This window comes from Salmo salar, chromosome 03 (genome assembly GCF_965601325.2).
Source record: "Salmo salar chromosome 03, fSalSal1, whole genome shotgun sequence".
Classification (NCBI taxonomy): domain Eukaryota; kingdom Metazoa; phylum Chordata; class Actinopteri; order Salmoniformes; family Salmonidae; genus Salmo; species Salmo salar.
This window is the reverse complement of record NC_138293.1, coordinates 27,460,965-27,526,275: the sequence shown is the minus strand read 5'-3', so window position 1 is coordinate 27,526,275 and position 65,311 is coordinate 27,460,965. Positions and strand designations below refer to the sequence as shown.

The 65,311-nt window shown below is 40.4% G+C and overlaps 2 protein-coding genes and 1 long non-coding RNA gene across 5 annotated transcripts; 1 reads left to right on the top strand and 2 right to left on the bottom strand.

The window, feature by feature from the left end:
- Positions 1–20,868: 20,868 nt before the first annotated feature.
- Positions 20,869–27,096, bottom strand: LOC123741623 (uncharacterized). 2 transcript variants are annotated; one of them, XR_006769100.2, is made up of 3 exons: positions 26,842–27,096; positions 25,217–25,333; positions 20,869–23,074 (listed from the first exon to the last, which is right to left on the bottom strand). It is a non-coding gene; the product is annotated as an uncharacterized LOC123741623 (long non-coding RNA). The 2 variants fall into 2 exon arrangements; XR_006769099.2 differs by having other exon boundaries at positions 20,869–23,068.
- An 82-nt stretch (positions 27,097–27,178) lies between these two features.
- On the top strand, positions 27,179–46,333 carry LOC106599333 (protein canopy-1). Of its 2 annotated transcripts, none has more exons than XM_045714680.2 (6): positions 27,179–27,427; positions 37,649–37,751; positions 40,377–40,492; positions 44,088–44,297; positions 45,173–45,269; positions 46,162–46,333. In XM_045714680.2, the coding sequence occupies exons 2-6, from the start codon at positions 37,658–37,660 to the stop codon at positions 46,200–46,202; spliced, it is 558 nt and encodes a 185-aa protein (XP_045570636.1). In that variant the 5' UTR covers positions 27,179–27,427; positions 37,649–37,657; the 3' UTR covers positions 46,203–46,333. The 2 variants fall into 2 exon arrangements, with proteins under 2 accessions (XP_045570636.1, XP_045570637.1); XM_045714681.2 differs by lacking the exon at positions 27,179–27,427 and adding an exon at positions 28,940–29,037.
- A 6,418-nt stretch (positions 46,334–52,751) lies between these two features.
- On the bottom strand, positions 52,752–58,225 carry LOC106599332 (homeobox protein engrailed-2b). The gene is made up of 2 exons (XM_014190507.3): positions 57,147–58,225; positions 52,752–55,173 (listed from the first exon to the last, which is right to left on the bottom strand). The coding sequence occupies exons 1-2, from the start codon at positions 57,610–57,612 to the stop codon at positions 54,845–54,847; spliced, it is 795 nt and encodes a 264-aa protein (XP_014045982.1). The 5' UTR covers positions 57,613–58,225; the 3' UTR covers positions 52,752–54,844.
- Positions 58,226–65,311: the final 7,086 nt, after the last annotated feature.

Below are 65,311 nucleotides of genomic sequence, written 5' to 3'. Positions count from 1 at the left end.
GGCAACACACTTCCAGGTCTCTGACCTCCTCCCTATAGGCTGTCTCATCGTTGTCGGTGATCAGGCCTACCACCATTGCGTTGTCGGCAGACTTAATGATGGTGTTGGAGTCATGCTTGTCCACACAGTCATGGCTGAACAGGGAGTAGAGGAGGGGACTAAGCACGCACCCCTGAGGGGCCCCCGTGTTGAGGATCAGCGTGGCAGATGTGTTGATGCCTACCCTTACCACCTGGGGGCGGCCTGTCAGGAAGTCCATGATCCAGTTGCAGAGGGAGGTGTTTAGTCCCAGGGTCCTTAGCTTAGTGATGACCTTTGAGGGCACTATGGTGTTGAACGCTGAGCTGTAGTCAATGAACAGTATTATCACGTACAGTAGGTGTTCCTTTTATCCAGGTGGGAAAGAGGTTGCATCATATGTGGATCTGTTGGGGCGGTATGCAAATTGGAGTGGGTCTAGGGTTTCTGGGATAATGGTGTTGATGTGAGCCATGTCCAGCCTTTCAAAGCGCTTAATGGCTACAGACGTGAGTGCTATGGGTCGGTAGTCATTTAAGCAGGTTACCTCGGTGTTCTTGCTTGAACCACACACAAAAACAAGAACCATATGCTCTCTCCTCTCACCTGTGCTAACATATCCTGTTCACCTCCCACTGAGCACAAACTGGTTGAATCAACATTGTTTCAATGTAATTTTTCAACATACAGTATTGTGGTGTGGAATCTAAATACAAAATACACTGCTCAAAAAAATAAAGGGAACACTTAAACAACACAATGTAACTCCAAGTCAATCACACTTCTGTGAAATCAAACTGTCCACTTAGGAAGCAACACTGATTGACAATACATTTCACATGCTGTTGTGCAAATGGAATGGACAATAGGTGGAAACTATAGGCAATTAGCAAGACACCCCCAATAAAGGAGTGGTTCTGCACATGGTGACCACAGACCACTTCTCAGTTCTTATGCTTCCTGGCTGATGTTTTGGTCACTTTTGAATGCTGGCGGTGCTTTCACTCTAGTGGTAGCATGAGACGGAGTCTACAACCCACACAAGTGGCTCAGGTAGTGCAGCTCATCCAGGATGGCACATCAATGCGAGCTGTGGCAAGAACAGTTTGCTGTGTCTGTCAGCGTAGTGTCCAGAGCATGGAGGCGCTACCAGGAGACAGGTCAGTACATCAGGAGACGTGGAGGAGGCCGTAGGAGGGCAACAACCCAGCAGCAGGACAGCTACCTCTGCCTTTGTGCAAGGAGGAGCAGGAGAAGCACTGCCAGAGCCCTGCAAAATGACCTCCAGCAGGCCACAAATGTGCATGTGTCTGCTCAAACGGTCAGAAACAGACTCCATGAGGGTGGTATGAGGGCCCAACGTCCACAGGTGGAGGTTGTGCTTACAGCCCAACACCGTGCAGGACGTTTGGCATTTGCCAGAGAACACCAAGATTGGCAAATTCGCCACTGGCGTCCTGTGCTCTTCACAGATGAAAGCAGGTTCACACTGAGCACGTGACAGACGTGACAGAGTCTGGAGACGCCGTGGAGAACGTTCTGCTGCCTGCAACATCCTCCAGCATGACCGGTTTGGCGGTGGGTCAGTCATGGTGTGGGGTGGCATTTCTTTGGGGGGCCGCACAGCCCTTCATGTGCTCGCCAGAGGTAGCCTGACTGCCATTAGGCACCGAGATGAGATCCTCAGACCCCTTGTGAGACCATATGCTGGTGCGGTTGGCCCTGGGTTCCTCCTAATGCAAGACAATGCTAGACCTCATGTGGCTGGAGTGTGTCAGCAGTTCCTGCAAGAGGAAGGCATTGATGCTATGGATTGGCCCGCCCGTTCCCCAGACCTGAATCCAATTGAGCACATCTGGGACATCATGTCTCGCTCCATCCACCAACGCCACGTTGCACCACAGACTGTCCAGGAGTTGGCGGATGCTTTAGTCCAGGTCTGGGAGGAGATCTCTCAGGAGACCATCCGCCACCTCATCAGGAGCATGCCCAGGCATTGTAGGGAGGTCATACAGGCACGTGGAGGCCACACACACTACTGAGCCTCATTTTGACTTGTTTTAAGGACATTACATCAAAGTTGGATCAGCCTGTAGTGTGGTTTTCCACTTTAATTTTGAGTGCGACTCCAAATCCAGACCTCCATGGGTTGATAAATTGGATTTCCATTGATTATTTTTGTGTGATTTTGTTGTCAGCACATTCAACTATGTAAAGAAAAAAGTATTTAATAAGATTATTTCTTTCATTCAGATCTAGGATGTGTTGTTTAAGTGTTCCCTTTATTTTTTTGAGCAGTATACATTGGATTTGCAAAAAGTCATCAATGTACAAAAACTGTTTAGGCAGTTTTATGAGAGTGAAATGGCAAAAACAGGATTATGTCATCATGGTAACCAATTTTCAACATAGACAAATCTTGTATAAAATAGGTTGAATTTATACCTTTGAAATAGCAGATCTCCAACATTACATCCACTATAAGAAAAAAACCTATTGGCTGGGCAGCAAATAATACTGGAAAATCGATTTATCTGGAGCTATCCCATTGGTCTCCTATCCAGGGTTTTAACCAAGCTCAGCCCTGCTTGGCATCGATATTTGTCACTGACTATTACTAATATGCTATCATGAGAATAATTGTTGAGAAACCTCAACTTAAAAACTGAAAAGATTCACTGTTGCTGCCAAAGTAATTCCAAAAGGCTAGGTTTAAAAATGTTTACATTTAGCAGATGCTATTATCCAGAGCGACTTACTTAGTAGTGAGTGCATACTGTACAGTTTCATTAGTACTGGTCCCCCGTGGAACTCAAACCCAGAACCCTGGCGTTGCAAGTGCCAGGCTCTACCAACTGAGCCATGCGGGACCGAGCAAATTAAGTGTAAACGCTACACTATATCAGTCATATATGAATAATTCTATTTAGGCCTATATATCATTTGTGAAGTCATCAGCAGCTATTATTTAAATTTAACCTAGGATTCAACTAAAAATAGACAATACATATACAGTACATTTGGAGAGTACTCAGACCCCTTGACTTTTTCCACATTGTTACATTACAGTCTTATTCTAAAATGGGTTAAATCGTTTTTCCCTCTTATCAATCTACACGCAATACCCATAAAGGGGAGTGTCGCTGCACAGCTGTTTCCAGGTCTCTCCAGAGATGTTTGATCGGGTTCAAGTCCAGGCTTAAGGACATTCAGAGACTAGGTCACTCCTTCGTTGTCTTGGTTGTGTGCTTAAGGTTGTTGTTCTGTTTGAAGGTAAACCGTTGTCCCAGTCTGAGGTCCTGGGCACTCTGGAGCAGGTTTTCATCAAGAATCTCTCTGTACTTTGCTCCGTTCATTTTTCCCTCGATCCTGACTAGTCTCCCGGTCCCTGCTACTGACAAACATCCCCACAGCATGATGCTGCCACCACCATGCTTCACCGTAGGGATGGTGCCAGGTTTCCTCCAGACGTGACGCTTGGCATTCAGGCCAAAGAGTTTAATCTTGGTTTCATCAAACCAGAGTATCTTGTTTCTCATAGTCAGAGTCCTTTAGGTGCCTTTTGGCAAACTCCAAGTGGGCTGTCATGTGCCTTTTACTGAGGAGTGGCTTCCGTCTGGCCACTCTAGCATAGAGGAGTGCTGCAGGGATGTTTATCCTTCTGGAAGGTTCTGCCATTTCTACAGAGGAACTCTGGAGCTCTGTCACCATCAGGTTCTTGGTCACCTCCCTGACCAAGGTCCTTCTCCCCCGATTGCTCAGTTTGGTCGGGCAGCCAGCTCTAGGAAGAGTCTTGGTGGTTCCAAAACTTCTTCCATTTAAGAAAGATGGAGGCCACTGTGTTCTTGGGGACCTTCAATGCTGCAGAAATGTTTTGGTACACTTCGCCAGGTCTGTGCCTCGACACAATCCTGTCGGACCTCTATGGACAATTCCTTCGACCTAATGGCTTGGTTTTTGCTCTGACATGCACTGTCAACTGTGGGACCTTATATAGACCGGTGTGTGCCTTTCCAAATCATGTCTAATCAATTGAATTTACCACAGGTGGACTCCAATCAAGTTGTAGAAATATCTCAAGGATGATCATTGGAAACAGGATGCACCTGAGCTCAATTTAGTCTCATAGCAAAGGGTCTGAATACTTATGTAAGTAAGGTATTTCTGTTTTTTATTTTTAATAGATTTGCAAATATTTCTAAAAACCTGTTTTCGCTTTGTCATTATGGGGTATTGTGTGAAGATTGATGAGGATTTTTTTTTATTTAATCCATTTCAGAATAAGCCTGTAACGTAACAAATTGTGGAAAAGGTCAAGGGGTCTGAATACTTTCCGAATACACTGCAGGTCTAGAGTTTAAAGCTTTGGTTGATTCAAAAGTTATATTCATATGTTAGATATACAGTACGTCTCCATCTCAACCACAAATCAAAGTTAATTCAACCCCCTAAGGTCGATGTCCTTGCCCCTGCGGAAATCTAATTAGCATGATACAAAAAAATCCCCATAAAAATTTGTCCGTTTAAACTAGAGATTTCTGTCTTTTTGCATTGGATGCATCTCAATCCACTGCATCCGCCTTAAACATTTACAGAAGTATATATGGAGACCAGTGTAGGCTGCTGAGGGTTGGACGGCTCATAATAATGTCTGGAAGGGAGTCAATGTAATGGTATCAACCACATACAAACCACGTGTTTGAGGTGTTAGCATTCCATTGACTCCATTCCAGCAATTATTATGAGCCGTCCTCCCCTCAGCAGCCTCCACTGTTGGAGACTGTTTAGCGCCAAAAGTAATGTAAACATTTTTTTTACTGATCTTTCTTGTATCTCTCAGATATATGAAAGACAATTCAGAACAAACTTCCTTTTGATTTATTTTTGTGACTATCTGTTGTTCCATGTCGTGCATCTGATATTCAATGTGTTTGTAGCATCTTGGGCTAATAGCATTAAGGCCCCAAAACATTTTTCATCAAATAATTGTTTCAAGGAGTCTTAAAATTCAAAAATAAATAGCAAAATGATACTTGGTATGACCTGCTTAAAACAATTCCATATATCTTAGAAGAACCCCCTCATCAGGCTTAGACAGGGTTTAGACTCTTATGGGTTTAAAAATCCAATCAAACTTTATTTAAAGTGAATTTCAAGTTTAATTTGATTTAGTCCTAATCTTTAACTTAGATTTTTGGTTGAAATGGAGACATGAATCCAACATAACAGTTATTAATTTGTAGACAAACTGAAATTAAAGCCTGACAAAGTCAGTGGCACAGATGGAACTATCCAAGCAGAAGCTACATCTCCTTCAAATGTTCATTTTTGGTTGCATTGATAACCAAACACAATTCAATATCACTTTTGCAATACAGTAAATAGCCTATTAACTTGTCAACGATTTAACAAATAATAATCTATGTTGGATTCATGTCTCTAACTCAACCAAAAATACAAGTTAAAGAAAAAGATGAAACCATTAGCTGAAATGGAACTATCCAAGCAGCAGATAGCCTACATCTCCTTTAAATGTTGATATTTACTGCTTGGATAGTTCCATTTACGCTAATGGTTTCATCTTTTTCTTTAACTTGTATTTTTGGTTGAGTTGGAGACGTGAATCCAACATACAGTATCATTTGTTAACTTGTCGACAATGGGATATTTTACTAATTTTAAGGTTGAATAAATAATGTTACATTATTTTGTAAGATAGCCTTAACTTTAGGCTATTTACTGTATTGCAAAAGTGATATTGAGTTGTGTTTGGTTGACAACACAACTAAATATCAACATTTAAAGGAGATGTACGCTATTTGGTTGTGTTGTCAACCAAACACAATTCAATATTACTTGTTTACTACAGTAAATAGCCTGAAGTTAAGGCGATCTTACAAACGAATGTAACATTATTTATTCAACCTTAAAATTAGTAAAAGATCCCATAGCCACATTTAGGTTACCGTAACTATAATTGTCTTCTTGTAATTATAGAAAGAGTGTATGTTCAAGATATCAAATCAAATGTTATTTGTCACATACACATGGTTAGCAGATGTTAATGCGAATGTAGCGAAATGCTTGTGCTTCTAGTTCCGACAATGCAGTAATATCCAACGAGTAATCTAACCTAACAATTTCACAAAATTACCTTATACACACACAAGTGTAAAGGAATGACTAAGAATATGTACATAAAAAAATATAAAAATATATGAATGAGTGATTGTAACGGCTGTCGTAATGAGGGGACCAAGGTGCACGTGTTGAGTGCCCATGATTTTATTCCACTATGAAACACTTGAACAAAATAACAAAACAAAAACAAGCCAACAGTTCTGTCAGGTACAGAAAACTAAACAGAAAACAACTACCCACAAACACAGGTGGGAAAAGGCTGCCTAAGTATGATTCCTAATCAGAGACAACGATAGACAGCTGCCTCTGATTAGGAACCATACTCGGCCCAAAACAAAGAAATACAGAACATAGAATGCCCACCCCACACCCTGACCTAACAAAATAGAGAAATAAACCGTCTCTCTCAGGTCAGGGCGTGACAGTATAGAACGGCATAGGCAAGATGCAGTGGATGGTATAGAGTACAGTATATACATATGGGATGAGTAATGTACAGTGAGGGAAAAAAATATTTGTACGTTTGCCCACTGACAAAGAAATGATCAGTCTATAATTTTAATGGTAGGTTTATTTGAACAGTGAGAGACAGAATAACAACAAAAAAATCCAGAAAAACGCATGTCAATAATGTTAATAAAATGATTTGCATTTTAATGAGGGAAATAAGTATTTGACCCCTCTGCAAAACATGACTTTGTACTTGGTGGCAAAACCCTTGTTGGCAATCACAGAGGTCAGACGTTTCTTGTAGTTGGCCACCAGGTTTGCACACTTCTCAGGAGGGATTTTGTCCCACTCCTCTTTGCAGATCTTCTCCAAGTCATTAAGGTTTCGAGGCTGACGTTTGGCAACTCGAACCTTCAGCTCCCTCCACAGATTTTCTATGGGATTAAGGTCTGGAGACTGGCTAGGCCACTCCAGGACCATAATGTGCTTCTTCTTGAGCCACTCCTTTGTTGCCTTGGCCGTGTGTTTTGGGTCATTGTCATGCTGGAATACCCATCCACGACCCATTTTCAATGCCATGGCTGAGGGAAGGAGGTTCTCACCCAAGATTTGACGGTACATGGCCCCGTCCATCGTCCCTTTGATGCGGTGAAGTTGTCCTGTCCCCTTAGCAGAAAAACACCCCCAAAGCATAATGTTTCCACATCCGTGTTTGACGGTGGGGATGGTGTTCTTGGGGTCATAGGCAGCATTCCTCCTCCTCCAAACACGGTGAGTTGAGTTGATGCCAAAGAGCTCCATTTTGGTCTCATCTGACCACAACACTTTCACCCAGTTGTCCTCTGAATCATTCAGATGTTCATTGGCAAACTTCAGACGGGCATGTATATGTGCTTTCTTGAGCAGGGGGACCTTGCGGGCGCTGCAGGATTTCAGTCCTTCACGGCGTAGTGTGTTACCAATTGATTTCTTGGTGACTATGGTCCCAGCTGCCTTGAGATCATTGACAAGATCCTCCCGTGTAGTTCTGGGCTGATTCCTCACCGTTCTCATGATCATTGCAACTCCACGAGGTGAGATCTTGCATGGAGCCCCAGGCCGAGGGAGATTGACAGTTCTTTTGTGTTTCTTCCATTTGCGAATAATCGCACCAACTGTTGTCACCTTCTCACCAAGCTGCTTGGCGATGGTCTTATAGCCCATTCCAGCCTTGTGTAGGTCTACAATCTTGTCCCTGACATCCTTGGAGAGCTCTTTGGTCTTGGCCATGGTGGAGAGTTTGATTGCTTCTGTGGGCAGGTGTCTTTTTTACAGGTAACAAGCTGAGATTAGGAGCACTCCCTTTAAAAGTGTGCTCCTAATCTCTGCTCGTTACCCGTATTTAAGATACCTGGGAGCTTGAAATCTTTCTGATTGAGAAATGCAAATCAATTTATAACATTTTTGACATGCGTTATTCTGGATTTTTTTGTTGTTATTCTGTCTCTCACTGTTCAAATAAACCTACCATTAAAATTATAGACTGATCATTTCTTTGTCAGTGGGCAAACGTACAAAATCAGCAGGGGATCAAATACTTTTTTCCCCTCACTGTAGGATATGTAAACATATAAATCTGGCATTGTTTAAAGTGGCTAGTGATACATACATCAAGATGGCAAGATGCAGTAGATGGTATAGTGTACAGTATATACATATGAGATGAGTAATGTAGGGTATGTAAACATTATATGAAGTGGCATTGTTTAAAGTGGCTAGTGATACATTTATTACATATTTTTCCATTATTAAAGTGGCTGGAGTAGAGTCAGTATATTGGCAGCAGCCACTCAATGTTAGTGATGGCTGTTTAACAGTCTGATGTCCTTGAGATAGAAGCTGTTTTTCAGTCTCTCGGTCCCTGCTTTGATGCACCTGTACTGACCTCGCCTTCTGGATGATAACGGGGTGAACAGGCAGTGGCTCAGGTGGTTGTTGTCCTTGATGATCTTTTTGGCATTCCTGTGACATCCGGTGGTGAAGGTGTCCTGGAGGGCAGGTAGTTTGCCCCCAGTGATGCATTGTGCAGACCTCACTACCCTCTGGAGAGCCTTACGGTTATGGGCGGAGCAGTTGCCGTACCAGGCGGTGATACAGCCCGACAGGATGCTCTCGATTGTGCATCTGTAAAAGTTTGTGAGTGTTTTGGTGACAAGCCGAATTTCTTCAGCCTCCTGAGGTTGAAGAGGCGCTGCTGCGCCTTCTTCACCATGCTGTCTGTGTGGGTGGACCATTTCAGTTTGTCCGTGATGTGTACGCCGAGGAAATTAAAACTTTCTACCCTCTCCACTACTGTCCCGTCGATGTGGATAGGGGGGTGCTCCCTCTGCTGTTTCCTGAAGTCCACGATCATCTCCTTTGTTTTGTTGACGTTGAGTGTGAGGTTATTTTCCTGACACCACACTCCGAGGGCCCTCACCTCCTCCCTGTAGGCCGTCTCGTCGTTGTTGGTAATCAAGCCTACCACTGTAGTGTCGTCTGCAACTTGATGATTGAGTTGGAGGTGTGCATGGCCACGCAGCCGTGGGTGAACAGGGAGTACAGGAGAGGGCTGAGAACGCACCCTTGTGGGGCCCCAGTGTTGAGGATCAGCGGGGTGGAGATGCTGTTACCTACCCTATATCATGCAAAGTCGCAGGTCTGTGGAGTTCTTTACAATTTCTGTAATAATCTGCACAGAATCTCAAGCACTGATTACCTGTACCATGTACTTTTAATGTAATCTCAACTGCAATCCAGGTAATTTGGTTCTACTATTAGATGAAGCACAGTGACAACACATTAAGTTGACATTGCATTCAGATTTGAACTTTGAAGTGCTTTTAAATTATTGAAAGTGCAGTGATAACACATTTAGGTGACAACTAAACCAAAAACTAAACATTGTTTTCCATTGGAGTTTGGTTGTGCTTTTAGATGGCACATCGGGAATTCAACAAACTTTGGGCTGTCTTTTTGAGTGTGTGAATATAGGCTGTAATCTCATTGATCAACATCTCAACCAAATATTACCCAATTGTCCACATTGAAATGACTGTGGTGTGCCGAGTGGGCTGTGTACCTATATACATGTGACCAGTGACCTATAACCCCATGCGAGAGTGCCCCTAGTGTACAAAATAAGTTAAAACATCCCTAGACAGATAACATATACACAACACATTACATGAGCACATAAGGCCAAAATTCCTCCTACACACACACACACGTTTGTTGTACTATCCTTGTGGGGACCAAACAATTGATTCCCATTCAAAATTCTATTTTCCCATACCCCTAACCCTAAACCTTGCCCTAACACCAACTCCAAACCCCCAACCCTAACTACTAACCCTAATTGTAACCCTAACCTTAAACATAACCCTTAAACCTATAATAGCATTTTTCCTTGTGGGGACCAGCGACAAGGATAGTAAAACCAAACCCACACACAGCTTTCATGGAGTCTGTAGATAGACTGTGTTTAAGGTGTAAGGGGAATCTATTCCCAAAAAAGAGATCCTTCATTAGAGGGCTTTAACCTGTTTCACAGTAAATTGCACTGATCGTATCAACCTTCTCGATTGAAAAGACAGGCTCACAGTATGACACGCAGAGCAGGTTTGACCTACCTCAATGGGTCTAACTGACATCAGCAGGTTTTTCAGTTGGACATCAGCTGCTGACAAAGAAAGCCCTTCAATTGACATGGCGGACGGGCGAATGTCCGCTGCGCCGTCCCTTTGCTCAAGTGATGGTTCGTTCGCAAACGAACGGCTCTTTTTGAACGGATCTTTTTTGTGAACGTCGGAAACCGAATCACATCTGTGAAAGAGCCGTTCATTTGGCTCCCTGATTTGCATACTGCTACTACTGCTCAAACCAAAGTTCTTCTGCAGATAATTTCCAAAATAATTATCTAAAACGTGTGAATCCTGACTGAAGAAACAATAAATAGTGTGGAGAGCGAGCCAATCTGGTCCAAGTATATTTTTTTCAGTGCATTTTATATTTTTTGCAAGCCATCTAATAATTTTCCAGGTAAAAATGTATTTGAAGCTGCATTTCACTATCTGGCATAATGGTAGCTTACCCTTTGAGCTTTGGAATCTTTTCATGGTTCTGGGAAAAAATGTAAGCATTTTGAATGAAAAGCCATTTGGGAGCCAAATGAGCAGGTTCACCGAAAAGACTCGGAATGCTCATTACTACTTTGCTCCCTCCCTCACTCTCGTCTGTTTGTTTGGCACCGGGCGGCCGCAGCCCATCTGGCTCACTCCGGCACTGCCGCGCCCCTGAACAACGACCTGCCACGAGAGCCAGGAGTGTACTGAGCCAACCAATTTAGTTTGCCCTTCTGGCGTCTTGTGATGTTTCAATACGTGGGAGATAAGAGAAGGGCCAAAAAAATTCCACATTCTTGTAGGTCATTTCTTAATTACTTGTTGAGACACTGATTGAGAGAGGTGAGATAAACAATTCAAATTACACTTGCTCCTGTAAATTTTGATAAGCTATAGTAGGCTAGTACAAAATCCCCTGGACATTCATTTCATATCCCATGTTTTCACACCAGTGAATAAGCCACTACCACCTCACCTCATGGAGAGGGCCCTCTGTGGTTCTCAGTGTGTGGCATTAACAGCTCCTGTGGTTGTGGTGTTTTCTGCCATCAGGTGGTCACAGTAGGCAGGTACAGAAAGCACGGAGATTCAAAACAGGCACATAATAGGACAACATTACATTTTTAATCATCATTATCATTTGCTTTGTCAATTTATAGTGCACTACTTCTAACCAGGGTCTAAAGGGGCTCTGGTTAAAAGTAGTGGGCTGCAGTAAATAGGGAATGGGGTGCCATTTGGGACGCAGCCGTACAACCAGTAATCCCAACATACTGTTGTCTTTGTGACCTTCCCAAGCTGCATGGCCTCTCCTCCTCTCACTGTGAGCCCTCCCACCACATATCCTTAATGAGAACCCTTGGAGCAGAAACAAATTAGAGAGGACTCCATGTAAGCATCCACCCACCACACCACACCGTGCCAGACTGTACCACTGAACCCACACAAGTTAGTTACTCCATTGAAAACATCAAGGGAGATATTAAGATCATGAAATTGAGAAAGAGCAAAAGGTGAGACTCATCGTTGGCACTGCAGGGGCAGTAGACTTACAGCAAACTTCAGCAACTGGCATCTTAACAAAAAAGCAGGACTAGAAAGTCATTGGAATAGATTGATAATTTCCTTTCATAGTAGACTATCCCAGAGGACAACCTTTCCAACCTATGTACAGGTTATCATCTTGAATCAAACAATGAAAAAGGATTAGATTCATGTGTTGTGTTCAACATTGCAGTCCACACCTTCAGGATAAACGGACAGCTCCAGCTGTTGGAAACACTCCAACAGATCCAGAGACATAACTAAAATCAGACTGAACAAAACTCCTGCGAATTCCATTGAGCCCAGTGAAATGGCAGCATTCAACCGGCTCCCATCAGCCCAGTGAACACTGGTTTAATCCCCCATCCTTAGACATCACACCCCTTGATTACTCCGATCAAACGCTAAGCAGTATTATCCTGAAGTGACAACACTTGACAAATTCCCTGTCCTCTTTCACCTGCTCCTTGTGCTTTCTCTAAGCGTCGTATTATTCCTGATGAAAAATGTATTTCCTTTATCTGCAGCTAAGCCTCTCAATCTACAGCCTCCTAACTGGCACACACAAAATATTAAATTGTACATCTTCAGGGGGTGACATGTATTGCTGTTTACCTGAAGGATATTTGCTCCTCAGGAGAGAGGAGAAGAAGAGAGCAGAGAAGAGAGAGATTACATTGTTAGGCTTGCCAAGACTGACAGGAGAACAATGTCCCAAGGTAGCAGCATCTCACAAATCTGCCTTTCAGCAAGCCTACACCTTCACGTCAAAGGAAACCCCATTGATTTGGCTGTCTACAGACATCCACCTCTACCAATCTGAAGACTGGCACTGTGTTATCTTCATTGCCAGTAAAACACACGCAGCCTTTATTCTCCAGGCTATTTGACAAGAGTGGCGGCTCATTTGAGAATGATTGCATTGAACCGAAGAATGAATTCAACGTGCATATGATAACTGAAAAAAAAATCTCCCACCTATAAGAGATAATTGTTGTAATCGTTAGGATTGGGAAGAGCAAATTCCCATATGACATACCTAACGTGTGCATTAAATGCAATGCCCATCCCTTTCCTCTTTCTCCCACTCTGATACACTACCGTAGAGGCATCTTTACCTCATTTAATCTAATCTAGTTTGGACCATTTGAAATGCATTAATCAAGGTGCTCCCTCAGCAAGCCTCAGGGTTGGGTTGAGCCCTGTATAATATCCATGATGATGCCAGAGGGCACTGCAATGCTGGCCTGGGACATACTACCGTGCCAGAGCCCTTCTCGGGTGCCCACTCCTCCACCCTCTGTGGTGCTGGCTTGGACGCTGATGTAGGAGATATTCTGCAATAACTTCTTCTTCTAAAACCTTCTCCCTAAAAACAGTCTAGTATGCCAGCTAAAATGGTAACAATTGTGGTATATTGCTGAATGCATTTCCTTCACAGACTGAAAACATACATGTATATATACAGATTACTATGGGCTAGAAGGGTTGCATCAATATCCATCATCAACATGGGAGAAAAGATGTCTGGCCCTGAGTGAGATTGATTGGAAGACCAGCCCTCTGAAAGAGCTTTGACCAGGGCTATTGATTTGTTTGAAACGCATTGTCAGACCTAATAATTGGCTCTAATGATAAGCCCTCATTGAATCCTCTTGACCTTGAGCTGTAGGATCTATGTGCTGAGAATACATGTATCTCACAATGGTTTACGTTGTAGGAAGAAGCCCTCTTCTTCACATTTTCGAATGAGAGGTACAGAGTCTACATTACTATTAGCTGACAAAGGTATTCGGAGAAAAACAAATGTGGTTTCTTATGGCATAAATATCTGTTACTTTATCCAGTTCTTTGGTAAGATAATGAAAAATAAAGGTTATTAGGATTGACCTATCACTGCATTACAATTCATAGTTTCACACTGTTCAGAAACACATATGAAGATTTTATTCTCACGGGGCACAGAGGTTAGCACAAATGGGTAGTCTCGCTTGAGGTTGGTAAGAGGAAAGGCACTCCTCCTCCTTGACTTTTTGAACCCAATTCCACTCTGGCACTTTGGGCACTGACAGTTAGCGCCTTGGCAGAGGGCTATGGTGTGGGTGGAGGGCTGCTCTCCAGTAATGGGCATTCCCCTGGCAAGGACCGTGGTCTGGCCTGGCAACGGGCCTAGCCTGTCAGGCAGGAGGGAGTCTACATGGTGGAGTATAAGCATAACTGGCTCTCACCTTCGCCAGAGCCAAGGCAAACAAATGCTGCAGCTGTTGTTGTGGTGAGCTCAACCCTACAATACTAACATTTATTCAGAGATAGCAAGATTTAGAAAAGGAGATAGCTAAACCTTCGGTGGTGGGCAAGATGAAAAGCTGTACTTTATCTACAGATCTTTTAAAATGTTACTACTGTAATACCTTTCTCTCAGTAAAATAGCATGGACAATACATTTGTTTCAAGGCAGCACTAGAGGGCAGTATAGCTCTTACCCAGCTATGAGGCATTTATTATAGCTGTGATACAAAGACACCATGACATTTTAAAGACTGTTACATTTGATTAATGGATTATCTGAACAGAGAATTAAACCGAAAACAAGTGTAAAGACGGAAAAATGTATCTTAACGCACATTATCCAGAAGGTAACCATTTAAAATAGTTTGAACCTCAGTTGAGAACCTCAATATGGTGATTCCTAATCCCTACATATCTGTCACAGTTGTGTCATTTGGTTGTGTCAATGACTACTTCCTCAATACATAAGCAACATAAAGTATTGACAACAAAGTATTGACAACATTAAGTACAGGAGATAACACAGAGTTATTGGTCATTCAGTACCTCTGCCATGACCCTGTGCTGTGGGACATAAAGCAAGGCCTGGGGGTGCATCCTACTGTGTCTAGGGGGGAGACAATGTCTGGGGTTGGCCAACCCAGTCCCACTCAGACTGGGACTCCATGCATCAGACAGTGATGCATGTAGGCTTGGCGTTGACGGACCTCCTCGGGCAGGAAGCTGGGGCCCCCCCAGTGTCCCCACGGAGCATGGGGGGGCTGGCCCTGTTGGTAAAACTCCAGTCCCAGGCTGGCTAAAATCTATGGGACCCTGGCCAGGGAGGGGGACATTACTATTCATGAGTGGAGCTGGGATCTGCTGATCAAACATATGCTGTCCTGGGAACCTTGGCTCTCTGAATGCCAGACAAGATAAAAAGAGGGGAAGTGAACATGAGGCGCTGTACTGCAACACTTCCGCTGATCTGATGTGACAGCTCTACTTCTGTTGCACCTTAGGTGCAGGACAACACTCAGCAGGAGATCAATGTAAGTATGTCTCCACAAAGGGAGACAACACTAAAATACAGTGATGCCCTCAAATGCTCACCCACAGATTCATCACTAGAGTGTTTAAGTGACTGATAAAAAAAAGATCATTTCTGATTGACCACCAGTTTGGTTCAACGACAGCAAAGGCAAAGCAGATCATCTGACATGCTAATAAATACCAAACAGAACGGCCCTTATCTTAATGTACTTCCAGCAGACAGGTGAGGGAGGTGATCTGCGATGGTGATTGAATAATACACCTCCACTGACTGAACAAATCTAGCCTTCAGTGTCCAGCCTTGTCCCCATTAACAGAGACTCAGTTAATCATCCACTCTATGCAGACAGACAGACAAGAGGAGCACCTCGCCATTATGGTCTTAATTATCCCTTCTAAAAAGGTCAGCTCCAACCCACAGTAGGATTTAAATTAAAAGAACCACAACAATGTGACAGCATTGTGAAAATGTGATAACCAAGCATGCCCTCCTGATGGCTAATCCCCCCCATTTACAAAAATATAAAACTGGTCAATGGGACTCTTTGGGGTGAGGTGTGGGATGGGCAGAGTGGAAACACAAGCAATTTGTATGGAGAGGACAGTTTCTGTTAGTGCTCTCAGATCTTTCACATCTTGAAATTGGCTTGCATTACAATTAATTGGAGAGAAATTAACTGCAATTGAGCTTGATGCTGTCTGCATAATTAATTTCACAATCTGATTAGACAGCAATAAATGCCTGTCTTGCCTTCCTTTCACTACTGTGGAATCAACATACAGTCAATGTATTACCAGCTTCACCACATTCATAGGGGGAATAAAACACTCAAAATGAGGAAGCATCCCCTTTTCCCTGATATGTGTAAATATACGTGCCTGGACTTGGCTTGGCATACATAGCCTGGCTGTGACACAGACTGGAATCAAATTTTCTCCATCCCCATTGGCATTAATAAGCTTGCCCCACAATGTGTCAATCAGGGCCACCTGATACCAGGGAAATGCAGCCTAGCCTACTGCACGCTGGAGGGGACTAGACATTAGATCCCCACAGCCCATTTAGACTCTTTATAAGGTTGTAATTAATTTAATTTACTGAGCCAGGGAAAGCTCAATAATATATTATTTTTTTTTGTCAAACTTTGATCACACCACTTTTTGGACATACATGGAAAAGCTTATAGGCAGAGAACCAAAAGAGAGTGATACAAAACAATTACTTTTTTAGAGCCTCTTTTTAGTTTCAGTCATTGGGGTACGACTTGATATGCTAAACCCATGAGTGTGCATCCTTCATCCTTCACAGCAAAACTAAGCCCCCGCCCCTTGCCCTCTAAATTAAATAAATAATTACATCCCTGATGCTCATATCAAACATTTCCAGTTGTGCAAGGATGCCTATCAATGTTTACCGATTCTCCAACAGTGTTTAGCCATGGCGGAGCGTTAAATAGTACCCCCTCATCCGTCACCCCCCACCCCATGTGTGTGCTGCCCATGTTGGTTTGGAGAAAGAGCGAGCAGCTGCTACTCTCTGGGTGTCTCTGGGGACCCACAGCAGGCCTGGGTTTGCTTTGTGAGCAAATCAAGGGCACACCAATGAGAGGAAGAGATCTTTATAGATACAATGAACAGAACATTCTCTCTCTCTGGAAAGTATACGGGCTGTAGTAGCTATAGGCCTAGATACGCATCTTCCATTTCACCTGAGAGATAGAGGTAAGCCAAGGACGTGCAGTCCTCTGAGGCAGAGGGTACTGTAACATGGGATGAAAATGTTGATTGTATAAATGGTCTTTATACATTATAGGTTTGTAAATGTAACACTGTTTTGGAACAGAGCTGTGCAAACTAGATGTTGGGGAGAAAGCACTTAATTATATTTATTCAATATCTCAACATTACAATCCAATATCTTTTCAATATTGTCCCTTTGCGTTCATTTTTAGGCGTTTCATATTCTTTGTTCACTTTTACACCCTATCCCACACAACCTCTTCCCAAAACACGTTTCACATAAATAGTTGATGCCTGTGTGCTGTGTTGGCTGGTGAAATAACAGCACACATGTTATTCCTCACCGTTACGATCACACTCAGATCATACACATTAAACCAAGGAACACATAGGACATCAGATATGTAAAAAACCCCAGGGCAGATAGGAGGAGAACACAGCCCCATGCTTAAATTGAGCCAGTCGAGGGGTGAAGGAGCGGGGGTATATTTTGGTCTGACGCGCGGAACAAGTCCCTCGGCTGTGTGTGTATATTAAAGCTGTGATTGGATATTAGCCCTGAACTGAACCCAGGAGCAGGACAATACTGATCATAAGGACTCATCAGTGGACCATCAGCGTAGACACAAACTGTAGACGGAGGGACAGATATTACACATACAACACAGCTGTTTAGAATGGGCAACTAGTGAAATACATCGCAAAGCTTCATTTTGGAATGGAGCAGCATATTCATTCTTTGTGAAACTGTATGCTGTATTTTACTTGTTTTTGGACGACATTATAATGAACATGTCACTGTCTGTGGAAGCTATACCTTGTACAGCAGTGGTGTAAAGATCAATGACTGAAGGCCTACAGTTGAATATCCTGTGACATCCCTTTAGTGAACATCACCTGGAGCACTGAAGAAAGCCAACAACCCTGACATGCTCCATATATTGTTGATGTACCTGGATACTTCACATACAAGTAGCCATCAGACTCTGAGAACTGCCACAGTAAACGAGTGTACAGTATTATTCAACAGTGAATACAGATGTTGACTGTTCATCCATGCTGCTCTGCTATTGCAAGACTACCTCTTTTACACACCACCTGAAAACTCAGAGTATGACTAAAGGGACTATGGAATGGGAATGAAATGTATCATAATGGTATACATGTTTAAGCCGGTTATGGTAGACAACTGTATTAATTAAACCCCATGAAAGTTTTCAAACGAGCATATTCCAAGCTCTAACAGATATTTCATTAAAATCCTAAAAACAAGAAAGAATATGCTAAATCACAGGCAAAGCACACATTTCCTTTCATGTCATGTGCTCACACAATGGACGATTGCCAAGTCATCTAACATAATCCATGTATCAACATGGATAAGAGAAGGAAATTACTTGGTTTAATTGTCTTTTTCTAAAGCAAACTCACACTACACCCACAAGGACATGTCAATAGAAGGGTAGAAGCTACCTGAAAAAAAAGAATACTTCTGAGAGGATGGCAAACATTGCCACTATATAAACATGGTTGAAATAAAAATTGAAGGGCATCCCATAGGGCAATTACATTCATCCGCAGGCTGAGCGGATGGTCGGGTCCGGAACATAGTTATAAATCATTTGTACACTGCAAAATGATCACAAGAAGCCCAAATTGAGAAAGTATTTGACAAAAACAGAGTAATTTCAAACCTTGATTATATTGGGATACAATCACATAATATGGCATAATCACATACTATGCCCCTGTATTTATGTGTGGGAATACTTGGAAACAGATTTCCTAATTTAAAACCACTTTAGATGATTTCCTAGTCTTTTATGTCCAACATCGAAAATAAAATAAAAAAGTAAAACAATTTGGGGCTCAAAAAACTCGGGGGGCCAAATAGAATCGCCAGCGGGCAGCCTACTGGGGAACCCTGCCATATGGGTTCCTGCAGCTTCACACACCAATAGTCATTCTTAAAATACTGTAACAAAAAGATGGAAAAAGAGAAGTGCTTATAACATTTCAGAAATCAGCATCTGAGGAGAAAATATTCCCTAGAAGTACTGGTAATACGGTTCAAATCAATAACACAATTTATGAAAATAACCTGGTTCAAATGGGAATAGGTCCGGAATCGTAGATGGAAGCTTGAATACATAGCAAAAACATAGCATATTATTTAAACTGGCAGGCAATCTCCTTTAATACTGCGAATCAACAAGTATTTCTCTGATACTAAATGTCAAGATTAATTCCACCACCCTACGTAATAAGATGATTTCAGATGACATCTTCAAATCAGTAGGCTTGAAATGCTTCCAACCGATAAAAAAACCTGTCACATAAAGTGAATTTGGCTCCTCTTAAGATGGGTTGTATCATGAGTTAACACTATGTCTCAGCTGCCTACATCCAGAGAGGTGCCCCTGTTTTTCAGACAAAAAATGACACATCTGGGTTTCATTTAAACAGATATGTGAATGATAAAACAGTCAGCCCACTTTTCTGAAATACTTATTAACAGAAGTGTAAAAATTGATGGCATTCCTAAAAGTAAAGATGACAGAGTACATCAACTACAGCAATGTGCCTGTCACATTTGTAAAGCGACCAATCTCCCTACTACCCCCCTCCCTCGATGAACCACCAACCCCTCTCACCCACCCCAAAATCCCCCTCTCCCTGCCCTTTTGTTCCCCACTCCAGACACAAACAACGTGGCTCCCTGCTACAGATGATGGCGACCTAGCTTAGCATAGAGCCTGCTGCACGCCCACACTGTAGATCTCACTGCAGAAGCGATCTGTACATGTTTATCAGGACTCTAGAGTCTGTCACTAAAAGAGGTCCATCTTTGAGTAACAAAATATTTTTTAAAGATTGACTGGAGACCATGAGTTGGCAGTTTCATAAAAAAGAAACGATTCACTCAAACTAGGGGTAACATCATAGACACTGTGTATGATTCAATTCTACAGAATGTCAAGATACAGTCTATGGTCAGGACAGTTAGCTAAATATAAAGTGATAATATAAGTCATACCTTATTATCTGGTTGCATGCAAGGATTCAAAAAGCATTACAACACTTTGCAGCAGTATCCCGCGTATTAAAAAGTGACATCTTATCTTGGTGTTATGGGAAGCGACACATCTTTATCCATGGTGTAGATAAAGAGAGAGAGTTTGAGAGAGGGATTTCTACAGTGTCCTTGCACCACATCGTATGCGAGTAACAGAACATCGACCACATTGGAGAGGTATCACTCCGACACCAGCGGGGTAATCTAGTGTCTCATGAGAATGTAAAAACAAAGTCAGAGGAGCAACAATTATCCTCATTACATCCATCTAAAGAGGTCGATACTCTTTTATCCAGTGAAGATCTTTATCAGATCTAGTCTTAGTGTAGACAGAGGCCATTGTATTACCTGTCACTTGTAATTGGCAGTGAATCTCTGCAGCACAATGCATCTCTCTCCAAAGGGCCACAGCTCCCAAGGTCAGTGCGGAAAGCAGCAAGAAGGACGACAGAGGAACGTCGGCTCCTGCCAAACAAGCTGTCAGGACAAACTTTGTCAGTCAGGGCACAGATAGACAAATAAACTGCTAGATAGTAATAATAGATGTGATCGTCCCCCTCCCCAAACCCAGCACTTCCTCCCTCCATCCTTCCCTCCCCTGGGATTAGAATAGATCTGAAATCTTACCTTCTATAAAAATCCAATGTAATGTTATCTTTCGTGATACAAAAGACAAGAATACTTACTTGAAATTCATTACCTTGAGTCATTGATTTTGATGTCATCTATGTGGATTTCACCCAATGATGTGTATAAACCCTGGATTGCTGATGCTATGTATTGGCCAATGCGAGGCTTTGAAGCCACTGGAGGCCATATTGGTACTCCACAGAAAGAGCAGTCCTCCAAAGGAATTAATGGAATTCTACAGTATTTCAGCAAAATGTATTTAAGTATTTATTTCTTATAGACTTTTTTTTTTTAAACTTAAAGGAATATGTTTGTATATGTTTTTTTAATGTTTTCTTTTCATTTTCAGTTCACTTAACATAATGTAAAAGCATGTAGTAAGGTGTCTGAAATAAAATATACCTGTCAAAAACAAATGTAGACATTAATAAATATCTTTCTATAGCTTCCAAAATATATATATTTTACAATGGAGGAGTTCGGTGGTGGGCCGAGGCCAAAAAAAAGTGAAGTCGATCGATCTGTGGAGAGAGGAGCTGTTTTTTTGTATATGACATTAAATAATTTCTACAAGACTTGTAAAATATGCTGGCACCTCTAGTTTATGCACATTTATCTAAAAACATATCTTATAATTATCTGTCTGGTCAGGCAAAATCCCGGTACTGCTAAATGCCACCACTATCCGATGATCCAATCAGAACTCTAGTACACTACATCATAGAAAAAGCAAGCAATAGCATATCGCCTAACCAGGATTTTTTTTTTTTTATTACATTTGCATGTGTTACTGTTGTATTGTACAAGAGCCAGATTTTTTTTTTTACAGTTGCACTTTATAAAAAATATGTTCGGTAATGTCTTCATCCTGCAGTGTAAATTGCTAATCATATTTTATTATGAACAAAGAACGAATAAAGATATTCAATAGCTATTATATTCCTTACTTTGACTAGTTTCTAAGTTTAAAACCATTGCAGATTAAGAGCTAGATGACTAAATTAGCATTATACAACTGTGGCAGCATTACTACAAGAACTGACAGTCCTCATCTCTCTCTGCCTCAAATCTGGTCCCAAATGAGCTTTTCAATTTCATTGCCTGGACAACAGGCATGACAACAGACCCCTCTACTGACAATGTACGTGTGAATGTTAGAGGAGGAGAGTCAGAAGATTGTATACAACTTGCCAGGATGTTATGAACCTCATAATGAAAGGGAGATGGCTCATACCCAAGCATTCCTCATTAGCCATGGCTGTTTGACACATGACAGGATCCGCTTAGCTGATAGGTTTATTGAATGGTCTCGGGCACTGTTCCTCCCGGGCACTGTTCCTCAAGATCTTTTTGCAAGGCTCATTGTGGTAGGCACAGTGAGAAAGATCAACAGTGAAATGCTCATCTAATAGTCTGGGGCCCTTGCCTGCAGCAATTGCCAACAAGCATGGCTCCCTCGTGAAAACTGATAAAGCAAAGTTCATGTACTTTCTAGAGGGATCAGTAAACCCACCAGCCACAGTTGAAAGCATCCCTGATGGCTCAACCTGGGTGTGGGATGCAATGACACTTGTTCAAGTTATGAAACAGCAAGATACATTTGGGATGTTTGCCAACAGGGCACTAAAGTTCCTGATAACTACAGACATAGCCAGCTAATCTAAAGTGGTGCATTTTGTCCCAGACACATACAAAACAATGGGCATCAAGAACGCTGAAGGAGGTCGTTGAGCAACAAAAGGGTGTCAGGTGACTAAAATATATTCGGACGACCAGAAAACCCCCCCAAACAATGGTCCAAATTCTTGTTGTGTGGCGATAACAAAGAATGTCTGCAACAGTTGGTCTTTGTGACATGATCCAAGACCAGGAAAGATCTGATTGAGGACATTACCCTAATAGATGGACATGGATCTGAGTGCCATGCGCTCAGAATGAACAGCAGCGGCACATATCTTGAGGTTTTACCACTGCCAGCACTGTTCACAATACAAGAGGCCATCACTTGGCTATTACTGGATTGTGCGCATGCATCACAGTACAGCACACATGTAGTGTTCAAGAGTTCTGACAATGATGTGTTTGTACTGGCAGTCACTTTCTGCAAGGTTGGAGAAAACCTGTACTCCACACAGGGAAAGGGGAAACTCTGGCTGTGGCTGTGCCAGGTGGAGATTATAACAGAACATGGCCAAGATGTTCAAATGTTCATAGATGATCAGCAGGGTCAAATAATAACAATCACAGTGGTTGTCGAGTGTGCAACAGGTCAGCACCTCAGGAGTAAATGTCAGTTGGCTTTTCATAGCCGATCATTCAGAGTATCTCTACCGCTCCTGCTGTCTCTAGAGAGTTGAAAACAGCAGGTCTGGACAGGTAGCACGTCCGGTGAACAGCTCAGGGTTTCATAGCCGCAGGCAGAACAGTTGAAACTGGAGCAGCAGCATGGCCAGGTGGACTGGGGGAAACAAGGAGTCATCAGACCAGGTAGTCCTGAGGCATGGTCCTAGGGCTCAAAAAAAAGAGAGAGAGAGAGAAGAGAGAGAGAGAGGAGAGAGAGAGAGAGAGGAGAGGAGAGAGAGAGGAGAGAGAGAGAGAGGAGAGAGAGAATACTTAAATTCACACAGGACACCAGATAAGACAGGAGAAATACTCCAGATATAACAGACTGACCCTAGTCCCCCGAAACATAAACTACTGCAGCATAAATACTGGAGGCTGAGACAGGAGGGGTCGGGAGACACTGTGGCCCCATCGGACGTTACCCCCGGACAAGGCCAAACAGGCAGGATATAACCCCACCCACTTTGCCAAAGCACAGCCCCACACAACTAGAGAGATATCTTCAACCACCAACTTACCATCCTGAGACAAGGCTGAGTATAGCCCACAAAGATCTCCACCACGGCACAACCCAAGGGGGGCGCCAACCCGGACAGGAAGATCACGTCAGTGACTCAACCCACTCAAGTGACGCACCCCTCCTAGGAAAAGCATGGAAGAGCACCAGTAAGCCAATGACTCAGCCCCTGTAATAGGGTTAGAGGCAGAGAATCCCAGTGGAGAGAGGGGACCCGGCCAGGCAGAGACAGCAAGGGCGGTTTGTTGCTCCAGTGCCTTTCCGTTCACCTTCACACTCCTGGGCCAGACTACACTCAATCATAGGACCTACTGAAGAGATTAGTCTTCAATAAAGACTTAAATGTTGAGACCGAGTCTGCGTCTCTCACATGGGTAGCTAGACCATTCCATAAAAATGGAACTCTATAGGAGAAAGCCCTGCCTCCAGCTGTTTGCTTAGAAATTCTAGGGACAGTAAGGAGGCCTGCGTCTTGTGACCGTAGCATACGTGTAGGTATGTACGGCAGGACCAAATCGGAAAGATAGGTAGGAGCAAGCCCATGTAATGCTTTGTAGGTTAGCAGTAAAACCTTGAAATCAGCCCTTGCCTTAACAGGAAGCCAGTGTCGAGAGGCTAGCACTGGAGTAATATGATCAATTTTTTTGGTTCTTGTCAAGATTCTAGCAGCCGTGTTTAGCACTAACTGAAGTTTATTTAGTGCTTTATCCAGGTAGCCGGAAAGTAGAGCGTTGCTGTAGTCTAACCTAGGAGTGACAAAAGCATGGATTCATTTTTCTGCATCATTTTTGGACAGAAAGTTTCAGATTTTTGCAATGTTACATAGATGGGAAAAAAGCTGTCCTTGAAACAGTCTTGATATGTTCGTCAAAAGAGAGATCTGGGTCCAGAGTAACGCAGAGGTCCTTCACAGATTTATTTGAGACGACTGAACAACCATCAAGATTAATTGTCAGATTCAACATAAGATCTCTTTGTTTCTTGGGACCTAGAACAAGTTTAAAAGTAGAACATTTGCAGCCATCCACTCACTTCCTTATGTCTGAAACAGGGAGGGCAATTTTGGGGCTTCACCATGTTTCATCGAAATGTACAGCGGTGTGTCATCCGAATAGCAGTGAAAGTTAACATTATGTTTCCGAACGTGTGAGTAGTTTGTAGTTTGTGTTTCAGTGTGAGTAGTTTGTAGTTTGTGTTTCAGTGTGAGTAGTTTGTAGTTTGTGTTTCAGTGTGAGTAGTTTGTAGTTTGTGTTTCAGTGTGAGTAGTTTGTAGTTTGTGTTTCAGTGTGAGTAGTTTGTAGTTTGTGTTTCAGTGTGAGTAGTTTGTAGTTTGTGTTTCAGCGTGAGTAGTTTGGTCTCCATCCTCCTCTGCCTCATCGTCCTCGCATCTCAATATTCTTCAGTATTTTCCAGAATCTTCCCATCTTTAGTTCACATAGACATCTAGTAATATGTGTCCCCCAAAGGTTCCTATTCGGGTCCTACGAAGACCAAAGGTGGGCTATAGGCCTACTGTTAGGCCATGGCTAGAAGAGGGGGGACATCAGTGACACCTGTTCATTATGCTGTAATTCAACTCCAGTGATGTACACTAACTTCCCCCCACAATACTATCAATCCATGTGAAAACTGAGCACTGGCATGCTCCTTCTGTTGGTCAACGCAGTCACGTAATCCCTGTTTGCTGATTTGTCAGGAGTAGATAACACATCGTATTGTGTGTTTACTCTGACCTTGTTCTCATCCAGAAGCTCTCTGGGACATCAAAAAGCAACCTTTAAACTAAATGCTTACCTTTACCACTGACGGCTGCAGATGGGGGAAAAGTTCATCCAACCTCTTAGTTTGGGCCTCCTGCCCATTGTGCTAAAGGTCATCATTCAGCTCTTCATATGACATACCAGCACAGTTCTGGGGAGCAAGACCTACTATCAGTATATCACTATCAGTCATTACTGAAGACCAAGTAGATAATAATTTACCATCAGAATTATATCACTATCAGCCATTTTTACACACTATATGCTGAAATGCAATTCAAGATCCATTCTATGGGGGCTCTGTAGAAAGCTTCACATTGATGGATAAAAATATATCAAAAGTGTCTATTTCAACTAACACTTGAGTAATAATACTATTCTCTTTCAGAATAAAGAACCAACTCAATCATATCTATCACAATGTTTCATTTCTATTGAGACTTCTCAATGTACACATACTCCCCATTCATAAGAGAAGGTGATTTGTGGATAATATGCTGTTACTGGTGAGAAAACCAGAAAACCAGGTTGAATTCCCCTGTGAAGGTACCACCTGTCACTAGCTGGAGGCACAATGTGAAACCAACAGTCACTCTAGCACACCTCTAGTTTTCTGATAGTGCTTGACTACTTTGAATTACTAACCACCAAAATTAAGAGACAAAACATTTTTATGTATAGAAAAGGAGCACTATGATATCATCACTTTGTCCATTAATGCAAAAGAATGATGTCTAAATCAACACAAGCAATGAAATCTCCTTTATCATAGGACCACAATTAAGCTAAGCTAACATAACTAATTGTTCATTTCTAATAGAATGGACTAGGGTGAAAGGGAAATTCTAAAAGCCTGCAAGGAAGAATGATACCAGCACCCCCATGGTTATTATACAATAAAGTAGGGTTACGGTATTGACCATTACCTGTAGGATGAATGATAAAGGGATAATACAAAGTTAATAAACTGTTAATTATTTGTTTATAAGGAGATGTAAACAAACTATTATTGCACATTGTTGAAATTGTGTTATTGTTATTGACTGAGGAGCTACTCACTGACGAACAACACACCCCACAGCCCCCACAAGGTGGGGGGCGGGGGAGGGGGCATGGGCTGCCTGGAGCCACCCCCCATCCCCAGATAGCATATGAACAGGTAATAAGCACGGCAACAATATTTAGAATTACAGAATTTTGCACATTTGTCTCTCTGCACTATGGCAATGTGAATAATTGCAGGAAATTCGCTTTTAACATGGCAAATTCTCTCAGCCTCATTGCAAAATGTGTAGAATAGCATGAGATTATATATATAATTGTACATTTTTCTATTTGCCCCATTGCAAAATGTGTAGAATTGTAGGAAGTTAGCTGTTTCCCGCCCCAAAGTTGTCAGGCAGGTCATCCATGACACTGCTACAAGTTAGGTTTGTTTACCTGCACCTGCCCGTAATTGTTAATAACCCATCTGCAACCGCCCTAACAGGCTATGTGATGAAGTGAAAATCTAAGGCCTGTACCCGAACCTAACCCGCAAATAAAGATAATGCACTATAGGCTACAGTCAAATACAGCAGAACAATTTTTTGACAAGGGGTGTCAACATTGTTTAACACTTCACCAAGTACATCTTAAACATTACTTTTCTTGCCCAACCTTCTCTTTATTTTCAAATCTCCTTTCGCTGATTTTCTTTTATTGAATTAAACTCAGAAACTGTCCTTTTTGCCTCCTTGGATTGACGTTGACTATTTCTGCCCGGTCAGTTATAACAGCGGAGACTGCGGGTTATGACTAGCTAATGACTCCCTCACGAACAAGCATCAATTTAAAGTTAGCTCAAAAACATGTGATTGTTTGTCGATCTTGAACAAACCTCAGAGCAACTAGACGCCGGTGTTCTCAGCATGTTCGTTCAAGAGGCAGCGTTCCGTCATTGGCTATAATGTGCTGAGTTTACGCAATACCATTGGCTCACTCAGATGTCATTGTTGTTTCCTAGCTGAACGTGGCAACTCCTGGAACAAGCATGTACGCATACACTGTCAGTAGACTAAGGTAGACGATCATGTTTCATTCAAAACAGATGAAGAGTAAAAAAATAACTTCACTTTAGCCGTTTGTTTTATGTTCAATCAGAATCCACAACGTTGTCCCTGGGGTCTGAAGTCCGACTTCACCGCTATAGCCTACCGTGCTGAAAAGTTGTTCCTCATTCTCACTTACCTGACCGTTGAAACAGGTAAGTTCACGTCTAGCCAAGGGTCTATTGCAAGCTAGTCGCCTATTATGCTACTTGACTGATGGAATTGTTAGTTCATGTCAGGATAGCTTTTGGTCTGTCTTCATAATGTTTTTACCCTACGTAGGCTACATGAAAAAAGGCTGCCCGACAACTTTATTTTGGCTCTCTATGCTGCATTCAACGCAGTCTTCGTATTTTGACGCGTTCAAAACGTCGACTGGACGCCAGTGACATGTTGATCAGTATGTATGGGCCACACCGCTTGCGTCGCAAAATAAATGTACACATACATGTTATTCAATCATTGCACCCACATTGCTCGCGCGCGTCTGCGTGGCCTCTCGCGGGCGTGAGTCCGCCATCGCGCGCATGTTTATTTTGTCCATCAACACCAGACGCGATCAGGACACGCAGGTTGAAATATCAAAACGAACTCTGCACCAACTATATTAATTTGTGGACAGGTCGAAAAGCATTAATAATATATGGCAATTTAGCTAACTTGCTGTTGCTAGCTAATTTGTCCTGGGATATAAACATTGGGTTGTTATTTTACCTGAAATGCACAAGGTCGTCTACTCTAACAATATATATTTCTGTCTAAACCCTGTCTAAGCTGGGGGTTACTACTAAGCTATATGGAATTGTTTTAAGAAGGTCATACCTGGGATCATTTTGATTTTGAATTTTAATACCCCTTGAAGTATCCAAAAAATTATATTTTATGAAAAATATGTTTGGTTTTACTGCTATTAGCCCATACAAACGCAGTCAATAACAGATTCACTACATGGAGCAACAGATAGTCCCCCGGGACTGCCGTGCAGAAGACATATTAGCCCACAGAGAGAAGCACGAGATCGAACTTCACACAACTTTCTAGAACGGGTCACCAACCGGTCGATAACCAAGGCCTTCGTAGTCAATTGACAAACATTTCTGTAAAAAACAAAACTAGAAAGCCTTGTGTTCCTATTTTATTTTCGTCTCGGGCTGTTGGTGATTAAGCTGGGTAGGCAACTGTTGCCATTTTTAACCATTTCGAACCATTTCATGTGTCTGAAAGAACAAACCTTGCCTTCCAAGCGGGCCAAGAGAGCAAATCAAGTGCACTATAGGCCTTCCGCTGGACAATCGGATGGGCTCAGATTACCGTGTCTGCAGTAACGTAGCAGGCATCAAAGAAAGCTACAGCAAAGTTGATACTGTGAGATTTCAAAACGTTTCAAAACCACGACTAGAGAGAGAGCCAACGAATACAGCGAAGAGCTGCTGTTTTTATGAGTGAGTTCATGTTTAAGTTCTTACTCAGAAGTGTCAATACTTTGTATTCAACACTTTTATAAGCCATAATGTGCGTTCTTCCTATTTCCACTTAGCGCTACAACAAGCACTGCAGAAGTAATGAATGAGTAGGAAAGTTAATCTATAGGCTTGCGTTGTTGTAATTTATTAGCGACTTGGGTCTTTTTTTAATATCAAGGAAAATTTCACTTTCTCTGTTCATAGGAGTAACAACATGAATTTGTGCATGAGGCAGAAATAATGTGGTGAGACTCGAGTTTCACCATCAGCTGGAAGACGGTGCTCCTTTTTGGTCAGTGGAGGTAAGGGAGTGCGGAGGGATGCTCAGAGGCGGACCCTCAGCCTGCTGCTCTCTCCCTCCACTGAGACTGACCATCAGATGCATGCACCATCAGCCCAGTAAAATAAAAAGCAAATGTTTTAAATGTATGCTCACTCAGCTGTGCCTCACAAGTAATACAACAACAGATCTATTACTGGTGTGATCATACAGCCTAACTCAAATGTTGAAATATAATTTAAAAAATGTCAGAACAGCAATGCATTGGCAGGGCAATTCAAGTAAAGTCAAAATGCGGTGATAATGTATTGGGCCTATAGCTTACTGACAAACGTCATTGCTACAGTGCTGTTTTTAATTGGTTAATGTTGCATAGGCTTACGCTTTTTATGTCGTAAAAAAAAAATCTGAGTGGTATATCTTGGCTTGCGTTTAGACTCAAAGTGATCTTAACTCAGAAAAGGTTGGTGACCACTGTTCTGGAGTTTTCCCTGTTAACACTGAACGTCTCTGTGGCAATTGTGATCTAATCAACACAATATTAGCCACTTTCAATGCAACATACTGAAACAAAACAAACTATTCAAGACATTTTGTTGTAGACAGAACGCATAGGAGTAGGATTCTATTACATTGACATGCACGGCTCAGTCCGTACTCTACACAGACTTGTGCGGCATAAACAATCAGAGCTGCAGTAGGCCTATATGCAAATAGACCATTGCCATATATGGATCTGTGCCATTTACTTTGAACTGGACTGTGTTTACAGCATGAGCGGGGGATTTTGATCCGCAGGCCTCCAAAAGATCTAGGCTAACAACCCCGTAACAACACTGGTAGATTACAATTATGTTTTCTCTCATTCAAACGTTGTTCAGCTTCAGCATCCACTCAAAATACATCACCGAAGACATATATATAGAATTTTGCACTGGAGTGAGGGACTTGGTGTGACTAGTTTAAGGGTCTATTTACACTCCACTAGTTTATCCACAAACTCTACAAACATTCATCATTGACCACACTCTTAACTTTTTGCTAGACCAAGGTGCAAAACGACCACGTTGTGGTAGTATTCATTCGCATGAAGAAAATAAGGAAATACAGGGAGCGGAGATCAGGGTGCCTTGTGAGAATTTGTCGGCGAGTGGGTAACCCGCCTCTACCATCCATTCTATTGGCCAACGTGCAATCACTGGAGAATAAACTGGAGAAGCTCCGTTCAAGACTAGCCTACTAACGGGACAAACTGTAATATCTTATGTTTCACCGAGTCGTGTCTGAACGACGACATGGATAATATACAGTTGGCTGGGTTTTCCGTGCATCGGCAAGACAGCAGCTGGTGCGCAATGTCTAATATTAAGGTAGTCTCGAGGTATTGCTCACCTGAGGTAGTGTGGTCTACAGCTAATCATGAGGTACTCTATCTACCAAGAGAGTTTTCATCTATATTTTTTGTAGACGTATATTTACCACCACAAGACCGCACTCAACAAGCTGATTAAGGCCATAAGCAAACAAGAAAATGCTCATCTAGAAGTGGCGCTCCTAGTGGCCAGGGACTTTAATGCAGGCAAACTTATATCCGTTTTACCTCATTTCTACCAGCATGTCACATGTGTAACCAAAGGGAATAAAACAAAATCAACTTTACTCCAGACACAGAGATGTGTACAAAGCTCTACCTCACCCTCCAATTAAATAATCTGACCATAATTCTAACTTCCTGTTTACAAGCAAAAACTAAAGCAGGAAGTACCAGTGACTCGCTCAATACGGAAGTGGTCAGATGATGCGGATGCTACGCTACAGGACTGTTTTGCTAGCACAGACTGGAATATGTTCCGGGATTCATCCAATGGCATTGAGGAGTATAGCACCTCAGTCACCGGCTTCATCAATAAGTGCATCAACGACATGCATATCCCCACAGTGACCGTACGTACATATCCCAACCAGAAGCCATGGATTACAGGCAACATCCGCACCAAGCTAAAGGCGAGAGCTGCCGCTTTCAACGAGTGGGACCCTAATCCGGACGCTTAGAAGAAATTCCGCTATGCCCTCAGACGAACCATCAAACAGGCAAAGCGTCAATACAGGACACAAGATTGACTCCTACTACACCAGCTCTGACACTCGTCGGATGTGGCAGGGCTTGCAAACTATTACAAACTACAAAGGGAAACTCAGCCGTGAGCTGTCCAGTGACCTGAGCCTACCAGCGGGCTAAAGGCCTTTTATGCTTGCTTCGAGGAAATTAACACTGAAGCATGCATGAAAGCGCCAGCTGTTCCGGTCGACTGTGATCACGCTGTCCGTAGCCGACGTGAGTAAGACCTTTTAACCTCTCTGGGCTAGGTGGCACCAAATCGTCCCACCTACGTAACAGCCAGTTGAATCCTGTGGCGCGATTTTCAAATACCTTAGAAATGCTATTACTTCAATTTCTCAAACATATGACTATTTTACAGCTATTTAACCTCTATGGGCTAGGTGGTGCACTCCATCAACAGCAGGTGCATTTCAAGAGCGGCAAATTTGAATCCAAATAAATGTCAAAATTCAAATTTTTCAAACATACAACTATTTTACACCCTTTGAAAGATAAACATCTCCTTAATCTAACCACGTTTTACGATTTCAAAAAGGTTTTACGGCGAAAGCATAAATTTAGAGTATGTTAGGACAGTACATTTACAAGAGTTGTGTGTAATGTTTTGTCAATTCAAAGACAGGGTCACCAAAACCATAAAACCAGCTAAAATGATGCACTAACCTTTTACAATCTCCATCAGATGACACTCCTAGGACATTATGTTAGACAATGCATGCATTTTTAGTTCTATCAAGTTCATATTTATATCCAAAAACAGCGTTTTACTATGGCATTGATGTTGAGGAAATCGTTTCCCTCCAATAACCGGCAGTCAAGTCAGCATCACAAATTAAATAATTAAAATTAGAAAACATTGGTAAAATATTATATTGTCATTTAAAGAATTATAGATTTACATCTCTTGAACGCAATCAACTTGCCAGATTTAAAAATAACCTTACTGGGAAATCACACTTTGCAATAATCTGAGCACTGCGCCCAGAAAAATACGCATTGCGATACAGACTAGTCGTCATGTTGGGGAGATCTAAAATCGAAAATACTATGTAAATAATCCATTACCTTTGATTCTCTTCATCAGATGTCACTTCCAGGTATCACAGGTCCATAACGAATGTAGTTTTGTTCAAAAAAGCTTATCATTTATGTCCAAAAATCTCCGTCTTGTTAGCACATGATCTAAGCCCGCCGGACTTCACTTCATGAACGAGGGGAAAAAATATATTTACGTTCGTTCAAACATGTCAAACGTTGTATAGCATAAATCATTAGGGCCTTTTTTAACCAGAACATGAATAATATTCAAGGTGGACGAATGCATACTCTTTTATAACGTATTGGAACGAGGGTACCCAACATGAACTCGCGCGCCAGGTGTCTAATGGGCCATCATCGTTCCATGGCTCTTGTTCGGTCAGATCTCCCTCCAGAAGACTCAAAACACTTTGTAAAGGCTGGTGACATCTAGTGGAAGCAATAGGAAGTGCCAAAATATTCCTCAGCCCCTGTGTTTTTCAATGGCATAGGTTTAAAGGTAATACAACACATCAGGTATCCACTTCCTGTCAGAAAATGTCTCAGGGTTTTGCCTGCCAAATGAGTTCTGTTATACTCACAGACACCATTCAAACAGTTTTAGAAACTTTAGAGTGTTTTCTATCCATATATAATAAGTATATGCATATTCTAGTTACTGGGTAGGATTAGTAACCAGATTAAATCGGGTACATTTTTTTTATCCAGCCGTGCAAATACTGCCCCCTAGCCCTAACAGGTTAAAGACAAGACTCCCGTTAATCTAACCACACTGTCCGATTTCAAAAAGGCTTTACAACGAAAGCAAAACATTAGATTATGTCAGCAGAGTACCCAGCCAGAAATAATCAGACACCCATTTTTGAAGCTAGCATATAATGTCACAAAAACCCAGAAGACAGCTAAATGCAGCACTAACCTTTGATGATCTTCATCAGATGACACACCTAGGACATTATGTTATACAATACCAATTTGTAAGTCGCTCTGGATAAGAGCGTCTGCTAAATGGCTAAAATGTAAAATGTAAATGTAAACATGCATGTTTTGTTCAATCAAGTTCATATTTATATCAAAAACCAGCTTTTTACATTAGCATGTGACGTTCAGAACTAGCATACCCCCCGCAAACTTCCGGCGAATTCACTAACAATTTACAAAATTACTCACGATAAACGTTCACAAAAAGCATAACAATTATTTTAAGAATTATAGATACAGAACTCCTCTATGCACTCGATATGTCCGATTTTAAAATAGCTTTTCGGTGAAAGCACATTTTGCAATATTCTAAGTAGATAGCCCGGCATCACAGGGCTAGCTATTTAGACACCCAGCAAGTTTAGCCTTCACCAAAATCAGATTTACTATTAGAAAAGTTTGATTACCTTTCCTGTTCTTCGTCAGAATGCACTCCCAGGACTTCTACTTCAATAACAAATGTTGGTTTGGTCCAAAATAATCCATAGTTATGTTCCAACAGCGGCGTTTTGTTGTGCGTTCAGGACACTATCCGAATGGTAAATAAGGGTCACGCGCACGGCGCATTTCGTGACAAAAGATTTCTAAATATTTCATTACCGTACTTCGAAGCATGTCAACCGCTGTTTACAATCAATTTTTATGCCATTTTTATCGTAAAAAAGCGATAATATTCCGACCGGGAATCTGCAATTAGGTAAACAGCCGAAAGAAAATACAGCATGGGGTCGACTCGGGCACGCGCCTAATTCCTTTGTCCTCTGATCGGCCACTTGGCAAAGGCGATTATGTGTTTCAGCCTGGGGCTGCCTCGACATCGTTCAGCTTTTTCCCGGGCTCTGAGAGCCTATTGGAGCCGTAGGAAGTGTCACGTTACAGCTAAGATCCTGACTCTTCAATAAACAGAGGCAAGAACAACAACACCTTGTCAGACAGGCCACTTCCTGCATGAAATCTTCTCAGGTTTTTGCCTGCCATATGAGTTCTGTTATACTCACAGACACCATTCAAACAGTTTTAGAAACTTTAGGGTGTTTTCTATCCAAAGCCAATAATTATATGCATATTCTAGTTACTGGGCAGGAGTAGTAACCAGATTAAATCGGGTAAATTTTTTATCCGGCCATGTAAATACTACCCCCTAGCCCTAACAGGTTAAACAGGTCAACATTCACAAGGCCACAGGGCCAGACGGATTACCAGGACGTGTACTCAGAGCATGCACGGACCAACTGACAAGTGTCTTCACTGACATTTTCAATCTCTCCCTGACCGAGTCTGTAATACCTACATCTTTCAAGCAGACCACCATAGTCCCTGTGCCCAAGAAAGCAAAGGTAACCTTCCTAAATGACTACTGCCCCGTAGCACTCACATCGGTAGCCATGAAGTGTTTTGAAAAGCTGGTCATGGCTCACATCAACATCACAGAAACCCTAGACCCACTCCAATTCACATACTGCCACAACAGATCCACAGTTGACGCAATCTCAATTGCACTCCACACTGCCCTTGCCCACCTGGACAAAAGGAACACCTATGTGAGAATGCTGTTCATTGACTACAGCTTAGCGTTCAACACCACAGTGCCCACAAAGCTCATCACTAAGCTAAGGACCCTGGGACTAAACACCTCCCTCTGCAACTGGATCCTGTTCTTCCTGATGGGTCGCACCCAGGTGGTATGGGTAGGCAACAACACATCTGCCATGCTGATCCTCAACACAGGGGCCCCTCAGGGGTGAGTGCTTAGTCCCCAACTGTGCTCCTTGTTCACCCAAGAGTGCATGGCCAAACACAACTCCAACACCATCATTAAGTTTCCTGATGACACAACGGTGGTAGGCCTTATCACCGACAACGATGAGACAGCCTATAGCGAGGAGGTCAGAGACCTGGCAGTGTGGTGCCAGGACAACCACTTCTCCCTCAACGTGAGCAAGACAAAGGAGATGATCGTGGACTACATGAAAAGGAGGACCGAGCACACCCCCATTGTCATCTACAAGGCTGTAGTGGAGCAGGTTGAGAGCTTCAAGTTCCTTGGTGTCCACATCACCAACAAACTATCATGGTCCAAACACACCAAGAAATTTGTGAAGAGGGCACGACAACGCCTTTTCCCGTTCAGGAGACTGAAAAGATTTGGCATGTGTCCCGAGATGCCATACTGCCTGGTATGGCAACTGCTCGGCATCCGACTGTAAGGCGCTACAGAGGGTAGTGTGTACAGCCCAGTACATCATTGGGGCCAAGCTTCCTGCCATCCAGGACCTATATACTAGGCAGTGTCAGAGGAAGGCCCTAAATATTGCCAAAGACTCCAGTCACACAAGTCATAGACTGTTCTTTCTGCTACCGCACAGCAAGTGGTACCGGAGCACCAAGTCTAGGTCCTAAAGGTCCAAAACAGCTTCTACAATTAATCAAATGGCCACCCGGACTATTTGCATTTGTTTTGTTTTTACACTGTTGGTACTCGCTGTTTATTATGTATCTATCTACCTACATGTACAAATTACCTCGACTAACCTGTATCCCCGCACATTGATCCTCAACCCTGGCACCCCACAAGGGTGCGTACTCCGCCCCCTTCTGTACTCCCTGTTCATCCATGCCTGCGTGGCCAAGCACGCCTCTAACTCAATCATCAAGTTCGCAGACGACACAACAGTAGTAGGCTTGATTACCAACAACGACGACGAGGCTCTGGGAATGTGGTGCCAGGAAAATAACTTATCACTCAACGTCAACTAAACAAAGGAGATGATCGTGGACTAAAGCAAACAGCAGAGGGAGCATCCACATCGACAGGACAGCAGTGGAGAAGGTGGAAAGTTTTAAGTTGTTCGGCGTGTTACATCACTGACAAACTGAAATTGTCCACCCACACATATAATGTGGTGAAGAAGGCACAACAGCACCTCTTCAACCTCGGGAGGCTGAATAAATTGTTCTTGTCACTTAAAACCCTCACAAACTTTTACAGATGCACAATTGAGAGGATATTGTCGGGCTGTATCACCGCCTGGTACAGCAACTGCACCGCCCACAACCACAGGGCTCTCCAGAGGGTGGTGCGGTCTGCACAACGCATCACCGGGGGCAAACTACTTGCCCTCCAGGACACCTACAGCACCCGATGTCACAGGAAGGCCAAAAATATCATCAAGGACAACAACCACCCGAGCCACTGCCTGTTCACCATCATTCAGAAGGCGAGTTCAGTACAGGTGCATCAAAGCTGGGACCGAGAGACTGAAAAACAGCTTCTATCTCAAGGCCATCAGACTGTTAAATAGCCATCACTAGCACTGAGAGGCTGCTGCCTATATTCACAGATTTTAAATCATTGGCCACTTTAATAAATGGAACACTAGTCACTTTAATAATGTCACTTAATGATGTTTGCATATCTTGCATTACTCATCTCATATGTATATACTGTATTCTATACTATTCTACTGTATCTTAGTCTATGCCGCTCTGTGTGCATTGGGTATATGTTGTAGAATTGTTGGATATTACTTGTTAGATATTGCTGCATTGTCAGAACTAGAAGCACCACCATTTCACTACACCCGCAATGTGTGTAACTTTTATTTAACTAGGCAAGTCAGTTAAGAACAAATTCTTCTTTACAATGATGGCCTACCCCGACCAAACTCGGATGACGCTGGGCCAATTGTGCGCCGCCCTATGGGACACCCAATCACGGCCGGATGTGATACAGCCTGCTAAACACGTGTATGTGACCAATACAATTTGATTTGACTCTGTACCGGTACCCCCTGTATATAGCCTCGTTATTGTTATTTTATTGTGTTAAATTTTATTTATTTATAAAAAAAATAGTTTTACTTTAGTTTATTTAGTCAATATTTTCTTAACTCTATTTTCTTAACTGCATTGTTGGTTAAGGGCTTGTAAGTAAGCATTTCACGGTAAGGTCTACCTACACCTGTTGTATTCGGCGCATGTGACAAATAACCATTTTATTTTATATTCAGTATTTGTTTACATCCATGGCCACTCTCTTCCAGTGCCGCTATTTTTCAATAGCCTGCTTTTCATTACCAGCTTGAAGTTGTAGACTAAGTTCTGTTTGAATATTTTGTCTAAAGATTGGCCAACTTGGCCAAGTTGTGGCTAACCCCTGACACACTTGTGGAGAGGCAGTCAGTTTTGTGGCCCATGTTAAACCTACTTATACTCGGCCTCTGTACAATTATACCCCTTCACAGATTGAGTAACACATGAAGCGCAACACTTTTTTTTTTTTATGTCTAGACAGTTTGTGAAAATCCTTTATTTTTTTATATTTTCTTTTTTAAGAAAGGCAACTTTTACAGTTATTTGCCTCCCAAACTGATTTCAGAATATGACTTTCTATATAGACTGCGGGAGAGGCGATGAATGGCAAATACCTTTTTTGTATTCGTATAATGAATTGGCTTTGCTTGTTTGCTTTATACATATCTCTTTCCCTCAGGCAACAAATATGGCATCATGGATTATAAAAATTGCCTTGATGGCAATGAGTATCTTAATCGAAACTACTGAAGGGAAAAAAGACAAGGTGCTGTATTGTTCAGGTAAATTGGGATGTTTATTTGTCCACTTTATCCTTTTCTACCTATTAGATATGGGGTTTTCAGGATGTACATGTAATGCAATACTTATTTATAGCCAATGCAGACTACAGATTTGCATAGTGAACAAGTATTGTCATAAAATATCAACTTTTGTGAAAGTTGACTCAAGAAACGAATGTCTTGTAAGCTCGTTTCATATCATTTGACCTGCCAGGGCAGCAATTTCCTATTCTAGATTTGATCGTTTTCTTGATTATCAACCGTTTAGTTTTTAACCTTTGCTAAACACAATTTACACATACAATCATTTCATTTGAAGTGGTTTTTTTTGTGCAGTTTGAAAATATTTCTGTTGAATTTCAAAAGTGTACGAATGACAGAGACAAGTTCCAATGTTCTTTATCTAAAAATATAAAAGGAGCACTATGGAAAACTTTAATCATAATTCAACGTTTTCAGTTAATACATAGTTTTAGTAATTTTATTTTACAAAACCAAATTAAACTTGGTGGAAGGCAGCTCATCACATGGCCATTTTCTTTCTTTGAACACTACAGCAACACCAACACTAGTCTTAACAAACCTTGGAGTCATCCTTGCATGACTGTAACACTTGTCAAGCTACCAATGCAAACTCTCAGCACAGTACGCCATTAGTGTAGCCTACTGTGCATCATAGTATCAATGACATTTTAAGAACTGTTAGAAGCCCTCCAGCCATAGTCTGACATCTGGCATGAAAATCCTGTACAATTCTTAGTGAAGCATTACCCCCAATTGTAGGTCTGATTAAAAAAACAAAAAAAAAACAACGACCAAAGCCTCCATTTTTAATTAAAGAGTGACTGGATGCTATCTAACTTACCATTCTCAGGGGTAAGAGGTTCATTTACTTTGGTGTTGATATAATTTATATACATTTTATTTGGACCTCGTAAAAAGACGAGGCTTTCACACTTTTTACAGCAGTTTTCATACATACTCATTGAATTGAGCTTTGCTTGATCGTAACACTTAATAATTGAAATGGTCTTGAATAAAATGTAAAGGATAGCAAATTCGAGAGTGTGGAATGTGGACATATAAGGAGATTTCAGTATACAAAATAGTATTGCATGGCTCTAGTCATGTTTTTGCATTTCCTTTGATGCTTATGTTAGTATTAAGACTTTTGTTAAATGAAAAAGTAACAAAAGTAGCATTTTAGTAACATTTTATTAAAAATGTTATCATATTTTGAGCTAAGTACTGTATGTTTTCTTATCAACAGTTCTGTAAATATAATTGCTTATTTACTTGTGTTTCTAGTAGTATCTCAATGTTGCTGTCATTCTGTTAATCATCAGTCTGTCAAGCTTATTTCATTTGAACAGTTTTACTTTTCTTTATCTGTGGGCATACTATGGGTCTACAGTTTAAGTCGGAAGTTTACATACACCTTAGCCAATTACATTTAAACTCAGTTTTTCACAATTCCTGACATTTAATCCTAGTAAAAATTCCCTGTCTTAGGTCAGTTAGGATCACCACTTTATTTTAAGAATGTGAAATGTAAATAATAGTAGAGAGAATGATTTATTTCAGCTTTTATTTCTTTCATCACATTCCCAGTGGGTCCGAAGTTTACATACACTCAATTAGTATTTGGTAGCATTGCCTTTAAATTGTTTAACTTGGGGCAAACGTTTCGGGTAGCCTTCCACAAGCTTCCCACAATAAGTTGGGTGAATTTTGGCCCATTCCTCCTGACAGCTGGTGTAACTGAGTCAGATTTGTAGGCCTCCTTGCTCGCACACGCTTTTTCAGTTCTGCCCACACATTTTCTATAGTGTTGAGGTCAGGGCTTTGTGATGGCCACTCCAATACCTTGACTTTGTTGTCCTTAAGCCATTTTGCCACAACTTTGGAAGTATGCTTGGGGTCATTGTCTATTTGGAAGACCCATTTGCGACCAAGCTTTAACTTCCTGACTGATGTCTTGAGATGTTGCTTCAATATATACACATCATTTTCCATCCTCATGATGCCATCTATTTTGTGAAGTGCACCAGTCCCTCCTGCAGCAAAGCACCCCCACAACATGATGCTGCCACCCCCGTGCTTCACGGTTGGGATGGTGTTCTTCGACTTGCAAGCCTCCCCCTTTTCCTCCAAACATAACGATGGCTGATTTCTTTTCATTTTCCCATGATGTCACGCAAAGAGGTACTGAGTTTGAAGGCAGGCCTTGAAATACATCCACAGGTACACCTCCAATTGACTCAAATTATGTCAATTAGCCTATCAGAAGCTTCTAAAGCCATGACATCATTTTCTGGAATTTTCCAAGCTGTTTAAAGGCACTGTCAACTTAGTGTATGTAAACTTCTGACCCACTGGAATTGTGATACAGTGAATTATAAGTGAAACAATCTGTCTGTAAACAATTGTTGGAAAATTGACTTGTGTCATGCACAAAGTAGATGTCCTAACTGACTTGCCAAAACTGTAGTTTGTTAACAAGACATTTGTGGAGTGGTTGAAAAACGGGTTTTAATGACTCTGACCTAAGTGTATGTAAACTTCCGACTTCAACTGTATATATCCCTGACCTATATTGTACTAACCTATATCTGTTTCTTTTAGCATGCAGGGCTATTGTTGATGAGCTCAAGTATTCAATCAGTCAGATTGATCCGAAGAAGACCATCAATGTGGGAGCCTTCAGACTCAAGCCTGATGGGAGCCTGGCTGATAAAAAGGTAGCAACCTAAGTAAAAGCTTGTTGCCAAAGTGCACTCCACTGAAGCCAAACATCTAATAGTACACATACGGCTATTGATTGAACTTCCTGGAAATAAAATATTTTATGAATTTAGAGATTGGATAGATGCATCATTCATATAGAATGCATATTTATAGTTAAAATACTTGACAAAACATAGGCTAGGCCTAGTGGTTTTATAGTAGTTCCTGGTTTCCTGTAGCCTCTCAAGCCACCTGATCTCGTGAGCTTACATGAATGTTCGCCGCGCCGCGGTAATCGTCTGGTAATTACGTGGCTCGATTTCCTGGATCTCGTACCTTGAGAAATGGAATTTAGTGTATTGTGAAATATACCGGCAGAAGAAAATAACAAAAGTAAGATCAGTATGTAACTTCATTTCAGTTTGTGTCCTTGTAAGCATTGGTAAATGCTTTATCACAGTGTTTCAGCTACATTTCCAAAATCAGAAGCTTTGCTTATTGGTTAACCCTCTGGATATTCAAACCACTGTCTTCTCCTCTTTTCCTAACCAAGCATTGTTGTAGTGTGAAGAGGTCAGGCCTGGTAGTGTTCCAGTGTCATGTCCCTTGTGTCCAGGGACTGTCATTAGCTGGTCAGCTCACCTATTGATCTCAGGGGTTAATCCCCTTTTGATGGTAATTGATAGCTAATAACATGCTGTTTATTTAGCTAGGCTGCTTCATGTTTTCCTCTTCCCCTTAGCCATTTTCAAGTTAATTTTCAAGTAAAAGGGATTATGACATATTTCCTAATATGACAAATCCAGTTCTCTCATTCATGTTGGTTTGAATGTAATCAAACATTCCATAGGCATAGTATTATAAAGATTTTAGTTGTTTTGATCTTCTCTTGACATCAAATTGTCTCATTCCTTCCTGTTCATTATGCTCAATCTATGGATCAACTGCGTATGTCATATTCACAGACTCTCATTAAGTGTTTTCTAAAAGAGGGTTCATTTGAAAAATGCTAATTACAGTTCCTATACCCATGTGAGTCTTGGTTCATATTCCATTTTGTTTGCCCTCAAGCTGTGGGGGTGTGCCTCTGCATTACCCCTGTTGTTGTTAGTGGAGAGAGAGTGTATGAATGCAATGATAGAGCGCAACTATAATTACTGAATCAAAATGAATGTTCGTAAGAGAAGAGTTAAGTAATGACTTAAGTAGTTTGGTATTTCCGTGCTCTGAACAGTAAGCACACTGACTTTTAAAGGGGCAATCAGCAGTTGCTACGTCCATTTTTGGACTTATAAATTAATGATATGTACCCATTTGATTCTTGAAAAATATAACATAAAAATGCCTCGAGCTTAGTTGAACTGTAGTAACTCATCAGAACCCCAAATAAAAGCTTGTTTTACTCCAATGTTTAGAAACAAAGTAAATGTAAACAAACACTGTTTATCCTCAACATGGTTAAAACTATCATTTTGATATCATGGATGGTCAGACCTTGCATCCATAGCTCTGTGTATGAATTAGAGTGATTACATTTCTCCAGCCCCATCCCTCAGCTTTTTACTTAAAGCTGGCGGGGGAAACACTTTGTTGTTGTTTTAACTGCTGATTGGCCCTTGAAGTGAAACGGCCAACAGACAGTGATGGCTGATCAACTTCTATACTAACTGCCCTATGGAAGTGTAGGCCTACCTGTTGCGCTAATCAATGGCTTGTTTTGACTTCTGGGCATAAATCAAAGAAACCCTCCCCCACCCCACCGGCTTTTGACCCTGTCTGAATCAAGGAGGGAGGGGTGTCCAAGCTTAGATTCCATCATACGAGATTAGCTGGTCTTAAGTCTCCTTTGCTCTCCAGCAACCAGTGGGGCTCCCTGAAGGCAAGGTTCACACCACAATGTTAAACCTACAACAATGAATCATTAAGCCAAAGACATTGAACTTAATTGAATAAGTTGATGGAAGTTGTTAATGTCTTACACTTTTTCTGTACATATATATTTGTTTTTTTTCATTCATTTATTCATTCTCAATGAATGGCTTTTAATGATTCTGGTTGGACCATAGAGAGAAATTGCTGTCACTCTTCATTAAATTCAATTTCTGGATTGTCATGATAAAGGTACATACTGTGGCAATCGCTTTTCCGAAGACTATAACAACGTTGCACATTGTTGTAAATGGTGGCATTAATAGGTTCTAGTTTTTATTAATTTGTGTTTTTCATTGGTCCATATTATCCTCACAAGAAATTGAAAGCCCCTTTCCTCAGTGTTACAATAATGGCTGGTTTTCCAATGGGAATTCAATGGAGGATAGCATCCCTGAGAAGCCTTTTCTCTGCCAGGCCTGCCTAGTCCCCTCCTCATTCTTCAGGAAATGTGTGATTGACTGGTCCCTTTCAAACCCCTCATACTGGTAAGGAAGGAATTTAATTCCACAACATTTTCAGGATTGCTTGATAAGGTTCTGCTTTAGGTTGGACTTTTTTAATACTGGATGTTTTTATTTATTTATATATTTTTTACATTTAAGGTAGATGTTTCTTAACAACTAAGTCAAGATCTCATCATACATATTCATAAAATTCACTAATGGTGTAAAATAAAAATATAGAAACTAAGAATATCAAAATTGCATGTTAGCATCTTTAGCCCAATAATTGCTGTTATGGCTGAATGCAGTGCACACTTGATATTCCACTTTGTTTGGTTTTTGTTTTGCAATAACTTATTAGTTAACAGTTCAACATTAATGTTGAAGTCGTCAAACCTTTGTTTTCTTTGATAGACCATCCTCAATGTTAACTATTTCTCTCTCTACATTCAACTAGCTTCCTGCCCTTTACATTGAAAAAGGAGAGAAATGTGTGGCAGGGTTCAGGCAGTTCCCTGAGACCTTTTTATCTTATTTGTGAGCAGATGGCAGTGAGCCATGGAAGCCCCTTTGTGTCACTAAGAGTCAGATATAAAAAAAGGAGGAGGGGGAAATGCTTCTGTAATGTAATCAGTGGGTCCGGAAGGGTCCATACTGAGGATGAAAGGGGACAATAGGGTCAGGGATATATCTACATTGCACAAAATTCAGTTCATCTGCAATATGCCCCCCCTTCCCCTCACCCAGCATCTTTTGACCGGGATTGACAAGGAAAACTTCCTGCTTTGATCATTCGAGGGTGGAGAAGATGAACCACCAAAAGAGACCAAAGGATGAGACTGAACTGTTTACCCTGCACTTGGCTGCTGTTTAGGCCTCCCCCTGCTCCTTAACTCAGCCCCCCTCCCCGGCCCTTTCACTGCACCCAGTCACCCTTTCCCCTCTCTCCTTCTGGGGAGGCCACGGGGGCGGGAGCATAGTGCACCTTGACCTGTCTAGACACTATTGCATGTTTTGTCCTGTTTCCAAGGGGAAGGGGTATACTTCTACAGGTTAAATGTCATAGTTCCAGCATAGGGGAAGTAGGGGTTGTTTGTGTGATGGGAATAGTAGTTAGGGGTCACCAACATGACCCAGACGGATCCTAAGCAACGTCATAGAACTGGACTCAATTAAGTTTAATTTAGATTAAACCTGATACATTTTTTGATACTTTTGTGTCTTTATCCACCAGGTCCCTCTTGCTAGATCTGAGACCAACTTGAGTGAGCTTCTGGATGGAGTTTGTGGTAGCATGAGTGACTATGCTCTTCATGTGGACCCAGACACCAAGAAAAAGCAATACAAAAGATTTGCTCCAAGAAGTTCTGATGCCGGGGATTTTCCTGATTTTAACAATTTCAAGTTTGATGGCCCAGAGGGATCCAATGCCCTAAAATTTGCGGTTAGTTTGGCAATAATTTATTAATTTACTCACATATTAATGTATTTATTTTTAGTCATGCTTTCATACAACATTCAGATTAGTATGTGATGTAGCTAAATTATTTCCTATGTTCTGCATGTCCACATACTTTTTCAAGTATTAGACTTTCAAAATGAATTGAAATATTGGTAGCGGTGGGTAACTCTTATGTTTGGTTAACTGAGGTAAACTTGGATTTAATTTTGAAAGCACAGAAGTCAATGTTATGCCTTGGTCGTTGATATCACAGCTTCATTTTATCTGGAAATCCAGTTACGTTCTTGATAATTGGGCCGGTAACTTTTTAAACTGTACATTGATATTGTTTTTCCACTTTACTTTGGTTAAGGTATATTGCATGCGCCGTAGTCTGTAATATAGAAAGACAATACATCTGGAAATATGTGTATTAAAGCTTGCATTTTAAATTGTCATTATTAGGATTATAATTTGTTTTACAGTAACATTCAGTGTTGACGTTTTTCATTCTGGAGACGTGCCAGGGGTTAACCCAAAATGCAGACGATAACGTATTTTCCTTTGTTCCTTTACAATTATCTTGAGCTCTTGCATGTAAATTGCACATATTTAAGATCAAGTTAGGCACCACAAGCAAGTAATCTTATGATGCGCAAAGATGTGTGTGTGGAATCGCTAACTTGGAATCGTGTTGCCTATCTATGTTACATGAGTCATCTAAGATGGCTGAACAGCATGGCGAGAGGAAAAATGGCAGTCTCACTCACTGCTGTGCCCACTATTGTGTGAAACTACATGCTTGTGAACCTCTCATGTGCGGAGGACCTGGTGTGCTGTCTGTTGTGTGGTAACCCATCCCCTCTCTTCTGTTACAGTGTGAAAGCATTGTGGAGGAATTTGAAGATGATATCATCTCTCTTTTTGCCAAAGAGACAGACCATGTGGTCGAGAAGTTATGCAATGAAGTATCAGGTACGGTTTCAGACATGTTGTGGTTTCTTACTCACCAGGCCTCCTGTTTTTCCCTTTCTGCGTAGTTACTATGTTATTACTAACATTATTACCCAAATGTATAACACCATTGGGTTTTGATTAGCTTTTTTATATGAATTTATTTAAATGACTTACAATGATTATTTGTTCATAGAAAATAGTATCTGGGTGTTTGGGCTTTGGAGAGCTTTGATTTGTAAAGAACAGAGTACAGTTGCCCTGCGAATACTCTATTTGGTTATCGTAACATTTTAATATTGCAATTTTTCATGGCGCTACCCCAAACATGTTTAGATGAGTACCGTGTGTGCCTACCAGGGAATACAAACATGACCACTTTTGTTTATTATGCATCCTAAAATAGAATATGAAAATGGATACATCCAGACAATTACCATTTAAAACAGATCTATTTGTAGTGTCATGATTTCCCCCTTACATAACTATCGTCTTTGATCCGCCATTTTGTTTCAACCCTGTTAAGTGAGGGTTCTGAAACAGAGCAGCGTAACATTTTTAACAGTTTGTTTTTGAATCGGTATAGAGTCTTGGAGGATGATGTTGTGGACTTATATGACACTGATACTCTATTAGATGAGCAAAAGAGCAATTTTTGTTTAACAAGATTGCGGTTGTAGGCCGATAGTTTGAATGTGCTATGTGAAGTATGAGTTATTTGGAATTTATCATCTGAATAGAAACCACCGCTCGTATCTCGTATGTTTGTCAATATAATGTAGTTTGTTTTTCTGCGAGTGTCATTGCAGTAAATGGTGTGTCACCTACTGGATGTCTGCAAATATTGATAGTTATTTTCAACAGGCCATCTGACAAGATGGCGGACTAATTTTTGTCAATATTTCATTTTCAGATCACTGTAAAGGCACCAAATTCCAGAGTGACGAACTATAGTTTTACATGCGTCTCTGCTGCGGGTGATTGGACCAGTTTAGATATATATTTCAAATGAAGAAATAATACTTGAAGGATATTGTATCAATCAAGTTGCATTCTTTTAAATAAAGTTTTCTATTTTGAATTGAGATGCTGGAATAATGTTGTCAGATACACGGAATTGTATCATGAGATAGAAAGTCAGGTGTGTTTCTTTAGGTAATCCTAGTAGGCCTAATTTATAAATGATACATTTCTTAAAAATGCAGGAGGAAGAAGTGGCACTCAAAATAATAAGATGGGTGTAAAAAACGAAAAAGCTAAGTTTGAATGTGCTGTGTACTCAGCTGTGAGAGACTGAGGAGGCAGCCATGTCAAAAAGATGGCGTGGCATCCTACAGACAATGTCAAGGTTAGCTGGATCAGCAATTTTTGCCAATTTTTTTTTGTATTAATTTTTTTTTGCTTTCACCTTCATCAGCTGATCAGTTTATGTTATAGAATGATGTTACAGAATTCCGAATGTGTTGATTATCCAGACCTGTTCTTGGTCCAGAATTCAACCGTTGCATTTGATTTTCACCGTGATTCCTGGATGGAGGAGGGAGTTTATTCTTGATTTTTAAATGGGCAGTCCCCTTACGTCCCGTCATCTGCAACAATTGAATTCGTCGTGGTATCATTTTAAACCTTTATGAGCTCTAAAATCTGCGGAAGTATGTCAAATGTTATGACATTTTCTCCTAAAAAATGTATCCTCCCCCCAAAAATACACCTGTTTGATTGATCTTATTTTTAGATGTATTGTTTTGTATTTCGTTATTTGACCTTTACGCTTGATGTTATGACCCATTTTTAAGGATATAGATCAGAATAGACCTGGGACGTTCTATTTATCGTTATCACATCAATTCGGGCAATTTATCACAATATGAATTTTTGTCCATATTGCCCAGCTCCAGATCAGAACAGGTGAAAGATGAATCCAATGGGATCTCCCTCTATCGGTGAATTTGCAATGTTACAAAATGTTTGCAGTGGGGGGAAAAAACCTACATGAGAGCCTTAATAGTTGTACATTGGCCTGATATGACCACCTCCCTATAACACAAATGAGTCTAAGTTCCTAAATCAAGTAAATTATCATCCAAATTGTGATAACACTCATATCTCAGAGCACACAGGATGTAAATTCACCTAGAGATTGAACACTTCCTCCAGAGGAGATTTCTTTGTGCTATATATGCCAGGAAAAAGCTTAACTACATGGACAATGTTCCATTTTCATATAATGACCCTCACAGCTTCATCAAATAATGACAAATAATCACAAGTATTTTGGGGGTTTATGATCTAAACATTTTAATTTCGGGGGAAGTTATTTATAATTTTTGTATAGTTTTACGCAAAATGTATCTACACTTCTTTGTGGAAATATTTGGGTCAGTTTTCGAAAAACATAAACCTTTGGCTAAAGAACAAAGAACAAATGCATGGGTCAAGCTTTGTATGCGTCAAACTTTCACTGGCTACATGTGACAAATGAAACCCTATGAACCAGACTATTTGAATGCAAACAAGATACAATATATAATTTTCATTACCATCAGGAATTACAGCATTTTCCCAATACTGCACTTCCAGTTCTTTCAAAACAAAAGTCTTCAACTTGTTGCATTTTCCTTTAAATTGTGTGTTGGGAGTTTTTTCTGGTTTAAGAAAGTGTAAGCTTTTCTTTGTGTGTGTATAGCTGTCTCTGGATGTCTAGGGCTTGAGCTTAACCTCATGACAGATCAAGGGTTACCACGGTGCTGTTGGCAAGGGGCTCAAAGTGGCAGCACAAACTGGACCACTAAATGCTCATTTTTACGCATGTTAGTTCCTTTGCAGTATGCTGAGTGGACTGCTGGAGGGGGTTTCTCAGAGGAAATGCAACCCTCACACAGGTAATGAGAACTATATGATAAACTATTTGTACAATTTCTCAAATGTAATTTCAATGGTCCAGGAAGACCATCTCATTCAGAAATGTTGGGAAAGTGAATCTTTCCCTTTGTCTCTATAAAGTTCAGTCACTGAGCTGCGGCATTAACTTGTATTCTAACAAGATTAAAATATATTTGTCCTGGAGATTAGCATACTTAAGTCCTCCTTTGCCTTTTTGGTAGTGGCAGCGTGCTTTGATCTGTGTTGCGTGGCAAGAGCCTAGCTTGGGCCCGGCCATCCGAGTGCCAAGTGTGAAATTGGCCTGATGTCATCCCTATTCTTCACCATATACATCTTTCACCAGCTTAATTATATTTCCGCCACAAAGCCCTAGCTCTTCATTCCATATTCAAGTTTGACTAGGAAGCGTTTAAAAACTATGGATGAATAACTCAGTGGGGGGAAGGGACAGGATGGGTCTTTTGTTTGAGAGACACACGAGGCATCCAATACTTTTCTGATATGTATGTTCTTTTTGAATCAGACTGCCCTTTGCCTCTGCCAATTGGAAGAGGTTAAATTTTATGGCACAGGATATGTGAACTTATGATAACTAACACATAGGGCAAGCTATTTATTTATTTGACTTTGGGCATTTGAATGTGGACCTTTTTTAAGGTCTTGTGACTAGTGGTGGCTGGAAAGTGGTCAAATCATTTTCAGGTCCAGAGGCAGGCAATGAAAATGTGTTAGAACTTACTATCCAAACTTTAACTTTCATTAACATGAAGAGTTCTCCATGGACTTGTTGTGTACTTGATGCTCAAAAGCAGAAGTGTCATGCCCATACGGGGCACAGATATGTCCTGTTGAAGAAAAAAATACAATTTCTAAAGATTATTCTCTAATATTACTAACCACCTAGCAATTTTATGAAGTTGGCTTTAGCTAGCACATATAGGTTCCCAATCTCATAACTAGCTACCAAGAAGCCATGTCAGGCTATCAATCAAGTTAGAATAGCTAACTTGTTTAGTGGTACGTATAAATAAACTCCCAAAACACAATTTCTAGGAAATTGCAACAAGTTGAAGACTTCTGTTTTGGGAGTTTATTCTGGTTTAAGAAAGTGTCAGAATTATGTGTATAGCGTCTCTCGGTGTCTAGGGCTTGAGCTTAACTTAATGACAGATCAAGGGTTACCAAGGTGCTGTTGGCAAGGGGCTCAAAATGGCTGGACAAACTGGACCACTAAATGCTAATTTCCTATGCATGTTAGTTCCTTTGCAGTATGCTGAGTGGACTGCTGGAGGGGGTTTCTCAGAGGAAATGCAACCCTCACACAGGTTATAAGGACTATGATAAACTATTTCTCAAATGTAATTTCAATGGTCCAGAAAGACCATCTAATTCAGAAATGATTTGACCACTTGTGTGTTGTTGATGCTCAGTTGTGTTGTTGATGCTCAAAAGCAGAGGTGTCATGCCCATAGGGGGCACAGGGGCATGCGCTCCCTCAGATTGGTCCTGTTGGGGGGGGGGTGGGGGTGGGGGGGGGGGAATCTAATAAAATTATTCTCTGTAATACTACTAGCCACCTAGCAATTTTATGAAGTTGGCTTTACCTAACACATCTAGGTTCCCAAACTCAACTAGCTACCAAGAAGCCATTTCAGGCTATCTATCAAGTTAGAATAGCTAACTTGTTTAGTGGTACGTGCCCCAGCATACTGCAAAGGAACTATCTTAGCTGGCATGCCTGCTGGCAAGGTTGGTAGACTTTAGAAAAAGCAAGCAATATCTAAATGTATTGAATAAGACTCACATTCCTTTCAATATTTTACCCACATTAGTGCAGAGAAGCATATTTAATTCTACAAAAAAAATGTAACTACCAGTCAGGAGGATACAGAAAAATATGCAGAGAAATACACCTTTTTTGACAGATCTTAATTTTAGCCAGTTTGCTACAACAACAAAATAATCCTGCAGCAACAGGAAATGTGGATTATAATTAATGGACATTTTTTGTAAGGGTTGATGTATTTTTTGTTAGGGCAAATCAATTCTGACATTTTTAAATTGGAAATTACATACTTTAGAAGCTGTTTTAAACTTCGAATACACTACAATTTTGCATTTACTGCTGTACAAGAAAATTCTCAGCATCAAAATACTCATCAAACATCTACATCTGTAGAATTAAGCATAATGATTATGGCTGTACATTTCAGTAAAAAAAAGATATTGCTAAATTCTCAAATTTATGGACTGGGGTGGGACCGGGGTCGGGAGGGGCTAGCGTAATTTGTTCCCCATCATATTTTTGAAGTGCTCAAAAGATATCATCCATCACTGTTATCAAGAGTTGAGGTACAAGGTTATTGAGGATGGATTTTTTTGAACATTTTGACATTTACATAATTTTATGAGATTCCTTTTTAGGGACATTTTGAATTCTGATGTGTAGAAGAAGTGATGGGTTAAAGGAAATGAGCCTCCTGCAGCTGTGACCGAAGGCTTTGACCTTCATCAGGGGCTCCCGGCCACAGACTCCATTGAGGAACCAACCGAGTTGCTCAGCTCAGCGTCTGAGAGGCACCAGCTTTTCTCAACCCAGAGAGCTCATCAAGTCAGTGACCGTTGGGTGTTACTTCCACATACAAGCTGGGAAAGAATAGAAATGCAGATGAGGTTCTGGGGCATTGAGGAGCAGGTCAATGCTGCGAATGGTCCGCACAGATAATTCTCCCTTTTGTGTTTGGATCCTTTTCTGTTTGTTTTTTTAAAAGCATCAGGTAATACTGAGACTGCAGAGTGTTGTAACCTGTATTGGGGACTGAAGTTCAGTCATATTTGATTGCGTTTGAATTGCTTGGTTATGTATGGCAGTTTTGAAATCAACATGAGTATAGTGTATTATGATCATATTGAAAAGGTGTCATTGTGATCTGGATTTTACCAACCTTACTTGGTTGATGTATGTGAGGGGAAATTGATTTTGTTGATAAGAGACTCCGTTACAGGCAGAAACTGGGGATGGGATAGCTCTCAACATTCTGGGTTATTAACTTCTCTGTTTCCAAACAACGCAGAAAAGTCTCAAAATGTTAATTTAATGAGAATATGTATCCTATTGAACCTACTAGTTTGAATGTTTCCATAAGCTTTTAATTCCCACTTTGTTATCTGCTGTGGACATGTTTGACAGAGCAAATTATTTCAAGGTAAATGTTATTTGTAGCAACTGAGTGGAATTGCTGTCATGGGATTCCTACAACACTTTGAGATCCTTAAAGAGTTTTGGCACATTTAAGCAATTTCTGGGATACAGAAATGTGTACAACTGTACTACATTTTGCTTTTGAGATGCTGGGTCTTCATGTTAGGCTCCTAAGCTCTATTCGTGACAACTAAGTATAGGTGGCTTGCATTCAGCATAGTGCACCGTTGACTTGAGAAATGGGAATCTGTATTTTGACTTCGCTATGACTTGTGGGGTGGTCACCCGACTAAAATTAGGTATACTATGCTGCATATCACTTAGACTGTCTATAACATCATGGTGCGCCTTGGTGCAAGTTCATGTGTAACTTTTTTTGTGGTCAACATTTCGGTAGTAGTTTGCATTTAGTAAATACATTTTAGACTGTTTGCCTGGTGAAACCAACAGTCATCTTTTCCATTGTCATTGGGGACAAGATACGTTCTCTATATACCATGTTTGAATTCTGTTCATTTTGAACAATGACACTTTTTTATTATTAACTTGAACTCTGCAAGTAGCCCTATTACAGTAGGCCATTACTAGCATGTAATGTCTATGTAAACACCAATTTAATTGCAGACTGTAAAATAAAGTATAATCATCATTTTGATGCATGAAATAATGTATTCTTTCAAGGTTTATTTAGCTGAGGACCGCCTGCAAATAGCCAATTACACAATGCAGTTTACTCTTTATGAGAAAATAAGTCCACAAATATGTCTATTGAGAGCTAGCCCATCCAGAAAGAGGCAACAGTGAACTTGCATCATAGTATATTCCATAAACTTACCAACTGCCTATTAGAGAACAATATTTTGAAGTTGCCCTATTGCCCACATTTTGTTCTGTACTGTTTAGCAGGATGAAATTCTCCTTGCTGTCTCATTAACCTTCAAGACAGGCCAGTAATTGTTATGCTAATTGATAGTACGTTGTTTCAACACACATGTGACTTGGCCATATCACGTTTATGCCTCAGAAATGATTCCCAGAGTGGATGTTTCTGAATTAACAGTTTGCTATTAGTCAGCCTGTATTTTTAGAGCACTGATTATGTTGTTTATTGTTTATAAGCACAATAGAAAATAAAGGATTTAAAATTGTGTTAGTATTCTTGTGGTTTATTTACTTACAGTTAACTACACAGTTATGATACAAATTATTTACATTTGTCTCATATGAAAGAATACTGGGGGAAAAAAACAACCAAAACTTTGTCCTTTTTTATACATGTTTCAAAATGATGTTGTAAATTCACGTTGTATACCATCTGTAATGGTAATAGCCCATTCCTGATAGAAACATGTAATGTGTTAGTTCTTTGTAGCACAGTACTCATAGAAAAGTTCATTTACCGAACTTTTAAGGCAAAGTGTGTTTTAAGTTTGGATTTTAATTTACACACTTTTAATATTGACAATGAAAGATCATTCACATCATAAGACCACAATTTGGTAAGGATACAGCAACTTTTGTCTCACATGATATACAGGTGACAGATTGCAGCTTTCATGCAAAGGCCTCTAAACGTTTCATTCACAAAAACAAGGTATTGCAAGATAAATAAATTATGTAAACATTCCAGAAGCCTCTTTTCGAGAAACATGACCACTTAGACTATGAGTATTGTTCATAAATATGAATGTTATGTTATTTGCAAATAATAACATGTATTTCATACTATAGAACGCATGGACTATTTGATATAGATAGATGCGGTAAAGGATTCAATGGAACGCAGACCAGATTGGCGCACATTCAACAAATCTGATCTAACAAAGTGGATATTCTTTAAATCCGTCATGTATTGTAACATACCCACAATGTGGTTACTTAAGTCCGATTTGGATATATTTGGCTGTTTTCGCTGCATAAAATGTAGAAGTTGTCCCTTTTCAGGTTTAGAAGAAGTGACTGCAAAATGCTAACTCCTGCTCGTATAAACTGGTTAGCATAGCTAGCGTACAGAAATCGGTGGTGGTAGTCAAATTCGTTTAAAACTGTAGTGCAGTTGATTGGTAACGATTACATGAACATGTGTTTGTGTTGACATCCATACAAGCATTATACTCCGAGTTTTACCTCAACATAGTGTGAAATACACATATAAACAATAGCCTAAATTTAGGCTAATTTTGCTGGGGGACAATGAGACTCGGGATCTTGACCCCATGGCCCTTTCCCCTACTCGTTTCCATGGCAATTCCAGTGATTTGGTCGATTTCGATTGACCTCTTTACCGTATCTATAGCCTACATTATTTGTACAGTAAACCTATATATGACGCCCGTTGACGTTACTTCATCCCTGAAGTTTTGAATAAGGCTATAATGATTGAAATGAAGACATACAGTCCGTATAGGCCTCACTTGGCACTGAAATCCTGATTTGAGCCGGGGTAAAAAATGGATTTTGTTGGTAGTGGAACTGACCCAAAACGGTTGCATTTCCATGATAATTTCAAATGGATATCTGTTCATTTCCAGTTGTTGCCATCCACCACTCCTCCCTATTTAAAACCCATTGGATATGAGCTAAGCGCGCATGACTTCAACTTTTGGGTGCATTATAGCATTGTTAACCAATGGAAGACGTGCAAGAAAGTTGGTGTTATGCGGTTGCATACCAGACACATATTTCGGTTTATATAATACTGTTTTGTTTTTCTTACAATATGCTATCTATTTCAACAGAGGTCCTTTAGTGAAAGTTAAGTTAGGTTACATTCCTTTTAAGCATCAACTCATTTCTATAGTTTGGGTCAAGTTTAAAGTAATGTATAGGCCTATTGAATATATTATGTATTTATTTTTATCAAATCTGTCTCATATCAATAGCCTACATGTAGTCTAGGCCTACCCAAAGCTGAATTATTTTGCTGAAATAATTCAAATGTAATGCTCACGAGAACTATAGCCTAGCTAATGCAGAATTCGAATATAAAAATGCATTATTAGATAATACGCATAATTCAATGCGTATGGTCCCTCCATATCAACTCAGAAAGGCTGTATTTTTACACAAAACAAAGGAACCTCAAATGTATTTTCAACATAAACATCAAAATACAACGAAACAGTGTGATCAAAAATGTAAATCATAGATAAACACAATTTAGGCTATTTAAATTCACAGTTTGCAAAATGTAGCAGAAAAAATCTTTGGACTTCAGCGTGTTTTCATTATTTCGGTTAAATGTGTCCACAAAGTCAAGTAGGCCTACCAACAACAAAAAAGAACAACTTGCTAAAAACCAAACAAAAACCAAACAAACTTTAATGATGATGAAGCATTCTAAAGTTCCAGGGAGTACATGGCAAGTGTTATAACACGAAATGGTTTAGTCCCTATATACTGTATATAGGCTACAGAATATTGCAAAATCCTGTCTCATTCATGTTTAAATATCTGCTGGTATTATGTACACTGGCCCTTTAAAGTTATTTATTGCATTGTTTATTTTTCTTCAATCGCTGTCTGATTTTTCATCCTTAGATGATGTGGCATGATTGTATAGTCCTTGTGCCATCAGGTGCAAGGCTAAAGAGTTTTTATTTCCAGTAGCCTTCTTTATTTTGGCCCTCTTGTTTTGAAACCAGATTTTAATTTGAGATTCGTTGAGGCCGAGTTCTTGTGCCAGACTTTGTCTTCTCTGTTCGGTCAGGTACCGATTAGTCTGAAACTCCGTTTTTAGTCTCTGGAGCTGTTCTGCTGTGAAGGCCGTTCTTGGACGCTTGTCATCCTTGCTTGGTGTCGTTGTCGTGGTCGACTTCTTTGGTTTTCGAGATCTTGGCCCTGTAGATTAGAATACATTCAATGATCAGACTTTGAAACGAAAAAAAGTATACCTTCAACGTCCTCAATAACATGGTCACTAATGCCAGACTAATTAATATGATGATCATCAGAACCTAGTAACATGCAAGAATAGGCCTAGTTGTAGGCCTAGTAGGCAAGGAGGCCTAGTAGGCCATATGGGCCTTTAGTAGCAGGCTAGTAGAATAAGTATTGTGTTGGTATTAATATTAGCCAAATTTCCAATATAGGCACAATAAACTATAGGCCTAAATGTCATTCGAATTTAGTGTAGCCTATTCTAAAAGGGTGCGGGGTTTTGTGTGCATAGTAGACGATGATGGTGTTGATTGGGGTGGGGTTAGAGGGAGGCGGTATAGGCGCCCCTTTCTCACTATTACCATAGGAACTACATTTATAAGCTTGCATTTTCATAAATGTGTAATGAATATTGTAAACATTTATTGAAACTCTGCTGTTTGGAGTAGGCTAGTTCTACACCAAATAAGAGATCGATTCGCAGCTACACGTGTATTGGCTTCACAATATAGCATTTGAATATTATTATGATCAAATGGCCCATCTTCCATCGAAGCATATGTTTTTCGTACTGCAAAATACCCTCCGTTTTCTGGAATGGTTTTTATTCCGTTTATTTCGTGAAATGCACGCCTATGCTATTTAAGACCAACATTAAACACAGTGGGAACGTTTTTTGTTTAGTAGCATAATGAAACTTTCTTTTGTTTGCCTATTATTTTTTAATTGTTCGGAGAAGTTAATGTATTCATTCCATTATGCATAATAAGGGCCTGTAGGCTACATGTTATACGACAATGGGATATTAACAATATTAACTTTATGTTAGTGCTTCTAAAGCTGAATTAATAGTCCAATATGACAATTCCCTAAGTTTAAACGATGTTAACTATAAATTAAATGAAAATGGCCAACTAAATGAAAAGGGCCAACTATAATAGTTGCTCTGATACACTTCTGAAGTTGCAGAAAAAAATAAATAAAACAAACATTCGGCTATAGGCCATAATGGAAGATTGACATTAATAATCACAACCAGCAGCTAGGCCTAGACCTAATATCCTAATGTGAGAATAGTTTGAGAATATTATGAAAACTACAGGCTAAATATATTAGAGGAGAGAAGTAAAAGTAGATAAAGTTTTTATTCCTAATATTTTTCCAGTTGTTTTCTCCGAACTTTGCACTCTAAAAGTCTGATTGCATGCATCTCATATTGCATGTGGACGGAACACACTTTTTGCCTCGCTCCATTGTAAACAAAAATTCAAATTATATATTTTTCTAAAGACTACTGAGGAACAATGGTGTAAACGTTTCACTACTGCTTTAAAAGTTACTTTGAAACTTTACTACTTCGATATTTTTAATATTTCGATAGTTTCACTCCTTTTATTCTCCAAAAATTATTTACTTCTATTTTTTCTTATTCGTTTTCTTTTTTTCTCTCTATATAATTCAACTGGAATTGTCAGCTTGATAATAATTGCATGACTAGCCAAATGTTTGTATGGTGACAATAGACTTATAATAGGCTAACAGTAGAAATAAAATAACATTTACTTGTAGTAGCCTGATATATAGGCTATTTGGTTTGTAACCACCAATATCATCCAATCAGAATTCCTAGGATAATCGAGGTCTTCTGTAGTTATGGATAAATTCGGAATATTTTTCACTAATTGGCAGGTAAAAAAAAGAAGTACAATATTATTTTATTAATTTCCTAAAAGTTCAGGACAAAGCCTTGAAAATATGTTACACAAAGGGATACTTTAAATGCTTGTATTATGTGGCTGCAGGATGTGGTTTCAGGTTTATTTTTCGACATATTTAGTTCACTGAGTCAGTTTATATTGCGCTCAAGCGATCCAATGGCTCATGCTATTCATATTCGTACTAAATACTAAGGCAATAAAAATACTAGACGTTACCTGATGATGGTCGGTCCGAATATCTTGTACAATACACCCAGGCTGGCCAGAGCATAGGTTTCGACGAAGGTGCAGAATTGGCATGAGAACTTTCCGAGTCGGAGCTCAGGCACTGATCTCCAATTTCTCCTCCGGGCTTGAGAAGCGTATCTGCAACAATATCTGCTTTTTTTGGCTCACTGACTGAACGAGAATTCGATGTTCCTTCCCCTGACACCGTCCCACCGAACTGGCCAGATTTTGGGGGAAGGCCAGGACTATTCTCTCGTCCATTGAGGTGATTCTCATCATAATTAAAAGTCCCATCTTTCCTCCGTCCAAAGTCTGGTCGTAAAATATTATCAATATAAAAGTTGGTGATTCGGTGCGGTTGCTGGTTCCCAGGTGCTTGAAGAGGAAGAATAGCTCTGTTGGACTCTTCGCCCGAATCTTGATGCTCTCTATTGCCATTATAATTTTCTTCCATAGTGAAATACTCAATGTCCAATTGTGGCACTTTTCTCGCTTTCCACCACAAAAGTATAAATATGAATTTATGAGGTTTCTAGTTTATTCCTCGTCCAATGCGTTTTTCAATAAAACGGAATAGGAAATAAAAACTAGTTCAGTTTTTTTCAGTATCTAGTTTTGGTAGTAGGCCTACTGAAAATCCGCCTCTTGCCTTTTTCACAAAGAAAAAACATACTTTAAAATGTATTTCTCCGCCTGGCTATGGTTGATATATTTGTTGAGAAAGTAGCCTACCATATAAAATGCTGAGTTGTAGTGGTTCCCTTTCAGAACAAATCCAACATTAATGCTTCAACTTCTAAACTACGAGTAGATAGAGGTGCTAACTGCTCCTGAAATACTTCCACTATGGATTTTGGTTCTTATTTTTAATAGGCTACGAGTCCCCCCAGTGACGTTGCAGTCCGGTATCCAAGACACGTGCCTTGGACCAATAGAGTTCCTGAAATGTTACCACATGACCGATGACTCTACACTTGACAGCACCCCTACACCCAATTCCCAAAACTGTAGCATTAAAAAAACATAAACAAGTAGGACACTATTTCCGATTCAGTCAGCCATCCCAGGTAGTTTTTTTATCATCAAAACCAAAGTATTTTCTGCTGAGTATTTTTTAAGTCTATAGAGAAATCTCCACATTTCGTTGATTTCTCGGTTCAAAGAGAACTAGGCATGCCCATGAAAATGGTAGTCCCCCGAATGGGGGTGGGGTGTGAAACCTCAAATAGGCCTATGTTTTTCGAATTGAAAATAGTTGCATCATATTGATGGAGACGATTACCAAACATATAGGGATGAGCCAGCACTTGCTAAACGCTTTAGCAGTCCCCAACATTACCGAATAAGTTCCCAGCGGTGTTTCCCGGCTAGGTGCACATGATGGGTGGTTCACTTGCGAGGCTACTCGTTTTTTTCGGCTATTGCACTTGAAGTAGTCCTATATATCAAATTACAAGGCGATGCAATTTCACATTCGCCTATGGTGTCAAAGTAGCCTAATCAAAGATGCTGCATAATAGTCATCCGTCGTTGGTCTCTGGTTATCCAATTAACTGATTGGCTACAATTCTACTTAAAGATTGTTGCCCTAGTGGACGCTGACTATCTGTTTGGTCTTTAGTCCATTCATGAACCAAAATCGGGTTGCGCTTAAAAAGGATCGTGGCGCTTTAAATATTGGCGATGCAACAAAATGCTGTGATTTCACATGTTGCAGTTAAGAATTGAAGACTAGTCTTCTCTCAGGCAAGTGGGATGCAAATTTTGTTTCAGCAATGTCTGTTATTATTTTTTAAAGACAAGCCTAAATCCTTTATGGCCAAATAGCTATATCTTATGATTATTTGCAAAAGTCCCAGATGGCATTTTTGACTGTATAGTGGGCCTATATACTGTCTAACTGTCATATATGCCTACAATCGAAGTGGGTCATTTCGACATATTGCCGAGCGAAATGAACTCCTGTCAACAAGAGCGCATCTTGCGCTCCAGAATTGGTGCACTATAGGTGTGCAGTAGGTTATAGTAACACAGCCGTATTGAGCACATCGTTATTTTCTATTTTTGATAGCTATTGCCCATGGCATCACCAAAAAACTCGATGTAGCCTATTGTTGGAATAAGCCATATACCTGAATCCATATTTTGTGTTTAATGTTGGCCTATAGTTGGGTGATGTAGAAGACAGAAGTTACTCCAAATGTTATCAACAATCCGCAAAAGATTACTGTACAAAAATAATACACGAGAATAGCCTATTGATAAATGATGACCTGAGGCTGTCGTGTTTTGATGGGAGTGATTGTAAGCCCAACTAATAAGAAAATGTATGTTTTGGACTGCTACTTTTAAAATATGAAATGTCCAAAACTGGCTGCTGTTTGAGAATGTTGAGTTGGATTGAGCTGATCTATTTTCCCTTTTTCATTGTCTTAATAGAGGGATGTAGAGGTTACGGGTTTATACATCACGAATACAAAACCTTTGCATATAGATAGGCCTATCAAAAACAGATTAAAAAAAATGTGTTCACGAAATATGGTCAAACCTTTGCGTTATACGGCTGTATTAAATCATAAAAGGTTTTGAATAATTTCTACCCCCCTCCCCCCAAAAAAATTAATTTAGAAAAATATTGGCCTATTGTTTTGTAGACCTAGTGTCTCAATACGTTTGTGATTAGTTTTGTTTAGGGTATTTTTTGTCGTGATACAGGCTATAATGCCTATGTTTGCATATCATATTGATGCCATATTGATTGTTAAGGTAAAACATTTTTAAAAAGTGCACCTGCACCAAACATTAAATGCAACATTCAAATGCCTATAGCACTTAATAGGACAACGTGCTTTGCTTATGAACAGCTTTTGAAACGCTCACTTTTATCATGGACGGTGAGGTGCGCGTATAGGCTACATGTGACGAAGCGAACACTGAAATTCCAATTGGCTGAAAAACTTTTTAGGGAATACTGCATTCGTGGTCCAATTGAAACTGATGTGCCGCAGACGTGTTGACGTTATTTGAAATTATTTACGCTGTTCTACAATGCTTATTTGCAAATTTACCAGAACTCATTGGTGAAGTTGGAGCCTGTAATCGAAAAGACAGCTTGAAGTTGTCAGAGGTCCAAGCAGATGTCAGATGGGTTTTGTTGAGTCTGTATTATGGCTACTTCATTATTCGAAATGTCTTTTAACCTGCTTTGAACTTCTCTTGCAAAACAAGGATCCTAGAATGACATTCTATAGGCCTAGCCTACGTTTCCGTCATTTAAATCAGGGCAGGTGATAGAAAGTAGATCCTCCCTTCAACGACCTTTTATTTAACCGCATTCCAGAGGATTTACAGTCAAAAGTCAAAATACTTACCTCACTTTTGAGCAGTAACTTTAGCTAATTAATAAACCACAACAAGTGTGTAATGTTTATTTTATATTAAGCTCATGCAGATTCGATAGCCTACTGAAATGGTGACTATGCCTTTCTTGTGTAATTGAGCAAAACCGTATCTTATATAACCTAATATTGCAATTGAAGTGCAAAGATGAACAAATGTGCAGAGATGTGAATATTAGCCATTGAAATAGATTTCATGGACATTTCTGTGCTTCGTGGTGACATCCTCAACTCTCACAATCTGCAAATCTGTTTGTAAAACAGAAATATAATCAGGTGTCGGCTATTGATTGCAAAGGTGCAATCCGTCCCTTTACAGAGTTGGTCTTAGGCCAACTCGTATTTTTTCAAAAATTATAATTAACTGCTCATATTTAAAACATCGCAGTTCAACCAACCTATACGCACCTTTTCCTTAAACACTTTTCTGTATAGCCTATTATTATTATTATTCAACTCAATAAATAAAAAATCTGCATCATGACTTAGTCTAAACAGTTGGGAATATATTGCCTTATGAGTCCAATAATTCTAGTCTAGCCTATTTGAACTGAATAATCTCCAGACGTTTTTATTAGGCCTACCTGATGCCCATTTTCCTTACTTCCATCCTAGCTCTCCTAGCCCAGCCAAACATTCTATTCGGGTAAATGTATCTTTCTATTTGGTTTATCGTCCCCTTCAGAAAGGGTTATACGCTAGAGGGTCAGAGGGATTTGTGAATGAACGCTATAGCGTTGGCTGCAGCTCACAGATCATAGCCTCAGATCAGCAGCACACAGATGTGCTCCATTGAATGGCTGTGATATCTGCTCTGTAACAATGCAGGGGTCATGTGGGATCCTGCTGCTTCCTGTTGGCCTTTGAAAAACAAACGGAGGGAGAAAACACTAAGGGGGTCCCCGAGGATGCGGATAAAGGTTAGGCTACTGACCACTTCCTATTTAGTCTGGAAAGCTGTTGGTGAAAATTGTGCGGAACACTGGTCTCAACTCTGATAAGGTTTTTCTGGTTAGGACATATCCAACTTTCATAGTGTTTTCCTTTAGGTTAGATGATGTAGATCTGTTTAACATACTGTATAGGCCTAATAACTAAATCTTCCGACACATTTTATTCAGTTGACCAAGGTTTCCTAGGCCCCCCCGTGCACATTTAGTTTTTTGCCCTAGCACTACAGAGATGATTCATATAGCCAACTCATCATCAAGCTTTGATTATTTGAATCAGCTGTGTAGTGCTAAGGAAAAAAAACAAACGTTCTCCCGGTGTGGGGTGGTGGTGCGCGTCGTGGAACACACCGTGCACGTCGTTCAACATTATTTTCCAAAGAACGCATAGCCCCTCGTTGATTATCCCTTATATAACCCATTCATGTACAACGATGTTACATCACATAATGTCATATCCCAGGGAAATTAATCGTGAATAACGGTAAAATAAATCCGTTACCAAACTCAACTGCTTGTTGTCAAGAATGTAATTTTAATATAGGTATAGGCTACGTGTCATTTACATGTGTATTTGTCCATAAACATGTAACTTATTGGAGGAATAGAGTGAAACTAGTTTAGGACATGCTGGTTATCTACTCATAGCCTTGATCAGAGGTACTCAAATCTTACCCTAAGAGGTCCGGAGCTTGCTGGTTTTCTGTTCTACCTGATAATTAATTGCACTCATCTGGTGTCCCAGGTCTAAATAAATCCTTGATTAGAGGGGAACAATGAAAAAATGCGGTGGAGCTGGTTTCGAGGTCCGGAGTTGAGTCTGAGGGGTCTAGATTATTGATCTGTCCCACTGTCCGCACTTTCCTTCATGTGCAAAGTGACCAAGTCTCCTTGACCAGTGACAAGACGTTGAAAAGGCCAAGGGGACGATTGCTTTTGGGGTTTAATTACTGGTTCATCCCCCTGATCGCCCTGGCGTGGATAAATCCCATCTGAATAGGCGTTTGAAACTGAGCCAGTCTGGGTTTCTCCAGTCAACTCCACTCTAGTCTTTTCCTCTGCTTTTTGGGGGACCATGGTTGCAGAAACTACCAGGCTACAGCAACAAAAGAGGGTTTTGGTCCATTGCATTTTAATTTCGGTCAGTTCAGGAAAGACATTATTGCGTAATTCAGTGAAATAGAGTACTTGATCAATTCTTATAGGCCTATATAATGATTTGGATCTTTAATTGAATTGAATGGAATTTAACTGACACCAGCCGTGCAATTTAGGACCACTTGATAATGCTAAGCAAAAGTGTCTTGATCCATTTACAGACAAGGATTCCAGCCATGTGTTTGCTCATGTGCATAATACGAATTTAGTGGACTTTTACTTGTCTTCAGTAGTCTATGATACAGTATATTAAGTTCATTGAGTCATTGATCATATTTGAAAGTTATTCAATAATAACCCGTAAACTCATATATTTTACACTAATTTAGCCCTGTAGAAATATGCACGTACATTACAATGTACACTCAATCGTGAATGTATAATACATTATAATATGCTCAACTGTTAGGTGACATCTTTTTATGGTTCATATGTGACATTTGATTTGATAAAATACCTGGCCTCTCATTATAAGGCAATTTGTCAAGAACACTTCATGAAGAGCTTCACACACTCTCAGAGCTAGAGACAAGGAAAGATGAAAAAGGGTGGTGGGAAGCAGAAATGTTTGAACCTTGGTGCCAAAATTGATTCATTCAAAGTGCAGTAAATGCATGTGCTTGATGTTAAATATTATTTAACAAATAATGAATCACTCTGTCCTGAGGACTTTAATCATTTGTCAGCATGAAGTTGAACAATAGCCTATACTGTACCCAGTTAAAAGAAGCAAGTCACGAAATGCATTGACCTCGAAATATTGAACATTTGAAAGACTGAGACCACTGTGTTGTGCTTGGTGTAACTGGCTTGAATATTCAGCATTATAATTGACCATGAAATAACATATGTTTGTTTTCAATAACTTCTCTTAATATGCATTGATAACTTACGACCTTGATCTAATGTAGAATCCCATTTAGAAGCCCTCTCCTTTACAGTACCTTAGTGATGTGTTATTCCATCGACCAAATAGTATTGTTCTGATAGATTATCAGGGAACAATGCCCCAATTAAAAATGTGTTGCTTCCTTTTTTTAATCTGAGCCCACTGATTGAATCCCTGTGTAAGTACTAGTGTATATGGACCCCAGGGATATTTTATTAGACATGCTGGCTCTTTCCCTTTTGCTCCGGCAGGCCATTTTCAGGATTTCAATTAACAGAATGCTATTAAAATGTAATAGCCCTGATAATATTTCACTATTTCTTTAGAGAATATTTCCATAATTTAATTTATCTTACCTCCATATTGAAATTAACAATAGGTAGCCTATACTGTACCATAAAAGTTGACGATGGTTTGACCTATTGGCCCTAGAAAATGTTTGAAAGAGCCTTGAAGTGTTTCTTGAAGTGTGTGCACAATGCACATGCGTTTGTGTGTGTGACTTTCTGTGATTTCAATCACTGCTCTCACTCAGAAAGTAGTTATTGAATTTCTTTTCACGGGCAAAATAAATAATATAATGTTGTCTCTCTCCAGCAGGTGCCTCTGCTTTGCATTATCCAGAGTTATTCTGATAACCAGCCGGCGTATAAGCAGAAAGTGTAAACAGTGCTTCCTAGTGGTGCATTTGGGTTAAGATATTTGAGATACACAGGATTTTATACATTTTTTGTTTTTTCTTCAGTTGATTCTCCAACTGTAATCTAAGAACATTTTGGCATATCAGATACTTTTTTTTACCATGTTAACATGCTAAACTAAAAACCTGGTTTATGGTAATTTTCCAAACAATCTGTTATGTAAATAGGTCCATAAAAGTAATAATTGTCATTACAAAATGATCAACATAGGCCACATGTGATCCATGATTCATGGATGGAATACACACTTATCTTCATGACCCGAGGCACAGCTCGGATAAGAAACAGAACCGTTACCATGGAGTTGATCCAGAGAGGAAAAGTTGGCCCTGCTCCCAGAAATCTCTGGGCGGAAGGCTGACTGTCAGTCCCCCACCAGGATTGTGTAAGAAGCTGCCTCAGAAGGGAAGGGACTGATACAGGATGGTTGCTGCTGGTGAGCCTGGTGGCAGACCTGTTAGTGAGAAAATAGACGTCTCAATGTAATTCAAATTAAAAACTCAAATAAAATATAGACTACAAGGTCTACTTGTGATGCTTAGTGGCAGCTTGTTGAAGTCCTTGGAAAAACATTCAGTGGATACAAAGAAGATGCATTATCTAAATGGATAGTTCACCCAAATTTACCTCATAGAAAGTAATCTATGGAACCAGAGAATCAGTGACCCAACAATTAGGTTTGTTTATGTGCTCTATGAATGATCAGATGTTTCTGATGTCCAAAATATATATGAAACATTTTCACTGTCCAAAATGTTTCCAAGGACCTCGGCACAGCATGTTAGCTGTTGCTTCAAGATGGACTTCCTGTCATGAAATCATAGAGCCATAATGGTCACTACACTTAATTTATGAACTGAGATGATGTGCTTGCAATTGAACAGGTACTTACCTCAATAGTCATGCTTGATTCATATAATCCTCGTGAGCATGCTACACCTGTAAAGGAGAAAGACAATATGCTCGCATGGGTAAAATTGACTTTAATCAAACTGCTTCACCTTGTCAAACACTTCAGATAAAGGATGTCAAATTCTAACTCTGAAGTCACATTCTC

Excerpts from the sequence above, each read along its gene's own strand:
- LOC106599332 (XM_014190507.3), bottom strand. The coding sequence starts at position 57,612 with ATGGAAGAAAATTATAATGGCAATAGAGAGCATCAAGATTCGGGCGAA. Across the intron at positions 55,174-57,146 it reads TTCGGACCGACCATCATCAG|GGCCAAGATCTCGAAAACCA; the intron begins GTAACGTCTAGT and ends TCTAATCTACAG.
- LOC106599333 (XM_045714680.2), top strand. The coding sequence starts at position 37,658 with ATGGCATCATGGATTATAAAAATTGCCTTGATGGCAATGAGTATCTTA. Across the intron at positions 37,752-40,376 it reads CAAGGTGCTGTATTGTTCAG|CATGCAGGGCTATTGTTGAT; the intron begins GTAAATTGGGAT and ends TGTTTCTTTTAG. Across the intron at positions 44,298-45,172 it reads CCAATGCCCTAAAATTTGCG|TGTGAAAGCATTGTGGAGGA; the intron begins GTTAGTTTGGCA and ends CTTCTGTTACAG.